Below are 72,089 nucleotides of genomic sequence, written 5' to 3'. Positions count from 1 at the left end.
CCAATATCATGATAAAAACTCGTTTTTTCACAAAATGGGAAGTGAAAACACGTTGCATTGGCGTGTCTCGATTGCAATGACAAATTTTTCCCTGTTTCTTCAGTTTCTTTTGCCTATTTGGAACTGAAGATCATGGTGGAAGGTCGATTTACAGCGGAGACATGAATCTCGCCTTACAACCTTCATTTTCATGATATAAACTAGTTTTTTCACGAAATTGGAAGTGAAAACACGTTGCCTAGGCGTCTCTCGGGGGCAATGAGAAATTTTTCCTTTTTTCTTCAGTTTCATTTGCCTATTTGGAACTGGAGATGATGGTGGAAGGTCGATTTTCAGCGGAGACATGAATTTCGCCTTATAACATACATTTTCATGATAAAAACTCGTTTTTTCACGAAATTGGAACTGAAAACACGCTGCATGAATTTCGCCTTATAACATACAATTTCATGATAAAAACTCGTTTTTTCACGAAATTGGAAGTGAAAACACGTTGCCTTGGCGTGTCTCGGGGCAATGAGAAATTTTTCCTTGTTTCATCAGTTTCTTTTGCCTATTTGGAACTGAAGATCATGGTGGAAGGTCGATTTACAGCGGAGACATGAATTTCGCCTTACAACATACAATTTCATGATAAAAACTCGTTTTTTCACGAAATTGGAAGTGAAAACACGTTGCCTAGGCGTCTCTCGGGGGCAATGAGAAATTTTTCCTTTTTTCTTCAGTTTCTTTTGCCTATTTGGAACTGAAGATGATGGTGGAAGGTCGATTTTCAGCGGAGACATGAATTTCGCCTTATAACATACAATTTCATGATAAAAACTCGTTTTTTCACGAAATTGGAAGTGAAAACACGTTGCCTAGGCGTGTCTCGGGGGCAATGAGAAATTTTTCCTTTTTCCTTCAGTTTCTTTTGCCTATTTGGAACTGAAGATGATGGTGGAAGGTCGATTTTCAGTGGAGACATGAATTTCGCCGTATAACATACAATTTCATGATAAAAACTCGTTTTTTCACGAAATTGGAAGTGAAAACACGTTGCCTTGGCGTCTCTCGAGGGCAATGAGAAATTTCTCCCTGTTTCTACAGTTTCTCTTGCCTATTTGGAACTGAAGATCATGATGGAAGGTCGACTTTCAGCGGAGACATGAATTTCGCCTTATAATATACAATTTCATGATAAAAACTCGTTTTTTCACGAAAATGGAAGTGAAAAAAAAATTGCCTTGGCTTCTTTCAGGGTCGTGAGGATTTTTTTCCCGTTTCTTGAGTTCCTTTTCCCTATTTGAAATTGAAAATCATGGAAGAATCCCGACTCTTAGCGGAGATATGAATTTCTGCTTATAACATCCAATATCATGATAAAAACTCGTTTTTTCACGAAATTGGAAGTGAAAACACGTTGCCTTGGCGTGTCTCGGGGGCAATAAGAAATTTTTCCTTGTTTCATCAGTTTCTTTTGCCTATTTGGATCTGAAGATCATGGTGGAAGGTCGATTTACAGCGGAGACATGAATTTCGCCTTACAACCTTCTATTGCATGATATAAACTAGTTTTTTCACGAAATTGGAAGTGAAAACAGGTTGCCTTGGCGTGTCTCGGGGGCAATGAGAAATTTTGCCTTGTTTCTTCAGTTTCTTTTGACTATTTGGCACTGAAGATCATGGTGGAAGGTCGATTTTCAGCAGCGACATGAAATTCGCCTTATAACATACAATTTCATCATAAAAACTCGTTTTTTCACGAAATAGGAAGTGAAAAAACGTTGCCTTGGTTTCTCTCCAGGGTCGTGAGGTTTTTTTCCCGATTCTTGAGTTCTATTTGCCTATTTGAAATTAAAAATCATGGAAGAATCCCGACTTTTAGCGGAGATATGAATTTCTGCTTATTACGTCCAGTATCATGATAAAAACTCGTTTTTTCACGAAAATGGAAGTGAAAAAAAAATTGCCTTGGCTTCTTTCAGGGTCGTGAGGATTTTTTTCCCGTTTCTTGAGTTCCTTTTCCCTATTTGAAATTGAAAATCATGGAAGAATCCCGACTCTTAGCGGAGATATGAATTTCTGCTTATAACATCCAATATCATGATAAAAACTCGTTTTTTCACGAAATTGGAAGTGAAAACACGTTGCCTTGGCGTGTCTCGGGGGCAATAAGAAATTTTTCCTTGTTTCATCAGTTTCTTTTGCCTATTTGGAACTGAAGATCATGGTGGAAGGTCGATTTACAGCGGAGACATGAATTTCGCTTTACAACCTTCAATTTCATGATATAAACTAGTTTTTTCGCGATATTGGAAGTGAAAACAAGTTGCCTTGGCGTGTCTCGGGGGCAATGAGAAATTTTTCCTTTTTTCTTGAGTTTCTTTTGCCTATTTGGAACTGAAGATCATGGTGGAAGGTCGATTTACAGCGGAGACATGAATTTCGCCTTACAACCTTCTATTGCATGATATAAACTAGTTTTTTCACGAAATTGGAAGTGAAAACACGTTGCCTAGGCGTCTCTCGGGGGCAATGAGAAATTTTTCCTTTTTTCTTCAGTTTCATTTGCCTATTTGGAACTGAAGATGATGGTGGAAGGTCGATTTTCAGCGGAGACATGAATTTCGCCTTATAACATACATTTTCATGAAAAAAACTCGTTTTTTCACGAAATTGGAAGTGAAAACACGTTGCCTTGGCGTGTCTCGGGGCAATGAGAAATTTTTCCTTGTTTCATCAGTTTCTTTTGCCTATTTGGAACTGAAGATCATGGTGGAAGGTCGATTTACAGCGGAGACATGAATTTCGCCTTACAACCTTCTATTGCATGATATAAACTAGTTTTTTCACGAAATTGGAAGTGAAAACACGTTGCCTAGGCGTCTCTCGGGGGCAATGAGAAATTTTTCCTTTTTTCTTCAGTTTCATTTGCCTATTTGGAACTGAAGATGATGGTGGAAGGTCGATTTTCAGCGGAGACATGAATTTCGCCTTATAACATACAATTTCATGATAAAAACTCGTTTTTTCACGAAATTGGAAGTGAAAACACGTTGCCTTGGCGTCTCTCGAGGGCAATGAGAAATTTTTCCTGGTTTCATCAGTTTCTTTTGCCTATTTGCAATGAGAAATTTTTCCTTTTTTCTTCAGTTTCTTTTGCCTATTTGGAACTGAAGATCATGGTGGAAGGTCGACTTCCAGCGGAGTCATGAAATTCGCCTTATAACATACAATTTCATGATAAAAACTCGTTTTTTCACGAAATTGGAAGTGAAAAAACGTTGCCTTGGTTTCTCTCCAGGGTCGTGAGGTTTTTTTCCCGTTTCTTGAGTTCCTTTTCCCTATTCGAAATTGAAAATCATGGAAGAATCCCGACTTTTATAGGAGATATGAATTTCTGCTTATAACATCCAATATCATGATAAAAACTCGTTTTTTCACAAAATGGGAAGTGAAAACACGTTGCATTGGCGTGTCTCGATTGCAATGACAAATTTTTCCCTGTTTCTTCAGTTTCTTTTGCCTATTTGGAACTGAAGATCATGGTGGAAGGTCGATTTACAGCGGAGACATGAATCTCGCCTTACAACCTTCATTTTCATGATATAAACTAGTTTTTTCACGAAATTGGAAGTGAAAACACGTTGCCTAGGCGTCTCTCGGGGGCAATGAGAAATTTTTCCTTTTTTCTTCAGTTTCATTTGCCTATTTGGAACTGAAGATGATGGTGGAAGGTCGATTTTCAGCGGAGACATGAATTTCCCCTTATAACATACATTTTCATGATAAAAACTCGTTTTTTCACGAAATTGGAACTGAAAACACGCTGCATGAATTTCGCCTTATAACATACAATTTCATGATAAAAACTCGTTTTTTCACGAAATTGGAAGTGAAAACACGTTGCCTTGGCGTGTCTCGGGGCAATGAGAAATTTTTCCTTGTTTCATCAGTTTCTTTTGCCTATTTGGAACTGAAGATCATGGTGGAAGGTCGATTTACAGCGGAGACATGAATTTCGCCTTACAACATACAATTTCATGATAAAAACTCGTTTTTTCACGAAATTGGAAGTGAAAACACGTTGCCTAGGCGTCTCTCGGGGGCAATGAGAAATTTTTCCTTTTTTCTTCAGTTTCTTTTGCCTATTTGGAACTGAAGATGATGGTGGAAGGTCGATTTTCAGCGGAGACATGAATTTCGCCTTATAACATACAATTTCATGATAAAAACTCGTTTTTTCACGAAATTGGAAGTGAAAACACGTTGCCTAGGCGTGTCTCGGGGGCAATGAGAAATTTTTCCTTTTTCCTTCAGTTTCTTTTGCCTATTTGGAACTGAAGATGATGGTGGAAGGTCGATTTTCAGTGGAGACATGAATTTCGCCGTATAACATACAATTTCATGATAAAAACTCGTTTTTTCACGAAATTGGAAGTGAAAACACGTTGCCTTGGCGTCTCTCGAGGGCAATGAGAAATTTCTCCCTGTTTCTACAGTTTCTCTTGCCTATTTGGAACTGAAGATCATGATGGAAGGTCGACTTTCAGCGGAGACATGAATTTCGCCTTATAATATACAATTTCATGATAAAAACTCGTTTTTTCACGAAAATGGAAGTGAAAAAAAAATTGCCTTGGCTTATTTCAGGGTAGTGAGGATTTTTTTCCCGTTTCTTGAGTTCCTTTTCCCTATTTGAAATTGAAAATCATGGAAGAATCCCGACTCTTAGCGGAGATATGAATTTCTGCTTATAACATCCAATATCATGATAAAAACTCGTTTTTTCACGAAATTGGAAGTGAAAACACGTTGCCTTGGCGTGTCTCGGGGGCAATAAGAAATTTTTCCTTGTTTCATCAGTTTCTTTTGCCTATTTGGATCTGAAGATCATGGTGGAAGGTCGATTTACAGCGGAGACATGAATTTCGCCTTACAACCTTCTATTGCATGATATAAACTAGTTTTTTCACGAAATTGGAAGTGAAAACAGGTTGCCTTGGCGTGTCTCGGGGGCAATGAGAAATTTTGCCTTGTTTCTTCAGTTTCTTTTGACTATTTGGCACTGAAGATCATGGTGGAAGGTCGATTTTCAGCAGCGACATGAAATTCGCCTTATAACATACAATTTCATCATAAAAACTCGTTTTTTCACGAAATAGGAAGTGAAAAAACGTTGCCTTGGTTTCTCTCCAGGGTCGTGAGGTTTTTTTCCCGATTCTTGAGTTCTATTTGCCTATTTGAAATTAAAAATCATGGAAGAATCCCGACTTTTAGCGGAGATATGAATTTCTGCTTATTACGTCCAGTATCATGATAAAAACTCGTTTTTTCACGAAAATGGAAGTGAAAAAAAAATTGCCTTGGCTTCTTTCAGGGTCGTGAGGATTTTTTTCCCGTTTCTTGAGTTCCTTTTCCCTATTTGAAATTGAAAATCATGGAAGAATCCCGACTCTTAGCGGAGATATGAATTTCTGCTTATAACATCCAATATCATGATAAAAACTCGTTTTTTCACGAAATTGGAAGTGAAAACACGTTGCCTTGGCGTGTCTCGGGGGCAATAAGAAATTTTTCCTTGTTTCATCAGTTTCTTTTGCCTATTTGGAACTGAAGATCATGGTGGAAGGTCGATTTACAGCGGAGACATGAATTTCGCTTTACAACCTTCAATTTCATGATATAAACTAGTTTTTTCGCGATATTGGAAGTGAAAACAAGTTGCCTTGGCGTGTCTCGGGGGCAATGAGAAATTTTTCCTTTTTTCTTGAGTTTCTTTTGCCTATTTGGAACTGAAGATCATGGTGGAAGGTCGATTTACAGCGGAGACATGAATTTCGCCTTACAACCTTCTATTGCATGATATAAACTAGTTTTTTCACGAAATTGGAAGTGAAAACACGTTGCCTAGGCGTCTCTCGGGGGCAATGAGAAATTTTTCCTTTTTTCTTCAGTTTCATTTGCCTATTTGGAACTGAAGATGATGGTGGAAGGTCGATTTTCAGCGGAGACATGAATTTCGCCTTATAACATACATTTTCATGAAAAAAACTCGTTTTTTCACGAAATTGGAAGTGAAAACACGTTGCCTTGGCGTGTCTCGGGGCAATGAGAAATTTTTCCTTGTTTCATCAGTTTCTTTTGCCTATTTGGAACTGAAGATCATGGTGGAAGGTCGATTTACAGCGGAGACATGAATTTCGCCTTACAACATACAATTTCATGATAAAAACTCGTTTTTTCACGAAATTGGAAGTGAAAACACGTTGCCTAGGCGTCTCTCGGGGGCAATGAGAAATTTTTCCTTTTTTCTTCAGTTTCTTTTGCCTATTTGGAACTGAAGATGATGGTGGAAGGTCGATTTTCAGCGGAGACATGAATTTCGCCTTATAACATACAATTTCATGATAAAAACTCGTTTTTTCACGAAATTGGAAGTGAAAACACGTTGCCTTGGCGTCTCTCGAGGGCAATGAGAAATTTTTCCTGGTTTCATCAGTTTCTTTTGCCTATTTGCAATGAGAAATTTTTCCTTTTTTCTTCAGTTTCTTTTGCCTATTTGGAACTGAAGATCATGGTGGAAGGTCGACTTCCAGCGGAGTCATGAAATTCGCCTTATAACATACAATTTCATGATAAAAACTCGTTTTTTCACGAAATTGGAAGTGAAAAAACGTTGCCTTGGTTTCTCTCCAGGGTCGTGAGGTTTTTTTCCCGTTTCTTGAGTTCCTTTTCCCTATTCGAAATTGAAAATCATGGAAGAATCCCGACTTTTATAGGAGATATGAATTTCTGCTTATAACATCCAATATCATGATAAAAACTCGTTTTTTCACAAAATGGGAAGTGAAAACACGTTGCATTGGCGTGTCTCGATTGCAATGACAAATTTTTCCCTGTTTCTTCAGTTTCTTTTGCCTATTTGGAACTGAAGATCATGGTGGAAGGTCGATTTACAGCGGAGACATGAATCTTGCCTTACAACCTTCAATTTCATGATATAAACTAGTTTTTTCACGAAATTGGAAGTGAAAACACGTTGCCTAGGCGTGTCTCGGGGGCAATGAGAAATTTTTCCGTTTTCCTTCAGTTTCTTTTGCCTATTTGGAACTGAAGATGATGGTGGAAGGTTGATTTTCAGTGGAGACATGAATTTCGCCGTATAACATACAATTTCATGATAAAAACTCGTTTTTTCACGAAATTGGAAGTGAAAACACGTTGCCTTGGCGTCTCTCGAGGGCAATGAGAAATTTCTCCCTGTTTCTACAGTTTCTCTTGCCTATTTGGAACTGAAGATCATGATGGAAGGTCGACTTTCAGCGGAGACATGAATTTCGCCTTATAATATACAATTTCATGATAAAAACTCGTTTTTTCACGAAAATGGAAGTGAAAAAAAAATTGCCTTGGCTTCTTTCAGGGTCGTGAGGATTTTTTTCCCGTTTCTTGAGTTCCTTTTCCCTATTTGAAATTGAAAATCATGGAAGAATCCCGACTCTTAGCGGAGATATGAATTTCTGCTTATAACATCCAATATCATGATAAAAACTCGTTTTTTCACGAAATTGGAAGTGAAAACACGTTGCCTTGGCGTGTCTCGGCGGCAATAAGAAATTTTTCCTTGTTTCATCAGTTTCTTTTGCCTATTTGGAACTGAAGATCATGGTGGAAGGTCGATTTACAGCGGAGACATGAATTTCGCTTTACAACCTTCAATTTCATGATATAAACTAGTTTTTTCGCGATATTGGAAGTGAAAACAAGTTGCCTTGGCGTGTCTCGGGGGCAATGAGAAATTTTTCCTTTTTTCTTGAGTTTCTTTTGCCTATTTGGAACTGAAGATCATGGTGGAAGGTCGATTTACAGCGGAGACATGAATTTCGCCTTACAACCTTCTATTGCATGATATAAACTAGTTTTTTCACGAAATTGGAAGTGAAAACACGTTGCCTAGGCGTCTCTCGGGGGCAATGAGAAATTTTTCCTTTTTTCTTCAGTTTCATTTGCCTATTTGGAACTGAAGATGATGGTGGAAGGTCGATTTTCAGCGGAGACATGAATTTCGCCTTATAACATACATTTTCATGATAAAAACTCGTTTTTTCACGAAATTGGAACTGAAAACACGCTGCATGAATTTCGCCTTATAACATACAATTTCATGATAAAAACTCGTTTTTTCACGAAATTGGAAGTGAAAACACGTTGCCTTGGCGTGTCTCGGGGCAATGAGAAATTTTTCCTTGTTTCATCAGTTTCTTTTGCCTATTTGGAACTGAAGATCATGGTGGAAGGTCGATTTACAGCGGAGACATGAATTTCGCCTTACAACATACAATTTCATGATAAAAACTCGTTTTTTCACGAAATTGGAAGTGAAAACACGTTGCCTAGGCGTCTCTCGGGGGCAATGAGAAATTTTTCCTTTTTTCTTCAGTTTCTTTTGCCTATTTGGAACTGAAGATGATGGTGGAAGGTCGATTTTCAGCGGAGACATGAATTTCGCCTTATAACATACAATTTCATGATAAAAACTCGTTTTTTCACGAAATTGGAAGTGAAAACACGTTGCCTTGGCGTCTCTCGAGGGCAATGAGAAATTTTTCCTGGTTTCATCAGTTTCTTTTGCCTATTTGCAATGAGAAATTTTTCCTTTTTTCTTCAGTTTCTTTTGCCTATTTGGAACTGAAGATCATGGTGGAAGGTCGACTTCCAGCGGAGTCATGAAATTCGCCTTATAACATACAATTTCATGATAAAAACTCGTTTTTTCACGAAATTGGAAGTGAAAAAACGTTGCCTTGGTTTCTCTCCAGGGTCGTGAGGTTTTTTTCCCGTTTCTTGAGTTCCTTTTCCCTATTCGAAATTGAAAATCATGGAAGAATCCCGACTTTTATAGGAGATATGAATTTCTGCTTATAACTTCCAATATCATGATAAAAACTCGTTTTTTCACAAAATGGGAAGTGAAAACACGTTGCATTGGCGTGTCTCGATTGCAATGACAAATTTTTCCCTGTTTCTTCAGTTTCTTTTGCCTATTTGGAACTGAAGATCATGGTGGAAGGTCGATTTACAGCGGAGATATGAATCTCGCCTTACAACCTTCAATTTCATGATATAAACTAGTTTTTTCACGAAATTGGAAGTGAAAACACGTTGCCTAGGCGTGTCTCGGGGGCAATGAGAAATTTTTCCTTTTTCCTTCAGTTTCTTTTGCCTATTTGGAACTGAAGATGATGGTGGAAGGTCGATTTTCAGTGGAGACATGAATTTCGCCGTATAACATACAATTTCATGATAAAAACTCGTTTTTTCACGAAATTGGAAGTGAAAACACGTTGCCTTGGCGTCTCTCGAGGGCAATGAGAAATTTCTCCCTGTTTCTACAGTTTCTCTTGCCTATTTGGAACTGAAGATCATGATGGAAGGTCGACTTTCAGCGGAGACATGAATTTCGCCTTATAATATACAATTTCATGATAAAAACTCGTTTTTTCACGAAAAAGGAAGTGAAAAAAAAATTGCCTTGGCTTCTTTCAGGGTCGTGAGGATTTTTTTCCCGTTTCTTGAGTTCCTTTTCCCTATTTGAAATTGAAAATCATGGAAGAATCCCGACTCTTAGCGGAGATATGAATTTCTGCTTATAACATCCAATATCATGATAAAAACTCGTTTTTTCACGAAATTGGAAGTGAAAACACGTTGCCTTGGCGTGTCTCGGGGGCAATAAGAAATTTTTCCTTGTTTCATCAGTTTCTTTTGCCTATTTGGAACTGAAGATCATGGTGGAAGGTCGATTTACAGCGGAGACATGAATTTCGCTTTACAACCTTCAATTTCATGATATAAACTAGTTTTTTCGCGATATTGGAAGTGAAAACAAGTTGCCTTGGCGTGTCTCGGGGGCAATGAGAAATTTTTCCTTTTTTCTTGAGTTTCTTTTGCCTATTTGGAACTGAAGATCATGGTGGAAGGTCGATTTACAGCGGAGACATGAATTTCGCCTTACAACCTTCTATTGCATGATATAAACTAGTTTTTTCACGAAATTGGAAGTGAAAACAGGTTGCCTTGGCGTGTCTCGGGGGCAATGAGAAATTTTGCCTTGTTTCTTCAGTTTCTTTTGACTATTTGGCACTGAAGATCATGGTGGAAGGTCGATTTTCAGCAGCGACATGAAATTCGCCTTATAACATACAATTTCATCATAAAAACTCGTTTTTTCACGAAATAGGAAGTGAAAAAACGTTGCCTTGGTTTCTCTCCAGGGTCGTGAGGTTTTTTTCCCGATTCTTGAGTTCTATTTGCCTATTTGAAATTCAAAATCATGAAAGAATCCCGACTTTTAGCGGAGATATGAATTTCTGCTTATTACGTCCAGTATCATGATAAAAACTCGTTTTTTCACGAAAATGGAAGTGAAAAAAAAATTGCCTTGGCTTCTTTCAGGGTCGTGAGGATTTTTTTCCCGTTTCTTGAGTTCCTTTTCCCTATTTGAAATTGAAAATCATGGAAGAATCCCGACTCTTAGCGGAGATATGAATTTCTGCTTATAACATCCAATATCATGATAAAAACTCGTTTTTTCACGAAATTGGAAGTGAAAACACGTTGCCTTGGCGTGTCTCGGGGGCAATAAGAAATTTTTCCTTGTTTCATCAGTTTCTTTTGCCTATTTGGAACTGAAGATCATGGTGGAAGGTCGATTTACAGCGGAGACATGAATTTCGCTTTACAACCTTCAATTTCATGATATAAACTAGTTTTTTCGCGATATTGGAAGTGAAAACAAGTTGCCTTGGCGTGTCTCGGGGGCAATGAGAAATTTTTCCTTTTTTCTTGAGTTTCTTTTGCCTATTTGGAACTGAAGATCATGGTGGAAGGTCGATTTACAGCGGAGACATGAATTTCGCCTTACAACCTTCTATTGCATGATATAAACTAGTTTTTTCACGAAATTGGAAGTGAAAACAGGTTGCCTTGGCGTGTCTCGGGGGCAATGAGAAATTTTGCCTTGTTTCTTCAGTTTCTTTTGACTATTTGGCACTGAAGATCATGGTGGAAGGTCGATTTTCAGCAGCGACATGAAATTCGCCTTATAACATACAATTTCATCATAAAAACTCGTTTTTTCACGAAATAGGAAGTGAAAAAACGTTGCCTTGGTTTCTCTCCAGGGTCGTGAGGTTTTTTTCCCGATTCTTGAGTTCTATTTGCCTATTTGAAATTAAAAATCATGGAAGAATCCCGACTTTTAGCGGAGATATGAATTTCTGCTTATTACGTCCAGTATCATGATAAAAACTCGTTTTTTCACGAAAATGGAAGTGAAAAAAAAATTGCCTTGGCTTCTTTCAGGGTCGTGAGGATTTTTTTCCCGTTTCTTGAGTTCCTTTTCCCTATTTGAAATTGAAAATCATGGAAGAATCCCGACTCTTAGCGGAGATATGAATTTCTGCTTATAACATCCAATATCATGATAAAAACTCGTTTTTTCACGAAATTGGAAGTGAAAACACGTTGCCTTGGCGTGTCTCGGGGGCAATAAGAAATTTTTCCTTGTTTCATCAGTTTCTTTTGCCTATTTGGAACTGAAGATCATGGTGGAAGGTCGATTTACAGCGGAGACATGAATTTCGCTTTACAACCTTCAATTTCATGATATAAACTAGTTTTTTCGCGATATTGGAAGTGAAAACAAGTTGCCTTGGCGTGTCTCGGGGGCAATGAGAAATTTTTCCTTTTTTCTTGAGTTTCTTTTGCCTATTTGGAACTGAAGATCATGGTGGAAGGTCGATTTACAGCGGAGACATGAATTTCGCCTTACAACCTTCTATTGCATGATATAAACTAGTTTTTTCACGAAATTGGAAGTGAAAACACGTTGCCTAGGCGTCTCTCGGGGGCAATGAGAAATTTTTCCTTTTTTCTTCAGTTTCATTTGCCTATTTGGAACTGAAGATGATGGTGGAAGGTCGATTTTCAGCGGAGACATGAATTTCGCCTTATAACATACATTTTCATGATAAAAACTCGTTTTTTCACGAAATTGGAAGTGAAAACACGTTGCCTTGGCGTGTCTCGGGGCAATGAGAAATTTTTCCTTTTTGCTTCAGTTTCTTTTGCCTATTTGGAACTGAAGATCATGGTGGAAGGTCGATTTACAGCGGAGACATGAATTTCGCCTTACAACATACAATTTCATGATAAAAACTCGTTTTTTCACGAAATTGGAAGTGAAAACACGTTGCCTAGGCGTCTCTCGGGGGCAATGAGAAATTTTTCCTTTTTTCTTCAGTTTCTTTTGCCTATTTGGAACTGAAGATGATGGTGGAAGGTCGATTTTCAGCGGAGACATGAATTTCGCCTTATAACATACAATTTCATGATAAAAACTCGTTTTTTCACGAAATTGGAAGTGAAAACACGTTGCCTTGGCGTCTCTCGAGGGCAATGAGAAATTTTTCCTGGTTTCATCAGTTTCTTTTGCCTATTTGCAATGAGAAATTTTTCCTTTTTTCTTCAGTTTCTTTTGCCTATTTGGAACTGAAGATCATGGTGGAAGGTCGACTTCCAGCGGAGTCATGAAATTCGCCTTATAACATACAATTTCATGATAAAAACTCGTTTTTTCACGAAATTGGAAGTGAAAAAACGTTGCCTTGGTTTCTCTCCAGGGTCGTGAGGTTTTTTTCCCGTTTCTTGAGTTCCTTTTCCCTATTCGAAATTGAAAATCATGGAAGAATCCCGACTTTTATAGGAGATATGAATTTCTGCTTATAACATCCAATATCATGATAAAAACTCGTTTTTTCACAAAATGGGAAGTGAAAACACGTTGCATTGGCGTGTCTCGATTGCAATGACAAATTTTTCCCTGTTTCTTCAGTTTCTTTTGCCTATTTGGAACTGAAGATCATGGTGGAAGGTCGATTTACAGCGGAGACATGAATTTCGCCTTACAACCTTCAGTTTCATGATACAAACTAGTTTTTTCACGAAATTGGAAGTGAAAACACGTTGCCTTGGAGTGTCTCGGGGGCAATGAGAAATTTTTCCTTGTTTCTTCAGTTTCTTTTGCCTATTTGGAACTGAAGATCATGGTGGAAGGTCGATTTACAGCGGAGACATGAATCTCGCCTTACAACCTTCAATTTCATGATATAAACTAGTTTTTTCACGAAATTGGAAGTGAAAACACGTTGCCTAGGCGTGTCTCGGGGGCAATGAGAAATTTTTCCTTTTTTCTTCAGTTTCTTTTGCCTATTTGGAACTGAAGATGATGGTGGAAGGTCGATTTTCAGCGGAGACATGAATTTCGCCTTAAAACATACAATTTCATGATAAAAGCTCGTTTTTTCACGCAATTGGAAGTGAAAAAACGTTGCCTTGGTTTCTCTCCAGGGTCGTGAGGTTTTTTTCCCGATTCTTGAGTTCCTTTTACCTGTTTGAAATTGAAAATCATGGAAGAATCCCGACTTTTAGCGGAGATATGAATTTCTGCTTATAACATCCAATATCATGATAAAAACTCGTTTTTTCACAAAATGGGAAGTGAAAACACGTTGCATTGGCGTGTCTCGATTGCAATGACAAATTTTTCCCTGTTTCTTCAGTTTCTTTTGTCTATTTGGAACTGAAGTTCAGGTGGGAGGTCGATTTACAGCGGAGACATGAATTTCGCCTTACAACCTTTAGTTTCATGATACAAACTAGTTTTTTCACGAAATTGGAAGTGAAAACACGTTGCCTTGGAGTGTCTCGGGGGCAATGAGAAATTTTTCCTTGTTTCTTCAGTTTCTTTTGCCTATTTGGAACTGAAGATCATGGTGGAAGGTCGATTTACAGCGGAGACATGAATCTCGCCTTACAACCTTCAATTTCATGATATAAACTAGTTTTTTCACGAAATTGGAAGTGAAAACACGTTGCCTAGGCGTGTCTCGGGGGCAATGAGAAATTTTTCCTTTTTTCTTGAGTTTCTTTTGCCTATTTGGAACTGAAGATGATGGTGGAAGGTCGATTTTCAGCGGAGACATGAATTTCACCTTATAACATACAATTTCATGATAAAAACTCGTTTTTTCACGAAATTGGAAGTGAAAACACGTTGCCTTGGCGTCTCTCGAGGGCAATGAGAAATTTCTCCCTGTTTCTTCAGTTTCTCTTGCCTATTTGGAACTGAAGATCATGGTGGAAGGTCGATTTACAGCGGAGACATGAATTTCGCCTTACAACCTTCAATTTCATGATATAAACTAAATTTTTCACGAAATTGGAAGTGAAAACACGTTGCCTTGGCGTGTCTCGGGGGCAATGAGAAATTTTTCCTTTTTTCTTCAGTTTCTTTTGCCTATTTGGAACTGAAGATCATGGTGGAAGGTCGATTTACAGCGGAGACATGAATCTCGCCTTACAACCTTCATTTTCATGATATAAACTAGTTTTTTCACGAAATTGGAACTGAAAACACGCTGCATGAATTTCGCCTTAAAACATACAATTTCATGATAAAAACTCGTTTTTTCACGAAATTGGAAGTGAAAACACGTTGCCTTGGCGTGTCTCGGGGCAATGAGAAATTTTTCCTTGTTTCATCAGTTTCTTTTGCCTATTTGGAACTGAAGATCATGGTGGAAGGTCGATTTACAGCGGAGACATGAATTTCGCCTTACAACATACAATTTCATGATAAAAACTCGTTTTTTCACGAAATTGGAAGTGAAAACACGTTGCCTAGGCGTCTCTCGGGGGCAATGAGAAATTTTTCCTTTTCTCTTCAGTTTCTTTTGCCTATTTGGAACTGAAGATGATGGTGGAAGGTCGATTTTCAGCGGAGACATGAATTTCGCCTTATAACATACAATTTCATGATAAAAACTCGTTTTTTCACGAAATTGGAAGTGAAAACACGTTGCCTTGGCGTCTCTCGAGGGCAATGAGAAATTTTTCCTGTTTTCATCAGTTTCTTTTGCCTATTTGCAATGAGAAATTTTTCCTTTTTTCTTCAGTTTCTTTTGCCTATTTGGAACTGAAGATCATGGTGGAAGGTCGACTTCCAGCGGAGTCATGAAATTCGCCTTATAACATACAATTTCATGATAAAAACTCGTTTTTTCACGAAATTGGAAGTGAAAAAACGTTGCCTTGGTTTCTCTCCAGGGTCGTGAGGTTTTTTTCCCGTTTCTTGAGTTCCTTTTCCCTATTCGAAATTGAAAATCATGGAAGAATCCCGACTTTTATAGGAGATATGAATTTCTGCTTATAACATCCAATATCATGATAAAAACTCGTTTTTTCACAAAATGGGAAGTGAAAACACGTTGCATTGGCGTGTCTCGATTGCAATGACAAATTTTTCCCTGTTTCTTCAGTTTCTTTTGCCTATTTGGAACTGAAGATCATGGTGGAAGGTCGATTTACAGCGGAGACATGAATCTCGCCTTACAACCTTCATTTTCATGATATAAACTAGTTTTTTCACGAAATTGGAAGTGAAAACACGTTGCCTAGGCGTCTCTCGGGGGCAATGAGAAATTTTTCCTTTTTTCTTCAGTTTCATTTGCCTATTTGGAACTGGAGATGATGGTGGAAGGTCGATTTTCAGCGGAGACATGAATTTCGCCTTATAACATACATTTTCATGATAAAAACTCGTTTTTTCACGAAATTGGAACTGAAAACACGCTGCATGAATTTCGCCTTATAACATACAATTTCATGATAAAAACTCGTTTTTTCACGAAATTGGAAGTGAAAACACGTTGCCTTGGCGTGTCTCGGGGCAATGAGAAATTTTTCCTTGTTTCATCAGTTTCTTTTGCCTATTTGGAACTGAAGATCATGGTGGAAGGTCGATTTACAGCGGAGACATGAATTTCGCCTTACAACATACAATTTCATGATAAAAACTCGTTTTTTCACGAAATTGGAAGTGAAAACACGTTGCCTAGGCGTCTCTCGGGGGCAATGAGAAATTTTTCCTTTTTTCTTCAGTTTCTTTTGCCTATTTGGAACTGAAGATGATGGTGGAAGGTCGATTTTCAGCGGAGACATGAATTTCGCCTTATAACATACAATTTCATGATAAAAACTCGTTTTTTCACGAAATTGGAAGTGAAAACACGTTGCCTTGGCGTCTCTCGAGGGCAATGAGAAATTTTTCCTGGTTTCATCAGTTTCTTTTGCCTATTTGCAATGAGAAATTTTTCCTTTTTTCTTCAGTTTCTTTTGCCTATTTGGAACTGAAGATCATGGTGGAAGGTCGACTTCCAGCGGAGTCATGAAATTCGCCTTATAACATACAATTTCATGATAAAAACTCGTTTTTTCACGAAATTGGAAGTGAAAAAACGTTGCCTTGGTTTCTCTCCAGGGTCGTGAGGTTTTTTTCCCGTTTCTTGAGTTCCTTTTCCCTATTCGAAATTGAAAATCATGGAAGAATCCCGACTTTTATAGGAGATATGAATTTCTGCTTATAACATCCAATATCATGATAAAAACTCGTTTTTTCACAAAATGGGAAGTGAAAACACGTTGCATTGGCGTGTCTCGATTGCAATGACAAATTTTTCCCTGTTTCTTCAGTTTCTTTTGCCTATTTGGAACTGAAGATCATGGTGGAAGGTCGATTTACAGCGGAGACATGAATCTCGCCTTACAACCTTCAATTTCATGATATAAACTAGTTTTTTCACGAAATTGGAAGTGAAAACACGTTGCCTTGGAGTGTCTCGGGGGCAATGAGAAATTTTTCCTTGTTTCTTCAGTTTCTTTTGCCTATTTGGAACTGAAGATCATGGTGGAAGGTCGATTTACAGCGGAGACATGAATCTCGCCTTACAACCTTCAATTTCATGATATAAACTAGTTTTTTCACGAAATTGGAAGTGAAAACACGTTGCCTAGGCGTGTCTCGGGGGCAATGAGAAATTTTTCCTTTTTTCTTCAGTTTCTTTTGCCTATTTGGAACTGAAGATGATGGTGGAAGGTCGATTTTCAGCGGAGACATGAATTTCGCCTTAAAACATACAATTTCATGATAAAAGCTCGTTTTTTCACGCAATTGGAAGTGAAAAAACGTTGCCTTGGTTTCTCTCCAGGGTCGTGAGGTTTTTTTCCCGATTCTTGAGTTCCTTTTACCTGTTTGAAATTGAAAATCATGGAAGAATCCCGACTTTTAGCGGAGATATGAATTTCTGCTTATAACATCCAATATCATGATAAAAACTCGTTTTTTCACAAAATGGGAAGTGAAAACACGTTGCATTGGCGTGTCTCGATTGCAATGACAAATTTTTCCCTGTTTCTTCAGTTTCTTTTGTCTATTTGGAACTGAAGTTCAGGTGGGAGGTCGATTTACAGCGGAGACATGAATTTCGCCTTACAACCTTTAGTTTCATGATACAAACTAGTTTTTTCACGAAATTGGAAGTGAAAACACGTTGCCTTGGAGTGTCTCGGGGGCAATGAGAAATTTTTCCTTGTTTCTTCAGTTTCTTTTGCCTATTTGGAACTGAAGATCATGGTGGAAGGTCGATTTACAGCGGAGACATGAATCTCGCCTTACAACCTTCAATTTCATGATATAAACTAGTTTTTTCACGAAATTGGAAGTGAAAACACGTTGCCTAGGCGTGTCTCGGGGGCAATGAGAAATTTTTCCTTTTTTCTTGAGTTTCTTTTGCCTATTTGGAACTGAAGATGATGGTGGAAGGTCGATTTTCAGCGGAGACATGAATTTCACCTTATAACATACAATTTCATGATAAAAACTCGTTTTTTCACGAAATTGGAAGTGAAAACACGTTGCCTTGGCGTCTCTCGAGGGCAATGAGAAATTTCTCCCTGTTTCTTCAGTTTCTCTTGCCTATTTGGAACTGAAGATCATGGTGGAAGGTCGATTTACAGCGGAGACATGAATTTCGCCTTACAACCTTCAATTTCATGATATAAACTAAATTTTTCACGAAATTGGAAGTGAAAACACGTTGCCTTGGCGTGTCTCGGGGGCAATGAGAAATTTTTCCTTTTTTCTTCAGTTTCTTTTGCCTATTTGGAACTGAAGATCATGGTGGAAGGTCGATTTACAGCGGAGACATGAATCTCGCCTTACAACCTTCATTTTCATGATATAAACTAGTTTTTTCACGAAATTGGAACTGAAAACACGCTGCATGAATTTCGCCTTAAAACATACAATTTCATGATAAAAACTCGTTTTTTCACGAAATTGGAAGTGAAAACACGTTGCCTTGGCGTGTCTCGGGGCAATGAGAAATTTTTCCTTGTTTCATCAGTTTCTTTTGCCTATTTGGAACTGAAGATCATGGTGGAAGGTCGATTTACAGCGGAGACATGAATTTCGCCTTACAACATACAATTTCATGATAAAAACTCGTTTTTTCACGAAATTGGAAGTGAAAACACGTTGCCTAGGCGTCTCTCGGGGGCAATGAGAAATTTTTCCTTTTCTCTTCAGTTTCTTTTGCCTATTTGGAACTGAAGATGATGGTGGAAGGTCGATTTTCAGCGGAGACATGAATTTCGCCTTATAACATACAATTTCATGATAAAAACTCGTTTTTTCACGAAATTGGAAGTGAAAACACGTTGCCTTGGCGTCTCTCGAGGGCAATGAGAAATTTTTCCTGTTTTCATCAGTTTCTTTTGCCTATTTGCAATGAGAAATTTTTCCTTTTTTCTTCAGTTTCTTTTGCCTATTTGGAACTGAAGATCATGGTGGAAGGTCGACTTCCAGCGGAGTCATGAAATTCGCCTTATAACATACAATTTCATGATAAAAACTCGTTTTTTCACGAAATTGGAAGTGAAAAAACGTTGCCTTGGTTTCTCTCCAGGGTCGTGAGGTTTTTTTCCCGTTTCTTGAGTTCCTTTTCCCTATTCGAAATTGAAAATCATGGAAGAATCCCGACTTTTATAGGAGATATGAATTTCTGCTTATAACATCCAATATCATGATAAAAACTCGTTTTTTCACAAAATGGGAAGTGAAAACACGTTGCATTGGCGTGTCTCGATTGCAATGACAAATTTTTCCCTGTTTCTTCAGTTTCTTTTGCCTATTTGGAACTGAAGATCATGGTGGAAGGTCGATTTACAGCGGAGACATGAATCTCGCCTTACAACCTTCATTTTCATGATATAAACTAGTTTTTTCACGAAATTGGAAGTGAAAACACGTTGCCTAGGCGTCTCTCGGGGGCAATGAGAAATTTTTCCTTTTTTCTTCAGTTTCATTTGCCTATTTGGAACTGGAGATGATGGTGGAAGGTCGATTTTCAGCGGAGACATGAATTTCGCCTTATAACATACATTTTCATGATAAAAACTCGTTTTTTCACGAAATTGGAACTGAAAACACGCTGCATGAATTTCGCCTTATAACATACAATTTCATGATAAAAACTCGTTTTTTCACGAAATTGGAAGTGAAAACACGTTGCCTTGGCGTGTCTCGGGGCAATGAGAAATTTTTCCTTGTTTCATCAGTTTCTTTTGCCTATTTGGAACTGAAGATCATGGTGGAAGGTCGATTTACAGCGGAGACATGAATTTCGCCTTACAACATACAATTTCATGATAAAAACTCGTTTTTTCACGAAATTGGAAGTGAAAACACGTTGCCTAGGCGTCTCTCGGGGGCAATGAGAAATTTTTCCTTTTTTCTTCAGTTTCTTTTGCCTATTTGGAACTGAAGATGATGGTGGAAGGTCGATTTTCAGCGGAGACATGAATTTCGCCTTATAACATACAATTTCATGATAAAAACTCGTTTTTTCACGAAATTGGAAGTGAAAACACGTTGCCTTGGCGTCTCTCGAGGGCAATGAGAAATTTTTCCTGGTTTCATCAGTTTCTTTTGCCTATTTGCAATGAGAAATTTTTCCTTTTTTCTTCAGTTTCTTTTGCCTATTTGGAACTGAAGATCATGGTGGAAGGTCGACTTCCAGCGGAGTCATGAAATTCGCCTTATAACATACAATTTCATGATAAAAACTCGTTTTTTCACGAAATTGGAAGTGAAAAAACGTTGCCTTGGTTTCTCTCCAGGGTCGTGAGGTTTTTTTCCCGTTTCTTGAGTTCCTTTTCCCTATTCGAAATTGAAAATCATGGAAGAATCCCGACTTTTATAGGAGATATGAATTTCTGCTTATAACATCCAATATCATGATAAAAACTCGTTTTTTCACAAAATGGGAAGTGAAAACACGTTGCATTGGCGTGTCTCGATTGCAATGACAAATTTTTCCCTGTTTCTTCAGTTTCTTTTGCCTATTTGGAACTGAAGATCATGGTGGAAGGTCGATTTACAGCGGAGACATGAATCTCGCCTTACAACCTTCAATTTCATGATATAAACTAGTTTTTTCACGAAATTGGAAGTGAAAACACGTTGCCTAGGCGTGTCTCGGGGGCAATGAGAAATTTTTCCTTTTTCCTTCAGTTTCTTTTGCCTATTTGGAACTGAAGATGATGGTGGAAGGTCGATTTTCAGTGGAGACATGAATTTCGCCGTATAACATACAATTTCATGATAAAAACTCGTTTTTTCACGAAATTGGAAGTGAAAACACGTTGCCTTGGCGTCTCTCGAGGGCAATGAGAAATTTCTCCCTGTTTCTACAGTTTCTCTTGCCTATTTGGAACTGAAGATCATGATGGAAGGTCGACTTTCAGCGGAGACATGAATTTCGCCTTATAATATACAATTTCATGATAAAAACTCGTTTTTTCACGAAAATGGAAGTGAAAAAAAAATTGCCTTGGCTTCTTTCAGGGTCGTGAGGATTTTTTTCCCGTTTCTTGAGTTCCTTTTCCCTATTTGAAATTGAAAATCATGGAAGAATCCCGACTCTTAGCGGAGATATGAATTTCTGCTTATAACATCCAATATCATGATAAAAACTCGTTTTTTCACGAAATTGGAAGTGAAAACACGTTGCCTTGGCGTGTCTCGGGGGCAATAAGAAATTTTTCCTTGTTTCATCAGTTTCTTTTGCCTATTTGGATCTGAAGATCATGGTGGAAGGTCGATTTACAGCGGAGACATGAATTTCGCCTTACAACCTTCTATTGCATGATATAAACTAGTTTTTTCACGAAATTGGAAGTGAAAACAGGTTGCCTTGGCGTGTCTCGGGGGCAATGAGAAATTTTGCCTTGTTTCTTCAGTTTCTTTTGACTATTTGGCACTGAAGATCATGGTGGAAGGTCGATTTTCAGCAGCGACATGAAATTCGCCTTATAACATACAATTTCATCATAAAAACTCGTTTTTTCACGAAATAGGAAGTGAAAAAACGTTGCCTTGGTTTCTCTCCAGGGTCGTGAGGTTTTTTTCCCGATTCTTGAGTTCTATTTGCCTATTTGAAATTAAAAATCATGGAAGAATCCCGACTTTTAGCGGAGATATGAATTTCTGCTTATTACGTCCAGTATCATGATAAAAACTCGTTTTTTCACGAAAATGGAAGTGAAAAAAAAATTGCCTTGGCTTCTTTCAGGGTCGTGAGGATTTTTTTCCCGTTTCTTGAGTTCCTTTTCCCTATTTGAAATTGAAAATCATGGAAGAATCCCGACTCTTAGCGGAGATATGAATTTCTGCTTATAACATCCAATATCATGATAAAAACTCGTTTTTTCACGAAATTGGAAGTGAAAACACGTTGCCTTGGCGTGTCTCGGGGGCAATAAGAAATTTTTCCTTGTTTCATCAGTTTCTTTTGCCTATTTGGAACTGAAGATCATGGTGGAAGGTCGATTTACAGCGGAGACATGAATTTCGCTTTACAACCTTCAATTTCATGATATAAACTAGTTTTTTCGCGATATTGGAAGTGAAAACAAGTTGCCTTGGCGTGTCTCGGGGGCAATGAGAAATTTTTCCTTTTTTCTTGAGTTTCTTTTGCCTATTTGGAACTGAAGATCATGGTGGAAGGTCGATTTACAGCGGAGACATGAATTTCGCCTTACAACCTTCTATTGCATGATATAAACTAGTTTTTTCACGAAATTGGAAGTGAAAACACGTTGCCTAGGCGTCTCTCGGGGGCAATGAGAAATTTTTCCTTTTTTCTTCAGTTTCATTTGCCTATTTGGAACTGAAGATGATGGTGGAAGGTCGATTTTCAGCGGAGACATGAATTTCGCCTTATAACATACATTTTCATGATAAAAACTCGTTTTTTCACGAAATTGGAACTGAAAACACGCTGCATGAATTTCGCCTTATAACATACAATTTCATGATAAAAACTCGTTTTTTCACGAAATTGGAAGTGAAAACACGTTGCCTTGGCGTGTCTCGGGGCAATGAGAAATTTTTCCTTGTTTCATCAGTTTCTTTTGCCTATTTGGAACTGAAGATCATGGTGGAAGGTCGATTTACAGCGGAGACATGAATTTCGCCTTACAACATACAATTTCATGATAAAAACTCGTTTTTTCACGAAATTGGAAGTGAAAACACGTTGCCTAGGCGTCTCTCGGGGGCAATGAGAAATTTTTCCTTTTTTCTTCAGTTTCTTTTGCCTATTTGGAACTGAAGATGATGGTGGAAGGTCGATTTTCAGCGGAGACATGAATTTCGCCTTATAACATACAATTTCATGATAAAAACTCGTTTTTTCACGAAATTGGAAGTGAAAACACGTTGCCTTGGCGTCTCTCGAGGGCAATGAGAAATTTTTCCTGGTTTCATCAGTTTCTTTTGCCTATTTGCAATGAGAAATTTTTCCTTTTTTCTTCAGTTTCTTTTGCCTATTTGGAACTGAAGATCATGGTGGAAGGTCGACTTCCAGCGGAGTCATGAAATTCGCCTTATAACATACAATTTCATGATAAAAACTCGTTTTTTCACGAAATTGGAAGTGAAAAAACGTTGCCTTGGTTTCTCTCCAGGGTCGTGAGGTTTTTTTCCCGTTTCTTGAGTTCCTTTTCCCTATTCGAAATTGAAAATCATGGAAGAATCCCGACTTTTATAGGAGATATGAATTTCTGCTTATAACATCCAATATCATGATAAAAACTCGTTTTTTCACAAAATGGGAAGTGAAAACACGTTGCATTGGCGTGTCTCGATTGCAATGACAAATTTTTCCCTGTTTCTTCAGTTTCTTTTGCCTATTTGGAACTGAAGATCATGGTGGAAGGTCGATTTACAGCGGAGACATGAATCTCGCCTTACAACCTTCAATTTCATGATATAAACTAGTTTTTTCACGAAATTGGAAGTGAAAACACGTTGCCTAGGCGTGTCTCGGGGGCAATGAGAAATTTTTCCGTTTTCCTTCAGTTTCTTTTGCCTATTTGGAACTGAAGATGATGGTGGAAGGTCGATTTTCAGTGGAGACATGAATTTCGCCGTATAACATACAATTTCATGATAAAAACTCGTTTTTTCACGAAATTGGAAGTGAAAACACGTTGCCTTGGCGTCTCTCGAGGGCAATGAGAAATTTCTCCCTGTTTCTACAGTTTCTCTTGCCTATTTGGAACTGAAGATCATGATGGAAGGTCGACTTTCAGCGGAGACATGAATTTCGCCTTATAATATACAATTTCATGATAAAAACTCGTTTTTTCACGAAAATGGAAGTGAAAAAAAAATTGCCTTGGCTTCTTTCAGGGTCGTGAGGATTTTTTTCCCGTTTCTTGAGTTCCTTTTCCCTATTTGAAATTGAAAATCATGGAAGAATCCCGACTCTTAGCGGAGATATGAATTTCTGCTTATAACATCCAATATCATGATAAAAACTCGTTTTTTCACGAAATTGGAAGTGAAAACACGTTGCCTTGGCGTGTCTCGGGGGCAATAAGAAATTTTTCCTTGTTTCATCAGTTTCTTTTGCCTATTTGGAACTGAAAATCATGGTGGAAGGTCGATTTACAGCGGAGACATGAATTTCGCTTTACAACCTTCAATTTCATGATATAAACTAGTTTTTTCGCGATATTGGAAGTGAAAACAAGTTGCCTTGGCGTGTCTCGGGGGCAATGAGAAATTTTTCCTTTTTTCTTAAGTTTCTTTTGCCTATTTGGAACTGAAGATCATGGTGGAAGGTCGATTTACAGCGGAGACATGAATTTCGCCTTACAACCTTCTATTGCATGATATAAACTAGTTTTTTCACGAAATTGGAAGTGAAAACACGTTGCCTAGGCGTCTCTCGGGGGCAATGAGAAATTTTTCCTTTTTTCTTCAGTTTCATTTGCCTATTTGGAACTGAAGATGATGGTGGAAGGTCGATTTTCAGCGGAGACATGAATTTCGCCTTATAACATACATTTTCATGATAAAAACTCGTTTTTTCACGAAATTGGAACTGAAAACACGCTGCATGAATTTCGCCTTATAACATACAATTTCATGATAAAAACTCGTTTTTTCACGAAATTGGAAGTGAAAACACGTTGCCTTGGCGTGTCTCGGGGCAATGAGAAATTTTTCCTTGTTTCATCAGTTTCTTTTGCCTATTTGGAACTGAAGATCATGGTGGAAGGTCGATTTACAGCGGAGACATGAATTTCGCCTTACAACATACAATTTCATGATAAAAACTCGTTTTTTCACGAAATTGGAAGTGAAAACACGTTGCCTAGGCGTCTCTCGGGGGCAATGAGAAATTTTTCCTTTTTTCTTCAGTTTCGTTTGCCTATTTGGAACTGAAAATGATGGTGGAAGGTCGATTTTCAGCGGAGACATGAATTTCGCCTTATAACATACAATTTCATGATAAAAACTCGTTTTTTCACGAAATTGGAAGTGAAAACACGTTGCCTTGGCGTCTCTCGAGGGCAATGAGAAATTTTTCCTGGTTTCATCAGTTTCTTTTGCCTATTTGCAATGAGAAATTTTTCCTTTTTTCTTCAGTTTCTTTTGCCTATTTGGAACTGAAGATCATGGTGGAAGGTCGACTTCCAGCGGAGTCATGAAATTCGCCTTATAACATACAATTTCATGATAAAAACTCGTTTTTTCACGAAATTGGAAGTGAAAAAACGTTGCCTTGGTTTCTCTCCAGGGTCGTGAGGTTTTTTTCCCGTTTCTTGAGTTCCTTTTCCCTATTCGAAATTGAAAATCATGGAAGAATCCCGACTTTTATAGGAGATATGAATTTCTGCTTATAACTTCCAATATCATGATAAAAACTCGTTTTTTCACAAAATGGGAAGTGAAAACACGTTGCATTGGCGTGTCTCGATTGCAATGACAAATTTTTCCCTGTTTCTTCAGTTTCTTTTGCCTATTTGGAACTGAAGATCATGGTGGAAGGTCGATTTACAGCGGAGACATGAATCTCGCCTTACAACCTTCAATTTCATGATATAAACTAGTTTTTTCACGAAATTGGAAGTGAAAACACGTTGCCTAGGCGTGTCTCGGGGGCAATGAGAAATTTTTCCTTTTTCCTTCAGTTTCTTTTGCCTATTTGGAACTGAAGATGATGGTGGAAGGTCGATTTTCAGTGGAGACATGAATTTCGCCGTATAACATACAATTTCATGATAAAAACTCGTTTTTTCACGAAATTGGAAGTGAAAACACGTTGCCTTGGCGTCTCTCGAGGGCAATGAGAAATTTCTCCCTGTTTCTACAGTTTCTCTTGCCTATTTGGAACTGAAGATCATGATGGAAGGTCGACTTTCAGCGGAGACATGAATTTCGCCTTATAATATACAATTTCATGATAAAAACTCGTTTTTTCACGAAAATGGAAGTGAAAAAAAAATTGCCTTGGCTTCTTTCAGGGTCGTGAGGATTTTTTTCCCGTTTCTTGAGTTCCTTTTCCCTATTTGAAATTGAAAATCATGGAAGAATCCCGACTCTTAGCGGAGATATGAATTTCTGCTTATAACATCCAATATCATGATAAAAACTCGTTTTTTCACGAAATTGGAAGTGAAAACACGTTGCCTTGGCGTGTCTCGGGGGCAATAAGAAATTTTTCCTTGTTTCATCAGTTTCTTTTGCCTATTTGGAACTGAAGATCATGGTGGAAGGTCGATTTACAGCGGAGACATGAATTTCGCTTTACAACCTTCAATTTCATGATATAAACTAGTTTTTTCGCGATATTGGAAGTGAAAACAAGTTGCCTTGGCGTGTCTCGGGGGCAATGAGAAATTTTTCCTTTTTTCTTGAGTTTCTTTTGCCTATTTGGAACTGAAGATCATGGTGGAAGGTCGATTTACAGCGGAGACATGAATTTCGCCTTACAACCTTCTATTGCATGATATAAACTAGTTTTTTCACGAAATTGGAAGTGAAAACAGGTTGCCTTGGCGTGTCTCGGGGGCAATGAGAAATTTTGCCTTGTTTCTTCAGTTTCTTTTGACTATTTGGCACTGAAGATCATGGTGGAAGGTCGATTTTCAGCAGCGACATGAAATTCGCCTTATAACATACAATTTCATGATAAAAACTCGTTTTTTCACGAAAATGGAAGTGAAAAAAAATTGCCTTGGCTTCTTTCAGGGTCGTGAGGATTTTTTTCCCGTTTCTTGAGTTCCTTTTCCCTATTTGAAATTAAAAATCATGGAAGAATCCCGACTCTTAGCGGAGATATGAATTTCTGCTTATAACATCTAATATCATGATAAAAACACGTTTTTTCACGAAATTGGAAGTGAAAACACGTTGCCTTGGCGTGTCTCGGGGGCAATGAGAAATTTTTCCTTTTTTCTTGAGTTTCTTTTGCCTATTTGGAACTGAAGATGATGGTGGAAGGTCGATTTTCAGCGGAGACATGAATTTCGCCTTATAACATACAATTTCATGATAAAAACTCGTTTTTTCACGAAATTGGAAGTGAAAACACGTTGCCAGGGCGTCTCTCGAGGGCAATGAGAAACTTCTCCCTGTTTCTTCAGTTTCTCTTGCCTATTTGGAACTGAAGATCATGATGGAAGGTCGACTTTCAGCGGATACATGAATTTCTCCTTATAATATACAATTTCATGATAAAAACTCGTTTTTTCACGAAAATGGAAGTGAAAAAAAATTGCCTTGGCTTCTTTCAGGGTCGTGAGGATTTTTTTCCCGTTTCTTGAGTTCCTTTTCCCTATATGAAATTAAAAATCATGGAAGAATCCCGACTCTTAGCGGAGATATGAATTTCTGCTTATAACATCCAATATCATGATAAAAACTCGTTTTTTCACGAAATTGGAAGTGAAAACACGTTGCCTTGGCGTCTCTCGAGGGCAATGAGAAATTTCTCCCTGTTTCTTCAGTTTCTCTTGCCTATTTGGAACTGAAGATCATGATGGAAGGTCGACTTTCAGCGGAGACATGAATTTCTCCTTATAATATACAATTTCATGATAAAAACTCGTTTTTTCACGAAAATGGAAGTGAAAAAAAATTGCCTTGGCTTCTCTCCAGGGTCGTGAGGTTTTTTTCCCGATTCTTGAGTTCCTTTTGCGTGTTTGAAATTGAAAATCATGGAAGAATCCCGACCTTTAGCGGAGATATGAATTTCTGCTTATAACATCCAATATCATGATAAAAACTCGTTTTTTTCACAAAATGGGAAGTGAAAACACGTTGCATTGGCGTGTCTCGATTGCAATGACAAATTTTTCCCTGTTTCTTCAGTTTCTTTTGTCTATTTGGAACTGAAGTTCATGGTGGGAGGTCGATTTACAGCGGAGACATGAATTTCGCCTTACAACCTTCAGTTTTATGATATAAACTAGTTTTTTCACGAAATTGGAAGTGAAAACACGTTGCCTTGGAGTGTCTCGGGGGCAATGAGAAATTTTTCCTTGTTTCTTCAGATTCTTTTGCCTATTTGGAACTGAAGATCATGGTGGAAGTTTGATTTTCAGCAGCGACATGAATTTCGCGTTATAACATACAATTTCATGATAAAAACTCGTTTTTTCACGAAATTGGAAGTGAAAACACGTTGCCTTGGCGTGTCTCGATTGCAATGACAAATTTTTCCCTGTTTCTTCAGTTTCCTTTGTCTGTTTGGAACTGAAGATCATGGTGGAAGGTCGATTTACAGCGGAGACATGAATTTCGCCTTATAACATACAATTTCATGATAAAAACTCGGTTTTCACGAAATTGGAAGTGAAAAAACGTTGCCTTGGTTTCTCTCCAGGGTCGTGAGGTTTTTTTCCCATTTCTTAAGTTCGTTTTGCCTATTTGAAATTGAAAATCATGGGAGAATCCCAACTTTTAGCGGAGATATGAATTTCGCCTTATACCATACAATTTCATAATAAAAGCTCGTTTTTTCACGAAATTGGAAGTGAAAAAACGTTGCCTTGGTTTCTCTCCAGGGTCGTGAGGTTTTTTTCCCGATTCTTGAGTTCCTTTTAGCTGTTTGAAACTGAAAATCATGGAAGAATCCCGACTTTTAGCGGAGATATGAATTTCTGCTTATAACATCCAATATCATGATAAAAACTCGTTTTTTCACAAAATGGGAAGTGAAAACACGTTGCATTGGCGTGTCTCGATTGCAATGACAAATTTTTCCCTGTTTCTTCAGTTTCTTTTGTCTATTTGGAACTGAAGTTCAGGTGGGAGGTCGATTTACAGCGGAGACATGAATTTCGCCTTACAACCTTCAGTTTCATGATACAAACTAGTTTTTTCACGAAATTGGAAGTGAAAACACGTTGCCTTGGAGTGTCTCGGGGGCAATGAGAAATTTTTCCTTGTTTCTTCAGTTTCTTTTGCCTATTTGGAACTGAAGATCATGGTGGAAGGTCGATTTACAGCGGAGACATGAATCTCGCCTTACAACCTTCAATTTCATGATATAAACTAGTTTTTTCACGAAATTGGAAGTGAAAACACGTTGCCTAGGCGTGTCTCGGGGGCAATGAGAAATTTTTCCTTTTTTCTTCAGTTTCTTTTGCCTATTTGGAACTGAAGATGATGGTGGAAGGTCGATTTTCAGCGGAGACATGAATTTCGCCTTAAAACATACAATTTCATGATAAAAGCTCGTTTTTTCACGAAATTGGAAGTGAAAAAACGTTGCCTTGGTTTCTCTCCAGGGTCGTGAGGTTTTTTTCCCGATTCTTGAGTTCCTTTTACCTGTTTGAAATTGAAAATCATGGAAGAATCCCGACTTTTAGCGGAGATATGAATTTCTGCTTATAACATCCAATATCATGATAAAAACTCGTTTTTTCACAAAATGGGAAGTGAAAACACGTTGCATTGGCGTGTCTCGATTGCAATGACAAATTTTTCCCTGTTTCTTCAGTTTCTTTTGTCTATTTGGAACTGAAGTTCAGGTGGGAGGTCGATTTACAGCGGAGACATGAATTTCGCCTTACAACCTTTAGTTTCATGATACAAACTAGTTTTTTCACGAAATTGGAAGTGAAAACACGTTGCCTTGGAGTGTCTCGGGGGCAATGAGAAATTTTTCCTTGTTTCTTCAGTTTCTTTTGCCTATTTGGAACTGAAGATCATGGTGGAAGGTCGATTTACAGCGGAGACATGAATCTCGCCTTACAACCTTCAATTTCATGATATAAACTAGTTTTTTCACGAAATTGGAAGTGAAAACACGTTGCCTAGGCGTGTCTCGGGGGCAATGAGAAATTTTTCCTTTTTTCTTGAGTTTCTTTTGCCTATTTGGAACTGAAGATGATGGTGGAAGGTCGATTTTCAGCGGAGACATGAATTTCACCTTATAACATACAATTTCATGATAAAAACTCGTTTTTTCACGAAATTGGAAGTGAAAACACGTTGCCTTGGCGTCTCTCGAGGGCAATGAGAAATTTCTCCCTGTTTCTTCAGTTTCTCTTGCCTATTTGGAACTGAAGATCATGGTGGAAGGTCGATTTACAGCGGAGACATGAATTTCGCCTTACAACCTTCAATTTCATGATATAAACTAAATTTTTCACGAAATTGGAAGTGAAAACACGTTGCCTTGGCGTGTCTCGGGGGCAATGAGAAATTTTTCCTTTTTTCTTCAGTTTCTTTTGCCTATTTGGAACTGAAGATCATGGTGGAAGGTCGATTTACAGCGGAGACATGAATCTCGCCTTACAACCTTCATTTTCATGATATAAACTAGTTTTTTCACGAAATTGGAACTGAAAACACGCTGCATGAATTTCGCCTTAAAACATACAATTTCATGATAAAAACTCGTTTTTTCACGAAATTGGAAGTGAAAACACGTTGCCTTGGCGTGTCTCGGGGCAATGAGAAATTTTTCCTTGTTTCATCAGTTTCTTTTGCCTATTTGGAACTGAAGATCATGGTGGAAGGTCGATTTACAGCGGAGACATGAATTTCGCCTTACAACCTTCTATTGCATGATATAAACTAGTTTTTTCACGAAATTGGAAGTGAAAACACGTTGCCTAGGCGTCTCTCGGGGGCAATGAGAAATTTTTCCTTTTTTCTTCAGTTTCTTTTGCCTATTTGGAACTGAAGATGATGGTGGAAGGTCGATTTTCAGCGGAGACATGAATTTCGCCTTATAACATACAATTTCATGATAAAAACTCGTTTTTTCACGAAATTGGAAGTGAAAACACGTTGCCTTGGCGTCTCTCGAGGGCAATGAGAAATTTTTCCTGGTTTCATCAGTTTCTTTTGCCTATTTGCAATGAGAAATTTTTCCTTTTTTCTTCAGTTTCTTTTGCCTATTTGGAACTGAAGATCATGGTGGAAGGTCGACTTCCAGCGGAGTCATGAAATTCGCCTTATAACATACAATTTCATGATAAAAACTCGTTTTTTCACGAAATTGGAAGTGAAAAAACGTTGCCTTGGTTTCTCTCCAGGGTCGTGAGGTTTTTTTCCCGTTTCTTGAGTTCCTTTTCCCTATTCGAAATTGAAAATCATGGAAGAATCCCGACTTTTATAGGAGATATGAATTTCTGCTTATAACATCCAATATCATGATAAAAACTCGTTTTTTCACAAAATGGGAAGTGAAAACACGTTGCATTGGCGTGTCTCGATTGCAATGACAAATTTTTCCCTGTTTCTTCAGTTTCTTTTGCCTATTTGGAACTGAAGATCATGGTGGAAGGTCGATTTACAGCGGAGACATGAATCTCGCCTTACAACCTTCAATTTCATGATATAAACTAGTTTTTTCACGAAATTGGAAGTGAAAACACGTTGCCTAGGCGTGTCTCGGGGGCAATGAGAAATTTTTCCGTTTTCCTTCAGTTTCTTTTGCCTATTTGGAACTGAAGATGATGGTGGAAGGTCGATTTTCAGTGGAGACATGAATTTCGCCGTATAACATACAATTTCATGATAAAAACTCGTTTTTTCACGAAATTGGAAGTGAAAACACGTTGCCTTGGCGTCTCTCGAGGGCAATGAGAAATTTCTCCCTGTTTCTACAGTTTCTCTTGCCTATTTGGAACTGAAGATCATGATGGAAGGTCGACTTTCAGCGGAGACATGAATTTCGCCTTATAATATACAATTTCATGATAAAAACTCGTTTTTTCACGAAAATGGAAGTGAAAAAAAAATTGCCTTGGCTTCTTTCAGGGTCGTGAGGATTTTTTTCCCGTTTCTTGAGTTCCTTTTCCCTATTTGAAATTGAAAATCATGGAAGAATCCCGACTCTTAGCGGAGATATGAATTTCTGCTTATAACATCCAATATCATGATAAAAACTCGTTTTTTCACGAAATTGGAAGTGAAAACACGTTGCCTTGGCGTGTCTCGGGGGCAATAAGAAATTTTTCCTTGTTTCATCAGTTTCTTTTGCCTATTTGGAACTGAAAATCATGGTGGAAGGTCGATTTACAGCGGAGACATGAATTTCGCTTTACAACCTTCAATTTCATGATATAAACTAGTTTTTTCGCGATATTGGAAGTGAAAACAAGTTGCCTTGGCGTGTCTCGGGGGCAATGAGAAATTTTTCCTTTTTTCTTAAGTTTCTTTTGCCTATTTGGAACTGAAGATCATGGTGGAAGGTCGATTTACAGCGGAGACATGAATTTCGCCTTACAACCTTCTATTGCATGATATAAACTAGTTTTTTCACGAAATTGGAAGTGAAAACACGTTGCCTAGGCGTCTCTCGGGGGCAATGAGAAATTTTTCCTTTTTTCTTCAGTTTCATTTGCCTATTTGGAACTGAAGATGATGGTGGAAGGTCGATTTTCAGCGGAGACATGAATTTCGCCTTATAACATACATTTTCATGATAAAAACTCGTTTTTTCACGAAATTGGAACTGAAAACACGCTGCATGAATTTCGCCTTATAACATACAATTTCATGATAAAAACTCGTTTTTTCACGAAATTGGAAGTGAAAACACGTTGCCTTGGCGTGTCTCGGGGCAATGAGAAATTTTTCCTTGTTTCATCAGTTTCTTTTGCCTATTTGGAACTGAAGATCATGGTGGAAGGTCGATTTACAGCGGAGACATGAATTTCGCCTTACAACATACAATTTCATGATAAAAACTCGTTTTTTCACGAAATTGGAAGTGAAAACACGTTGCCTAGGCGTCTCTCGGGGGCAATGAGAAATTTTTCCTTTTTTCTTCAGTTTCGTTTGCCTATTTGGAACTGAAAATGATGGTGGAAGGTCGATTTTCAGCGGAGACATGAATTTCGCCTTATAACATACAATTTCATGATAAAAACTCGTTTTTTCACGAAATTGGAAGTGAAAACACGTTGCCTTGGCGTCTCTCGAGGGCAATGAGAAATTTTTCCTGGTTTCATCAGTTTCTTTTGCCTATTTGCAATGAGAAATTTTTCCTTTTTTCTTCAGTTTCTTTTGCCTATTTGGAACTGAAGATCATGGTGGAAGGTCGACTTCCAGCGGAGTCATGAAATTCGCCTTATAACATACAATTTCATGATAAAAACTCGTTTTTTCACGAAATTGGAAGTGAAAAAACGTTGCCTTGGTTTCTCTCCAGGGTCGTGAGGTTTTTTTCCCGTTTCTTGAGTTCCTTTTCCCTATTCGAAATTGAAAATCATGGAAGAATCCCGACTTTTATAGGAGATATGAATTTCTGCTTATAACTTCCAATATCATGATAAAAACTCGTTTTTTCACAAAATGGGAAGTGAAAACACGTTGCATTGGCGTGTCTCGATTGCAATGACAAATTTTTCCCTGTTTCTTCAGTTTCTTTTGCCTATTTGGAACTGAAGATCATGGTGGAAGGTCGATTTACAGCGGAGACATGAATCTCGCCTTACAACCTTCAATTTCATGATATAAACTAGTTTTTTCACGAAATTGGAAGTGAAAACACGTTGCCTAGGCGTGTCTCGGGGGCAATGAGAAATTTTTCCTTTTTCCTTCAGTTTCTTTTGCCTATTTGGAACTGAAGATGATGGTGGAAGGTCGATTTTCAGTGGAGACATGAATTTCGCCGTATAACATACAATTTCATGATAAAAACTCGTTTTTTCACGAAATTGGAAGTGAAAACACGTTGCCTTGGCGTCTCTCGAGGGCAATGAGAAATTTCTCCCTGTTTCTACAGTTTCTCTTGCCTATTTGGAACTGAAGATCATGATGGAAGGTCGACTTTCAGCGGAGACATGAATTTCGCCTTATAATATACAATTTCATGATAAAAACTCGTTTTTTCACGAAAATGGAAGTGAAAAAAAAATTGCCTTGGCTTCTTTCAGGGTCGTGAGGATTTTTTTCCCGTTTCTTGAGTTCCTTTTCCCTATTTGAAATTGAAAATCATGGAAGAATCCCGACTCTTAGCGGAGATATGAATTTCTGCTTATAACATCCAATATCATGATAAAAACTCGTTTTTTCACGAAATTGGAAGTGAAAACACGTTGCCTTGGCGTGTCTCGGGGGCAATAAGAAATTTTTCCTTGTTTCATCAGTTTCTTTTGCCTATTTGGAACTGAAGATCATGGTGGAAGGTCGATTTACAGCGGAGACATGAATTTCGCTTTACAACCTTCAATTTCATGATATAAACTAGTTTTTTCGCGATATTGGAAGTGAAAACAAGTTGCCTTGGCGTGTCTCGGGGGCAATGAGAAATTTTTCCTTTTTTCTTGAGTTTCTTTTGCCTATTTGGAACTGAAGATCATGGTGGAAGGTCGATTTACAGCGGAGACATGAATTTCGCCTTACAACCTTCTATTGCATGATATAAACTAGTTTTTTCACGAAATTGGAAGTGAAAACAGGTTGCCTTGGCGTGTCTCGGGGGCAATGAGAAATTTTGCCTTGTTTCTTCAGTTTCTTTTGACTATTTGGCACTGAAGATCATGGTGGAAGGTCGATTTTCAGCAGCGACATGAAATTCGCCTTATAACATACAATTTCATCATAAAAACTCGTTTTTTCACGAAATAGGAAGTGAAAAAACGTTGCCTTGGTTTCTCTCCAGGGTCGTGAGGTTTTTTTCCCGATTCTTGAGTTCTATTTGCCTATTTGAAATTCAAAATCATGGAAGAATCCCGACTTTTAGCGGAGATATGAATTTCTGCTTATTACGTCCAGTATCATGATAAAAACTCGTTTTTTCACGAAAATGGAAGTGAAAAAAAAATTGCCTTGGCTTCTTTCAGGGTCGTGAGGATTTTTTTCCCGTTTCTTGAGTTCCTTTTCCCTATTTGAAATTGAAAATCATGGAAGAATCCCGATTCTTAGCGGAGATATGAATTTCTGCTTATAACATCCAATATCATGATAAAAACACGTTTTTTCACGAAATTGGAAGTGAAAACACGTTGCCTTGGCGTGTCTCGGGGCAATGACAAATTTTTCCTTGTTTCATCAGTTTCTTTTGCCTATTTGGAACTGAAGATCATGGTGGAAGGTCGATTTACAGCGGAGACATGAATTTCGCCTTACAACCTTCAATTTCATGATATAAACTAGTTTTTTCACGAAATTGGAAGTGAAAACACGTTGCCTTGGCGTGTCTCGGGGGCAATGAGAAATTTTGCCTTGTTTCTTCAGTTTCTTTTGCCTATTTGGCACTGAAGATCATGGTGGAAGGTCGATTTTCAGCAGCGTTATGAAATTCGCCTTATAACATACAATTTCATCATAAAAACTCGTTTTTTCACGAAATTGGAAGTGAAAAACCATTGCCTTGGCTTCTCTCCAGGGCCGTGAAGATTTTTTCCCTGTTTCTTGAGTTCCTTATTTCTATTTGAAATTGAAAATTATGGAAGAATCCCGACTTTTAGCGGAGATATGAATTTCTGCTTATAACATCCAATATCATGATAAAAAATCGTTTTTTCACGAAATTGGAATTGAAAACACGTTGCCTTGGCGTCTCTCGAGGGCAATGAGAAATTTCTCCCTGTTTCTTCAGTTTCTCTTGCCTATTTGGAACTAAAGATCATGATGGAAGGTCGATTTTCAGCGGAGACATGAATTTCGCCTTATAATATACAATTTCATGATAAAAACTCGTTTTTTCACGAAAATGGAAGTGAAAAAAAATTGCCTTGGCTTCTTTCAGGGTCGTGAGGATTTTTTTCCCGTTTCTTGAGTTCCTTTTCCCTATTTGAAATTAAAAATCATGGAAGAATCCCGACTCTTAGCGGAGATATGAATTTCTGCTTATAACATCTAATATCATGATAAAAACACGTTTTTTCACGAAATTGGAAGTGAAAACACGTTGCCTTGGCGTGTCTCGGGGGCAATGAGAAATTTTTCCTTTTTTCTTGAGTTTCTTTTGCCTATTTGGAACTGAAGATGATGGTGGAAGGTCGATTTTCAGCGGAGACATGAATTTCGCCTTATAACATACAATTTCATGATAAAAACTCGTTTTTTCACGAAATTGGAAGTGAAAACACGTTGCCAGGGCGTCTCTCGAGGGCAATGAGAAACTTCTCCCTGTTTCTTCAGTTTCTCTTGCCTATTTGGAACTGAAGATCATGATGGAAGGTCGACTTTCAGCGGATACATGAATTTCTCCTTATAATATACAATTTCATGATAAAAACTCGTTTTTTCACGAAAATGGAAGTGAAAAAAAATTGCCTTGGCTTCTTTCAGGGTCGTGAGGATTTTTTTCCCGTTTCTTGAGTTCCTTTTCCCTATATGAAATTAAAAATCATGGAAGAATCCCGACTCTTAGCGGAGATATGAATTTCTGCTTATAACATCCAATATCATGATAAAAACTCGTTTTTTCACGAAATTGGAAGTGAAAACACGTTGCCTTGGCGTCTCTCGAGGGCAATGAGAAATTTCTCCCTGTTTCTTCAGTTTCTCTTGCCTATTTGGAACTGAAGATCATGATGGAAGGTCGACTTTCAGCGGAGACATGAATTTCTCCTTATAATATACAATTTCATGATAAAAACTCGTTTTTTCACGAAAATGGAAGTGAAAAAAAATTGCCTTGGCTTCTCTCCAGGGTCGTGAGGTTTTTTTCCCGATTCTTGAGTTCCTTTTGCGTGTTTGAAATTGAAAATCATGGAAGAATCCCGACCTTTAGCGGAGATATGAATTTCTGCTTATAACATCCAATATCATGATAAAAACTCGTTTTTTTCACAAAATGGGAAGTGAAAACACGTTGCATTGGCGTGTCTCGATTGCAATGACAAATTTTTCCCTGTTTCTTCAGTTTCTTTTGTCTATTTGGAACTGAAGTTCATGGTGGGAGGTCGATTTACAGCGGAGACATGAATTTCGCCTTACAACCTTCAGTTTTATGATATAAACTAGTTTTTTCACGAAATTGGAAGTGAAAACACGTTGCCTTGGAGTGTCTCGGGGGCAATGAGAAATTTTTCCTTGTTTCTTCAGATTCTTTTGCCTATTTGGAACTGAAGATCATGGTGGAAGTTTGATTTTCAGCAGCGACATGAATTTCGCGTTATAACATACAATTTCATGATAAAAACTCGTTTTTTCACGAAATTGGAAGTGAAAACACGTTGCCTTGGCGTGTCTCGATTGCAATGACAAATTTTTCCCTGTTTCTTCAGTTTCCTTTGTCTGTTTGGAACTGAAGATCATGGTGGAAGGTCGATTTACAGCGGAGACATGAATTTCGCCTTATAACATACAATTTCATGATAAAAACTCGGTTTTCACGAAATTGGAAGTGAAAAAACGTTGCCTTGGTTTCTCTCCAGGGTCGTGAGGTTTTTTTCCCATTTCTTAAGTTCGTTTTGCCTATTTGAAATTGAAAATCATGGGAGAATCCCAACTTTTAGCGGAGATATGAATTTCGCCTTATAACATACAATTTCATAATAAAAGCTCGTTTTTTCACGAAATTGGAAGTGAAAAAACGTTGCCTTGGTTTCTCTCCAGGGTCGTGAGGTTTTTTTCCCGATTCTTGAGTTCCTTTTAGCTGTTTGAAACTGAAAATCATGGAAGAATCCCGACTTTTAGCGGAGATATGAATTTCTGCTTATAACATCCAATATCATGATAAAAACTCGTTTTTTCACGAAATTGGAAGTGAAAACACGTTGCCTTGGCGTGTCTCGGGGGCAATAAGAAATTTTTCCTTGTTTCATCAGTTTCTTTTGCCTATTTGGAACTGAAGATCATGGTGGAAGGTCGATTTACAGCGGAGACATGAATTTCGCTTTACAACCTTCAATTTCATGATATAAACTAGTTTTTTCGCGATATTGGAAGTGAAAACAAGTTGCCTTGGCGTGTCTCGGGGGCAATGAGAAATTTTTCCTTTTTTCTTGAGTTTCTTTTGCCTATTTGGAACTGAAGATGATGGTGGAAGGTCGATTTTCAGCGGAGACATGAATTTCACCTTATAACATACAATTTCATGATAAAAACTCGTTTTTTCACGAAATTGGAAGTGAAAACACGTTGCCTTGGCGTCTCTCGAGGGCAATGAGAAATTTCTCCCTGTTTCTTCAGTTTCTCTTGCCTATTTGGAACTGAAGATCATGGTGGAAGGTCGATTTACAGCGGAGACATGAATTTCGCCTTACAACCTTCAATTTCATGATATAAACTAAATTTTTCACGAAATTGGAAGTGAAAACACGTTGCCTTGGCGTGTCTCGGGGGCAATGAGAAATTTTTCCTTTTTTCTTCAGTTTCTTTTGCCTATTTGGAACTGAAGATCATGGTGGAAGGTCGATTTACAGCGGAGACATGAATCTCGCCTTACAACCTTCATTTTCATGATATAAACTAGTTTTTTCACGAAATTGGAACTGAAAACACGCTGCATGAATTTCGCCTTAAAACATACAATTTCATGATAAAAACTCGTTTTTTCACGAAATTGGAAGTGAAAACACGTTGCCTTGGCGTGTCTCGGGGCAATGAGAAATTTTTCCTTGTTTCATCAGTTTCTTTTGCCTATTTGGAACTGAAGATCATGGTGGAAGGTCGATTTACAGCGGAGACATGAATTTCGCCTTACAACCTTCTATTGCATGATATAAACTAGTTTTTTCACGAAATTGGAAGTGAAAACACGTTGCCTAGGCGTCTCTCGGGGGCAATGAGAAATTTTTCCTTTTTTCTTCAGTTTCTTTTGCCTATTTGGAACTGAAGATGATGGTGGAAGGTCGATTTTCAGCGGAGACATGAATTTCGCCTTATAACATACAATTTCATGATAAAAACTCGTTTTTTCACGAAATTGGAAGTGAAAAAACGTTGCCTTGGTTTCTCTCCAGGGTCGTGAGGTTTTTTTCCCGTTTCTTGAGTTCCTTTTCCCTATTCGAAATTGAAAATCATGGAAGAATCCCGACTTTTATAGGAGATATGAATTTCTGCTTATAACATCCAATATCATGATAAAAACTCGTTTTTTCACAAAATGGGAAGTGAAAACACGTTGCATTGGCGTGTCTCGATTGCAATGACAAATTTTTCCCTGTTTCTTCAGTTTCTTTTGCCTATTTGGAACTGAAGATCATGGTGGAAGGTCGATTTACAGCGGAGACATGAATCTCGCCTTACAACCTTCATTTTCATGATATAAACTAGTTTTTTCACGAAATTGGAAGTGAAAACACGTTGCCTAGGCGTCTCTCGGGGGCAATGAGAAATTTTTCCTTTTTTCTTCAGTTTCATTTGCCTATTTGGAACTGGAGATGATGGTGGAAGGTCGATTTTCAGCGGAGACATGAATTTCGCCTTATAACATACATTTTCATGATAAAAACTCGTTTTTTCACGAAATTGGAACTGAAAACACGCTGCATGAATTTCGCCTTATAACATACAATTTCATGATAAAAACTCGTTTTTTCACGAAATTGGAAGTGAAAACACGTTGCCTTGGCGTGTCTCGGGGCAATGAGAAATTTTTCCTTGTTTCATCAGTTTCTTTTGCCTATTTGGAACTGAAGATCATGGTGGAAGGTCGATTTACAGCGGAGACATGAATTTCGCCTTACAACATACAATTTCATGATAAAAACTCGTTTTTTCACGAAATTGGAAGTGAAAACACGTTGCCTAGGCGTCTCTCGGGGGCAATGAGAAATTTTTCCTTTTTTCTTCAGTTTCTTTTGCCTATTTGGAACTGAAGATGATGGTGGAAGGTCGATTTTCAGCGGAGACATGAATTTCGCCTTATAACATACAATTTCATGATAAAAACTCGTTTTTTCACGAAATTGGAAGTGAAAACACGTTGCCTTGGCGTCTCTCGAGGGCAATGAGAAATTTTTCCTGGTTTCATCAGTTTCTTTTGCCTATTTGCAATGAGAAATTTTTCCTTTTTTCTTCAGTTTCTTTTGCCTATTTGGAACTGAAGATCATGGTGGAAGGTCGACTTCCAGCGGAGTCATGAAATTCGCCTTATAACATACAATTTCATGATAAAAACTCGTTTTTTCACGAAATTGGAAGTGAAAAAACGTTGCCTTGGTTTCTCTCCAGGGTCGTGAGGTTTTTTTCCCGTTTCTTGAGTTCCTTTTCCCTATTCGAAATTGAAAATCATGGAAGAATCCCGACTTTTATAGGAGATATGAATTTCTGCTTATAACATCCAATATCATGATAAAAACTCGTTTTTTCACAAAATGGGAAGTGAAAACACGTTGCATTGGCGTGTCTCGATTGCAATGACAAATTTTTCCCTGTTTCTTCAGTTTCTTTTGCCTATTTGGAACTGAAGATCATGGTGGAAGGTCGATTTACAGCGGAGACATGAATCTCGCCTTGCAACCTTCAATTTCATGATATAAACTAGTTTTTTCACGAAATTGGAAGTGAAAACACGTTGCCTAGGCGTGTCTCGGGGGCAATGAGAAATTTTTCCTTTTTCCTTCAGTTTCTTTTGCCTATTTGGAACTGAAGATGATGGTGGAAGGTCGATTTTCAGTGGAGACATGAATTTCGCCGTATAACATACAATTTCATGATAAAAACTCGTTTTTTCACGAAATTGGAAGTGAAAACACGTTGCCTTGGCGTCTCTCGAGGGCAATGAGAAATTTCTCCCTGTTTCTACAGTTTCTCTTGCCTATTTGGAACTGAAGATCATGATGGAAGGTCGACTTTCAGCGGAGACATGAATTTCGCCTTATAATATACAATTTCATGATAAAAACTCGTTTTTTCACGAAAATGGAAGTGAAAAAAAAATTGCCTTGGCTTCTTTCAGGGTCGTGAGGATTTTTTTCCCGTTTCTTGAGTTCCTTTTCCCTATTTGAAATTGAAAATCATGGAAGAATCCCGACTCTTAGCGGAGATATGAATTTCTGCTTATAACATCCAATATCATGATAAAAACTCGTTTTTTCACGAAATTGGAAGTGAAAACACGTTGCCTTGGCGTGTCTCGGGGGCAATAAGAAATTTTTCCTTGTTTCATCAGTTTCTTTTGCCTATTTGGATCTGAAGATCATGGTGGAAGGTCGATTTACAGCGGAGACATGAATTTCGCCTTACAACCTTCTATTGCATGATATAAACTAGTTTTTTCACGAAATTGGAAGTGAAAACAGGTTGCCTTGGCGTGTCTCGGGGGCAATGAGAAATTTTGCCTTGTTTCTTCAGTTTCTTTTGACTATTTGGCACTGAAGATCATGGTGGAAGGTCGATTTTCAGCAGCGACATGAAATTCGCCTTATAACATACAATTTCATCATAAAAACTCGTTTTTTCACGAAATAGGAAGTGAAAAAACGTTGCCTTGGTTTCTCTCCAGGGTCGTGAGGTTTTTTTCCCGATTCTTGAGTTCTATTTGCCTATTTGAAATTAAAAATCATGGAAGAATCCCGACTTTTAGCGGAGATATGAATTTCTGCTTATTACGTCCAGTATCATGATAAAAACTCGTTTTTTCACGAAAATGGAAGTGAAAAAAAAATTGCCTTGGCTTCTTTCAGGGTCGTGAGGATTTTTTTCCCGTTTCTTGAGTTCCTTTTCCCTATTTGAAATTGAAAATCATGGAAGAATCCCGACTCTTAGCGGAGATATGAATTTCTGCTTATAACATCCAATATCATGATAAAAACTCGTTTTTTCACGAAATTGGAAGTGAAAACACGTTGCCTTGGCGTGTCTCGGGGGCAATAAGAAATTTTTCCTTGTTTCATCAGTTTCTTTTGCCTATTTGGAACTGAAGATCATGGTGGAAGGTCGATTTACAGCGGAGACATGAATTTCGCTTTACAACCTTCAATTTCATGATATAAACTAGTTTTTTCGCGATATTGGAAGTGAAAACAAGTTGCCTTGGCGTGTCTCGGGGGCAATGAGAAATTTTTCCTTTTTTCTTGAGTTTCTTTTGCCTATTTGGAACTGAAGATCATGGTGGAAGGTCGATTTACAGCGGAGACATGAATTTCGCCTTACAACCTTCTATTGCATGATATAAACTAGTTTTTTCACGAAATTGGAAGTGAAAACACGTTGCCTAGGCGTCTCTCGGGGGCAATGAGAAATTTTTCCTTTTTTCTTCAGTTTCATTTGCCTATTTGGAACTGAAGATGATGGTGGAAGGTCGATTTTCAGCGGAGACATGAATTTCGCCTTATAACATACATTTTCATGATAAAAACTCGTTTTTTCACGAAATTGGAACTGAAAACACGCTGCATGAATTTCGCCTTATAACATACAATTTCATGATAAAAACTCGTTTTTTCACGAAATTGGAAGTGAAAACACGTTGCCTTGGCGTGTCTCGGGGCAATGAGAAATTTTTCCTTGTTTCATCAGTTTCTTTTGCCTATTTGGAACTGAAGATCATGGTGGAAGGTCGATTTACAGCGGAGACATGAATTTCGCCTTACAACATACAATTTCATGATAAAAACTCGTTTTTTCACGAAATTGGAAGTGAAAACACGTTGCCTAGGCGTCTCTCGGGGGCAATGAGAAATTTTTCCTTTTTTCTTCAGTTTCTTTTGCCTATTTGGAACTGAAGATGATGGTGGAAGGTCGATTTTCAGCGGAGACATGAATTTCGCCTTATAACATACAATTTCATGATAAAAACTCGTTTTTTCACGAAATTGGAAGTGAAAACACGTTGCCTTGGCGTCTCTCGAGGGCAATGAGAAATTTTTCCTGGTTTCATCAGTTTCTTTTGCCTATTTGCAATGAGAAATTTTTCCTTTTTTCTTCAGTTTCTTTTGCCTATTTGGAACTGAAGATCATGGTGGAAGGTCGACTTCCAGCGGAGTCATGAAATTCGCCTTATAACATACAATTTCATGATAAAAACTCGTTTTTTCACGAAATTGGAAGTGAAAAAACGTTGCCTTGGTTTCTCTCCAGGGTCGTGAGGTTTTTTTCCCGTTTCTTGAGTTCCTTTTCCCTATTCGAAATTGAAAATCATGGAAGAATCCCGACTTTTATAGGAGATATGAATTTCTGCTTATAACATCCAATATCATGATAAAAACTCGTTTTTTCACAAAATGGGAAGTGAAAACACGTTGCATTGGCGTGTCTCGATTGCAATGACAAATTTTTCCCTGTTTCTTCAGTTTCTTTTGCCTATTTGGAACTGAAGATCATGGTGGAAGGTCGATTTACAGCGGAGACATGAATCTCGCCTTACAACCTTCAATTTCATGATATAAACTAGTTTTTTCACGAAATTGGAAGTGAAAACACGTTGCCTAGGCGTGTCTCGGGGGCAATGAGAAATTTTTCCGTTTTCCTTCAGTTTCTTTTGCCTATTTGGAACTGAAGATGATGGTGGAAGGTCGATTTTCAGTGGAGACATGAATTTCGCCGTATAACATACAATTTCATGATAAAAACTCGTTTTTTCACGAAATTGGAAGTGAAAACACGTTGCCTTGGCGTCTCTCGAGGGCAATGAGAAATTTCTCCCTGTTTCTACAGTTTCTCTTGCCTATTTGGAACTGAAGATCATGATGGAAGGTCGACTTTCAGCGGAGACATGAATTTCGCCTTATAATATACAATTTCATGATAAAAACTCGTTTTTTCACGAAAATGGAAGTGAAAAAAAAATTGCCTTGGCTTCTTTCAGGGTCGTGAGGATTTTTTTCCCGTTTCTTGAGTTCCTTTTCCCTATTTGAAATTGAAAATCATGGAAGAATCCCGACTCTTAGCGGAGATATGAATTTCTGCTTATAACATCCAATATCATGATAAAAACTCGTTTTTTCACGAAATTGGAAGTGAAAACACGTTGCCTTGGCGTGTCTCGGGGGCAATAAGAAATTTTTCCTTGTTTCATCAGTTTCTTTTGCCTATTTGGAACTGAAAATCATGGTGGAAGGTCGATTTACAGCGGAGACATGAATTTCGCTTTACAACCTTCAATTTCATGATATAAACTAGTTTTTTCGCGATATTGGAAGTGAAAACAAGTTGCCTTGGCGTGTCTCGGGGGCAATGAGAAATTTTTCCTTTTTTCTTAAGTTTCTTTTGCCTATTTGGAACTGAAGATCATGGTGGAAGGTCGATTTACAGCGGAGACATGAATTTCGCCTTACAACCTTCTATTGCATGATATAAACTAGTTTTTTCACGAAATTGGAAGTGAAAACACGTTGCCTAGGCGTCTCTCGGGGGCAATGAGAAATTTTTCCTTTTTTCTTCAGTTTCATTTGCCTATTTGGAACTGAAGATGATGGTGGAAGGTCGATTTTCAGCGGAGACATGAATTTCGCCTTATAACATACATTTTCATGATAAAAACTCGTTTTTTCACGAAATTGGAACTGAAAACACGCTGCATGAATTTCGCCTTATAACATACAATTTCATGATAAAAACTCGTTTTTTCACGAAATTGGAAGTGAAAACACGTTGCCTTGGCGTGTCTCGGGGCAATGAGAAATTTTTCCTTGTTTCATCAGTTTCTTTTGCCTATTTGGAACTGAAGATCATGGTGGAAGGTCGATTTACAGCGGAGACATGAATTTCGCCTTACAACATACAATTTCATGATAAAAACTCGTTTTTTCACGAAATTGGAAGTGAAAACACGTTGCCTAGGCGTCTCTCGGGGGCAATGAGAAATTTTTCCTTTTTTCTTCAGTTTCGTTTGCCTATTTGGAACTGAAAATGATGGTGGAAGGTCGATTTTCAGCGGAGACATGAATTTCGCCTTATAACATACAATTTCATGATAAAAACTCGTTTTTTCACGAAATTGGAAGTGAAAACACGTTGCCTTGGCGTCTCTCGAGGGCAATGAGAAATTTTTCCTGGTTTCATCAGTTTCTTTTGCCTATTTGGAACTGAAGATCATGGTGGAAGGTCGATTTACAGCGGAGACATGAATTTCGCCTTACAACCTTCAATTTCATGATATAAACTAGTTTTTTCACGAAATTGGAAGTGAAAACACGTTGCCTTGGCGTGTCTCGGGGGCAATGAGAAATTTTGCCTTGTTTCTTCAGTTTCTTTTGCCTATTTGGCACTGAAGATCATGGTGGAAGGTCGATTTTCAGCAGCGTTATGAAATTCGCCTTATAACATACAATTTCATCATAAAAACTCGTTTTTTCACGAAATTGGAAGTGAAAAACCATTGCCTTGGCTTCTCTCCAGGGCCGTGAAGATTTTTTCCCTGTTTCTTGAGTTCCTTATTTCTATTTGAAATTGAAAATTATGGAAGAATCCCGACTTTTAGCGGAGATATGAATTTCTGCTTATAACATCCAATATCATGATAAAAAATCGTTTTTTCACGAAATTGGAAGTGAAAACACGTTGCCTTGGCGTCTCTCGAGGGCAATGAGAAATTTCTCCCTGTTTCTTCAGTTTCTCTTGCCTATTTGGAACTAAAGATCATGATGGAAGGTCGATTTTCAGCGGAGACATGAATTTCGCCTTATAATATACAATTTCATGATAAAAACTCGTTTTTTCACGAAAATGGAAGTGAAAAAAAATTGCCTTGGCTTCTTTCAGGGTCGTGAGGATTTTTTTCCCGTTTCTTGAGTTCCTTTTCCCTATTTGAAATTAAAAATCATGGAAGAATCCCGACTCTTAGCGGAGATATGAATTTCTGCTTATAACATCTAATATCATGATAAAAACACGTTTTTTCACGAAATTGGAAGTGAAAACACGTTGCCTTGGCGTGTCTCGGGGGCAATGAGAAATTTTTCCTTTTTTCTTGAGTTTCTTTTGCCTATTTGGAACTGAAGATGATGGTGGAAGGTCGATTTTCAGCGGAGACATGAATTTCGCCTTATAACATACAATTTCATGATAAAAACTCGTTTTTTCACGAAATTGGAAGTGAAAACACGTTGCCAGGGCGTCTCTCGAGGGCAATGAGAAACTTCTCCCTGTTTCTTCAGTTTCTCTTGCCTATTTGGAACTGAAGATCATGATGGAAGGTCGACTTTCAGCGGATACATGAATTTCTCCTTATAATATACAATTTCATGATAAAAACTCGTTTTTTCACGAAAATGGAAGTGAAAAAAAATTGCCTTGGCTTCTTTCAGGGTCGTGAGGATTTTTTTCCCGTTTCTTGAGTTCCTTTTCCCTATATGAAATTAAAAATCATGGAAGAATCCCGACTCTTAGCGGAGATATGAATTTCTGCTTATAACATCCAATATCATGATAAAAACACGTTTTTTCACGAAATTGGAAGTGAAAACACGTTGCCTTGGCGTGTCTCGGGGCAATGACAAATTTTTCCTTGTTTCATCAGTTTCTTTTGCCTATTTGGAACTGAAGATCATGGTGGAAGGTCGATTTACAGCGGAGACATGAATTTCGCCTTACAACCTTCAATTTCATGATATAAACTAGTTTTTTCACGAAATTGGAAGTGAAAACACGTTGCCTTGGCGTGTCTCGGGGGCAATGAGAAATTTTGCCTTGTTTCTTCAGTTTCTTTTGCCTATTTGGCACTGAAGATCATGGTGGAAGGTCGATTTTCAGCAGCGTTATGAAATTCGCCTTATAACATACAATTTCATCATAAAAACTCGTTTTTTCACGAAATTGGAAGTGAAAAACCATTGCCTTGGCTTCTCTCCAGGGCCGTGAAGATTTTTTCCCTGTTTATTGAGTTCCTTATTTCTATTTGAAATTGAAAATTATGGAAGAATCCCGACTTTTAGCGGAGATATGAATTTCTGCTTATAACATCCAATATCATGATAAAAAATCGTTTTTTCACGAAATTGGAAGTGAAAACACGTTGCCTTGGCGTCTCTCGAGGGCAATGAGAAATTTCTCCCTGTTTCTTCAGTTTCTCTTGCCTATTTGGAACTGAAGATCATGATGGAAGGGCGATTTTCAGCGGAGACATGAATTTCGCCTTATAATATACAATTTCATGATAAAAACTCGTTTTTTCACGAAAATGGAAGTGAAAAAAAATTGCCTTGGCTTCTTTCAGGGTCGTGAGGATTTTTTTCCCGTTTCTTGAGTTCCTTTTCCCTATTTGAAATTAAAAATCATGGAAGAATCCCGACTCTTAGCGGAGATATGAATTTCTGCTTATAACATCTAATATCATGATAAAAACACGTTTTTTCACGAAATTGGAAGTGAAAACACGTTGCCTTGGCGTGTCTCGGGGGCAATGAGAAATTTTTCCTTTTTTCTTCAGTTTCTTTTGCCTATTTGGAACTGAAGATCATGGTGGAAGGTCGATTTACAGCGGAGACATGAATCTCGCCTTACAACCTTCAGTTTCACGATATAAACTAGTTTTTTCACGAAATTGGAAGTGAAAACACGTTGCCTAAGCGTCTCTCGGGGGCAATGAGAAATTTTTCCTTTTTTCTTCAGTTTCTTTTGCCTATTTGGAACTGAAGATGATGGTGGAAGGTCGATTTTCAGCGGAGACATGAATTTCGCCTTATAACATACAATTTCATGATAAAAACTCGTTTTTTCACGAAATTGGAAGTGAAAACACGTTGCCTTGGCGTGTCTCGGGGGCAATGAGAAATTTTTCCTTGTTTCATCAGTTTCTTTTGCCTATTTGGAACTGAAGATCATGGTGGAAGGTCGATTTACAGCGGAGACATGAATTTCGCCTTACAACCTTCAATTTCATGATATAAACTAAATTTTTCACGAAATTTCAAGTGAAAACACGTTGCCTTGGCGTGTCTCGGGGGCAATGAGAAATTTTTCCTTTTTTCTTCAGTTTCTTTTGCCTATTTGGAACTGAAGATCATGGTGGAAGGTCGATTTACAGCGGAGACATGAATCTCGCCTTACAACCTTCAATTTCATGATATAAACTAGTTTTTTCACGAAATTGGAAGTGAAAACACGTTGCCTTGGCGTGTCTCGTGGCAATGAGAAATTTTTCCTTGTTTCATCAGTTTCTTTTGCCTATTTGGAACTGAAGATCATGGTGGAAGGTCGATTTACAGCGGAGACATGAATCTCGCCTTACAACCTTCAATTTCATGATATAAACTAGTTTTTTCACGAAATTGGAAGTGAAAACACGTTGCCTAGGCGTGTCTCGGAGGCAATGAGAAATTTTTCCTTTTTTCTTGAATTTCTTTTGCCTATTTGGAACTGAAGATGATGGTGGAAGGTCGATTTTCAGCGGAGACATGAATTTCGCCTTATAACATACAATTTCATGATAAAAACTCGTTTTTTCACGAAATTGGAAGTGAAAACACGTTGCCTTGGCGTCTCTCGAGGGCAATGAGAAATTTCTCCCTGTTTCTTCAGTTTCTCTTGCCTATTTGGAACTGAAGATCATGATGGAAGGTCGACTTTCAGCGGAGACATGAATTTCTCCTTATAATATACAATTTCATGATAAAAACTCGTTTTTTCACGAAAATGGAAGTGAAAAAAAATTGCCTTGGCTTCTCTCCAGGGTCGTGAGGTTTTTTTCCCGATTCTTGAGTTCCTTTTGCGTGTTTGAAATTGAAAATCATGGAAGAATCCCGACCTTTAGCGGAGATATGAATTTCTGCTTATAACATCCAATATCATGATAAAAACTCGTTTTTTTCACAAAATGGGAAGTGAAAACACGTTGCATTGGCGTGTCTCGATTGCAATGACAAATTTTTCCCTGTTTCTTCAGTTTCTTTTGTCTATTTGGAACTGAAGTTCATGGTGGGAGGTCGATTTACAGCGGAGACATGAATTTCGCCTTACAACCTTCAGTTTTATGATATAAACTAGTTTTTTCACGAAATTGGAAGTGAAAACACGTTGCCTTGGAGTGTCTCGGGGGCAATGAGAAATTTTTCCTTGTTTCTTCAGATTCTTTTGCCTATTTGGAACTGAAGATCATGGTGGAAGTTTGATTTTCAGCAGCGACATGAATTTCGCGTTATAACATACAATTTCATGATAAAAACTCGTTTTTTCACGAAATTGGAAGTGAAAACACGTTGCCTTGGCGTGTCTCGATTGCAATGACAAATTTTTCCCTGTTTCTTCAGTTTCCTTTGTCTGTTTGGAACTGAAGATCATGGTGGAAGGTCGATTTACAGCGGAGACATGAATTTCGCCTTATAACATACAATTTCATGATAAAAACTCGGTTTTCACGAAATTGGAAGTGAAAAAACGTTGCCTTGGTTTCTCTCCAGGGTCGTGAGGTTTTTTTCCCATTTCTTAAGTTCGTTTTGCCTATTTGAAATTGAAAATCATGGGAGAATCCCAACTTTTAGCGGAGATATGAATTTCGCCTTATAACATACAATTTCATAATAAAAGCTCGTTTTTTCACGAAATTGGAAGTGAAAAAACGTTGCCTTGGTTTCTCTCCAGGGTCGTGAGGTTTTTTTCCCGATTCTTGAGTTCCTTTTAGCTGTTTGAAACTGAAAATCATGGAAGAATCCCGACTTTTAGCGGAGATATGAATTTCTGCTTATAACATCCAATATCATGATAAAAACTCGTTTTTTCACAAAATGGGAAGTGAAAACACGTTGCATTGGCGTGTCTCGATTGCAATGACAAATTTTTCCCTGTTTCTTCAGTTTCTTTTGTCTATTTGGAACTGAAGTTCAGGTGGGAGGTCGATTTACAGCGGAGACATGAATTTCGCCTTACAACCTTCAGTTTCATGATACAAACTAGTTTTTTCACGAAATTGGAAGTGAAAACACGTTGCCTTGGAGTGTCTCGGGGGCAATGAGAAATTTTTCCTTGTTTCTTCAGTTTCTTTTGCCTATTTGGAACTGAAGATCATGGTGGAAGGTCGATTTACAGCGGAGACATGAATCTCGCCTTACAACCTTCAATTTCATGATATAAACTAGTTTTTTCACGAAATTGGAAGTGAAAACACGTTGCCTAGGCGTGTCTCGGGGGCAATGAGAAATTTTTCCTTTTTTCTTCAGTTTCTTTTGCCTATTTGGAACTGAAGATGATGGTGGAAGGTCGATTTTCAGCGGAGACATGAATTTCGCCTTAAAACATACAATTTCATGATAAAAGCTCGTTTTTTCACGAAATTGGAAGTGAAAAAACGTTGCCTTGGTTTCTCTCCAGGGTCGTGAGGTTTTTTTCCCGATTCTTGAGTTCCTTTTACCTGTTTGAAATTGAAAATCATGGAAGAATCCCGACTTTTAGCGGAGATATGAATTTCTGCTTATAACATCCAATATCATGATAAAAACTCGTTTTTTCACAAAATGGGAAGTGAAAACACGTTGCATTGGCGTGTCTCGATTGCAATGACAAATTTTTCCCTGTTTCTTCAGTTTCTTTTGTCTATTTGGAACTGAAGTTCAGGTGGGAGGTCGATTTACAGCGGAGACATGAATTTCGCCTTACAACCTTTAGTTTCATGATACAAACTAGTTTTTTCACGAAATTGGAAGTGAAAACACGTTGCCTTGGAGTGTCTCGGGGGCAATGAGAAATTTTTCCTTGTTTCTTCAGTTTCTTTTGCCTATTTGGAACTGAAGATCATGGTGGAAGGTCGATTTACAGCGGAGACATGAATCTCGCCTTACAACCTTCAATTTCATGATATAAACTAGTTTTTTCACGAAATTGGAAGTGAAAACACGTTGCCTAGGCGTGTCTCGGGGGCAATGAGAAATTTTTCCTCTTTTCTTGAGTTTCTTTTGCCTATTTGGAACTGAAGATCATGGTGGAAGGTCGATTTACAGCGGAGACATGAATCTCGCCTTACAACCTTCATTTTCATGATATAAACTAGTTTTTTCACGAAATTGGAACTGAAAACACGCTGCATGAATTTCGCCTTAAAACATACAATTTCATGATAAAAACTCGTTTTTTCACGAAATTGGAAGTGAAAACACGTTGCCTTGGCGTGTCTCGGGGCAATGAGAAATTTTTCCTTGTTTCATCAGTTTCTTTTGCCTATTTGGAACTGAAGATCATGGTGGAAGGTCGATTTACAGCGGAGACATGAATTTCGCCTTACAACCTTCTATTGCATGATATAAACTAGTTTTTTCACGAAATTGGAAGTGAAAACACGTTGCCTAGGCGTCTCTCGGGGGCAATGAGAAATTTTTCCTTTTTTCTTCAGTTTCTTTTGCCTATTTGGAACTGAAGATGATGGTGGAAGGTCGATTTTCAGCGGAGACATGAATTTCGCCTTATAACATACAATTTCATGATAAAAACTCGTTTTTTCACGAAATTGGAAGTGAAAACACGTTGCCTTGGCGTCTCTCGAGGGCAATGAGAAATTTTTCCTGTTTTCATCAGTTTCTTTTGCCTATTTGCAATGAGAAATTTTTCCTTTTTTCTTCAGTTTCTTTTGCCTATTTGGAACTGAAGATCATGGTGGAAGGTCGACTTCCAGCGGAGTCATGAAATTCGCCTTATAACATACAATTTCATGATAAAAACTCGTTTTTTCACGAAATTGGAAGTGAAAAAACGTTGCCTTGGTTTCTCTCCAGGGTCGTGAGGTTTTTTTCCCGTTTCTTGAGTTCCTTTTCCCTATTCGAAATTGAAAATCATGGAAGAATCCCGACTTTTATAGGAGATATGAATTTCTGCTTATAACATCCAATATCATGATAAAAACTCGTTTTTTCACAAAATGGGAAGTGAAAACACGTTGCATTGGCGTGTCTCGATTGCAATGACAAATTTTTCCCTGTTTCTTCAGTTTCTTTTGCCTATTTGGAACTGAAGATCATGGTGGAAGGTCGATTTACAGCGGAGACATGAATCTCGCCTTACAACCTTCATTTTCATGATATAAACTAGTTTTTTCACGAAATTGGAAGTGAAAACACGTTGCCTAGGCGTCTCTCGGGGGCAATGAGAAATTTTTCCTTTTTTCTTCAGTTTCATTTGCCTATTTGGAACTGGAGATGATGGTGGAAGGTCGATTTTCAGCGGAGACATGAATTTCGCCTTATAACATACATTTTCATGATAAAAACTCGTTTTTTCACGAAATTGGAACTGAAAACACGCTGCATGAATTTCGCCTTATAACATACAATTTCATGATAAAAACTCGTTTTTTCACGAAATTGGAAGTGAAAACACGTTGCCTTGGCGTGTCTCGGGGCAATGAGAAATTTTTCCTTGTTTCATCAGTTTCTTTTGCCTATTTGGAACTGAAGATCATGGTGGAAGGTCGATTTACAGCGGAGACATGAATTTCGCCTTACAACATACAATTTCATGATAAAAACTCGTTTTTTCACGAAATTGGAAGTGAAAACACGTTGCCTAGGCGTCTCTCGGGGGCAATGAGAAATTTTTCCTTTTTTCTTCAGTTTCTTTTGCCTATTTGGAACTGAAGATGATGGTGGAAGGTCGATTTTCAGCGGAGACATGAATTTCGCCTTATAACATACAATTTCATGATAAAAACTCGTTTTTTCACGAAATTGGAAGTGAAAACACGTTGCCTTGGCGTCTCTCGAGGGCAATGAGAAATTTTTCCTGGTTTCATCAGTTTCTTTTGCCTATTTGCAATGAGAAATTTTTCCTTTTTTCTTCAGTTTCTTTTGCCTATTTGGAACTGAAGATCATGGTGGAAGGTCGACTTCCAGCGGAGTCATGAAATTCGCCTTATAACATACAATTTCATGATAAAAACTCGTTTTTTCACGAAATTGGAAGTGAAAAAACGTTGCCTTGGTTTCTCTCCAGGGTCGTGAGGTTTTTTTCCCGTTTCTTGAGTTCCTTTTCCCTATTCGAAATTGAAAATCATGGAAGAATCCCGACTTTTATAGGAGATATGAATTTCTGCTTATAACATCCAATATCATGATAAAAACTCGTTTTTTCACAAAATGGGAAGTGAAAACACGTTGCATTGGCGTGTCTCGATTGCAATGACAAATTTTTCCCTGTTTCTTCAGTTTCTTTTGCCTATTTGGAACTGAAGATCATGGTGGAAGGTCGATTTACAGCGGAGACATGAATCTCGCCTTACAACCTTCAATTTCATGATATAAACTAGTTTTTTCACGAAATTGGAAGTGAAAACACGTTGCCTAGGCGTGTCTCGGGGGCAATGAGAAATTTTTCCTTTTTCCTTCAGTTTCTTTTGCCTATTTGGAACTGAAGATGATGGTGGAAGGTCGATTTTCAGTGGAGACATGAATTTCGCCGTATAACATACAATTTCATGATAAAAACTCGTTTTTTCACGAAATTGGAAGTGAAAACACGTTGCCTTGGCGTCTCTCGAGGGCAATGAGAAATTTCTCCCTGTTTCTACAGTTTCTCTTGCCTATTTGGAACTGAAGATCATGATGGAAGGTCGACTTTCAGCGGAGACATGAATTTCGCCTTATAATATACAATTTCATGATAAAAACTCGTTTTTTCACGAAAATGGAAGTGAAAAAAAAATTGCCTTGGCTTCTTTCAGGGTCGTGAGGATTTTTTTCCCGTTTCTTGAGTTCCTTTTCCCTATTTGAAATTGAAAATCATGGAAGAATCCCGACTCTTAGCGGAGATATGAATTTCTGCTTATAACATCCAATATCATGATAAAAACTCGTTTTTTCACGAAATTGGAAGTGAAAACACGTTGCCTTGGCGTGTCTCGGGGGCAATAAGAAATTTTTCCTTGTTTCATCAGTTTCTTTTGCCTATTTGGATCTGAAGATCATGGTGGAAGGTCGATTTACAGCGGAGACATGAATTTCGCCTTACAACCTTCTATTGCATGATATAAACTAGTTTTTTCACGAAATTGGAAGTGAAAACAGGTTGCCTTGGCGTGTCTCGGGGGCAATGAGAAATTTTGCCTTGTTTCTTCAGTTTCTTTTGACTATTTGGCACTGAAGATCATGGTGGAAGGTCGATTTTCAGCAGCGACATGAAATTCGCCTTATAACATACAATTTCATCATAAAAACTCGTTTTTTCACGAAATAGGAAGTGAAAAAACGTTGCCTTGGTTTCTCTCCAGGGTCGTGAGGTTTTTTTCCCGATTCTTGAGTTCTATTTGCCTATTTGAAATTAAAAATCATGGAAGAATCCCGACTTTTAGCGGAGATATGAATTTCTGCTTATTACGTCCAGTATCATGATAAAAACTCGTTTTTTCACGAAAATGGAAGTGAAAAAAAAATTGCCTTGGCTTCTTTCAGGGTCGTGAGGATTTTTTTCCCGTTTCTTGAGTTCCTTTTCCCTATTTGAAATTGAAAATCATGGAAGAATCCCGACTCTTAGCGGAGATATGAATTTCTGCTTATAACATCCAATATCATGATAAAAACTCGTTTTTTCACGAAATTGGAAGTGAAAACACGTTGCCTTGGCGTGTCTCGGGGGCAATAAGAAATTTTTCCTTGTTTCATCAGTTTCTTTTGCCTATTTGGAACTGAAGATCATGGTGGAAGGTCGATTTACAGCGGAGACATGAATTTCGCTTTACAACCTTCAATTTCATGATATAAACTAGTTTTTTCGCGATATTGGAAGTGAAAACAAGTTGCCTTGGCGTGTCTCGGGGGCAATGAGAAATTTTTCCTTTTTTCTTGAGTTTCTTTTGCCTATTTGGAACTGAAGATCATGGTGGAAGGTCGATTTACAGCGGAGACATGAATTTCGCCTTACAACCTTCTATTGCATGATATAAACTAGTTTTTTCACGAAATTGGAAGTGAAAACACGTTGCCTAGGCGTCTCTCGGGGGCAATGAGAAATTTTTCCTTTTTTCTTCAGTTTCATTTGCCTATTTGGAACTGAAGATGATGGTGGAAGGTCGATTTTCAGCGGAGACATGAATTTCGCCTTATAACATACATTTACATGATAAAAACTCGTTTTTTCACGAAATTGGAACTGAAAACACGCTGCATGAATTTCGCCTTATAACATACAATTTCATGATAAAAACTCGTTTTTTCACGAAATTGGAAGTGAAAACACGTTGCCTTGGCGTGTCTCGGGGCAATGAGAAATTTTTCCTTGTTTCATCAGTTTCTTTTGCCTATTTGGAACTGAAGATCATGGTGGAAGGTCGATTTACAGCGGAGACATGAATTTCGCCTTACGACATACAATTTCATGATAAAAACTCGTTTTTTCACGAAATTGGAAGTGAAAACACGTTGCCTAGGCGTCTCTCGGGGGCAATGAGAAATTTTTCCTTTTTTCTTCAGTTTCTTTTGCCTATTTGGAACTGAAGATGATGGTGGAAGGTCGATTTTCAGCGGAGACATGAATTTCGCCTTATAACATACAATTTCATGATAAAAACTCGTTTTTTCACGAAATTGGAAGTGAAAACACGTTGCCTTGGCGTCTCTCGAGGGCAATGAGAAATTTTTCCTGGTTTCATCAGTTTCTTTTGCCTATTTGCAATGAGAAATTTTTCCTTTTTTCTTCAGTTTCTTTTGCCTATTTGGAACTGAAGATCATGGTGGAAGGTCGACTTCCAGCGGAGTCATGAAATTCGCCTTATAACATACAATTTCATGATAAAAACTCGTTTTTTCACGAAATTGGAAGTGAAAAAACGTTGCCTTGGTTTCTCTCCAGGGTCGTGAGGTTTTTTTCCCGTTTCTTGAGTTCCTTTTCCCTATTCGAAATTGAAAATCATGGAAGAATCCCGACTTTTATAGGAGATATGAATTTCTGCTTATAACATCCAATATCATGATAAAAACTCGTTTTTTCACAAAATGGGAAGTGAAAACACGTTGCATTGGCGTGTCTCGATTGCAATGACAAATTTTTCCCTGTTTCTTCAGTTTCTTTTGCCTATTTGGAACTGAAGATCATGGTGGAAGGTCGATTTACAGCGGAGACATGAATCTCGCCTTACAACCTTCAATTTCATGATATAAACTAGTTTTTTCACGAAATTGGAAGTGAAAACACGTTGCCTAGGCGTGTCTCGGGGGCAATGAGAAATTTTTCCGTTTTCCTTCAGTTTCTTTTGCCTATTTGGAACTGAAGATGATGGTGGAAGGTCGATTTTCAGTGGAGACATGAATTTCGCCGTATAACATACAATTTCATGATAAAAACTCGTTTTTTCACGAAATTGGAAGTGAAAACACGTTGCCTTGGCGTCTCTCGAGGGCAATGAGAAATTTCTCCCTGTTTCTACAGTTTCTCTTGCCTATTTGGAACTGAAGATCATGATGGAAGGTCGACTTTCAGCGGAGACATGAATTTCGCCTTATAATATACAATTTCATGATAAAAACTCGTTTTTTCACGAAAATGGAAGTGAAAAAAAAATTGCCTTGGCTTCTTTCAGGGTCGTGAGGATTTTTTTCCCGTTTCTTGAGTTCCTTTTCCCTATTTGAAATTGAAAATCATGGAAGAATCCCGACTCTTAGCGGAGATATGAATTTCTGCTTATAACATCCAATATCATGATAAAAACTCGTTTTTTCACGAAATTGGAAGTGAAAACACGTTGCCTTGGCGTGTCTCGGGGGCAATAAGAAATTTTTCCTTGTTTCATCAGTTTCTTTTGCCTATTTGGAACTGAAAATCATGGTGGAAGGTCGATTTACAGCGGAGACATGAATTTCGCTTTACAACCTTCAATTTCATGATATAAACTAGTTTTTTCGCGATATTGGAAGTGAAAACAAGTTGCCTTGGCGTGTCTCGGGGGCAATGAGAAATTTTTCCTTTTTTCTTAAGTTTCTTTTGCCTATTTGGAACTGAAGATCATGGTGGAAGGTCGATTTACAGCGGAGACATGAATTTCGCCTTACAACCTTCTATTGCATGATATAAACTAGTTTTTTCACGAAATTGGAAGTGAAAACACGTTGCCTAGGCGTCTCTCGGGGGCAATGAGAAATTTTTCCTTTTTTCTTCAGTTTCATTTGCCTATTTGGAACTGAAGATGATGGTGGAAGGTCGATTTTCAGCGGAGACATGAATTTCGCCTTATAACATACATTTTCATGATAAAAACTCGTTTTTTCACGAAATTGGAACTGAAAACACGCTGCATGAATTTCGCCTTATAACATACAATTTCATGATAAAAACTCGTTTTTTCACGAAATTGGAAGTGAAAACACGTTGCCTTGGCGTGTCTCGGGGCAATGAGAAATTTTTCCTTGTTTCATCAGTTTCTTTTGCCTATTTGGAACTGAAGATCATGGTGGAAGGTCGATTTACAGCGGAGACATGAATTTCGCCTTACAACATACAATTTCATGATAAAAACTCGTTTTTTCACGAAATTGGAAGTGAAAACACGTTGCCTAGGCGTCTCTCGGGGGCAATGAGAAATTTTTCCTTTTTTCTTCAGTTTCGTTTGCCTATTTGGAACTGAAAATGATGGTGGAAGGTCGATTTTCAGCGGAGACATGAATTTCGCCTTATAACATACAATTTCATGATAAAAACTCGTTTTTTCACGAAATTGGAAGTGAAAACACGTTGCCTTGGCGTCTCTCGAGGGCAATGAGAAATTTTTCCTGGTTTCATCAGTTTCTTTTGCCTATTTGCAATGAGAAATTTTTCCTTTTTTCTTCAGTTTCTTTTGCCTATTTGGAACTGAAGATCATGGTGGAAGGTCGACTTCCAGCGGAGTCATGAAATTCGCCTTATAACATACAATTTCATGATAAAAACTCGTTTTTTCACGAAATTGGAAGTGAAAAAACGTTGCCTTGGTTTCTCTCCAGGGTCGTGAGGTTTTTTTCCCGTTTCTTGAGTTCCTTTTCCCTATTCGAAATTGAAAATCATGGAAGAATCCCGACTTTTATAGGAGATATGAATTTCTGCTTATAACTTCCAATATCATGATAAAAACTCGTTTTTTCACAAAATGGGAAGTGAAAACACGTTGCATTGGCGTGTCTCGATTGCAATGACAAATTTTTCCCTGTTTCTTCAGTTTCTTTTGCCTATTTGGAACTGAAGATCATGGTGGAAGGTCGATTTACAGCGGAGACATGAATCTCGCCTTACAACCTTCAATTTCATGATATAAACTAGTTTTTTCACGAAATTGGAAGTGAAAACACGTTGCCTAGGCGTGTCTCGGGGGCAATGAGAAATTTTTCCTTTTTCCTTCAGTTTCTTTTGCCTATTTGGAACTGAAGATGATGGTGGAAGGTCGATTTTCAGTGGAGACATGAATTTCGCCGTATAACATACAATTTCATGATAAAAACTCGTTTTTTCACGAAATTGGAAGTGAAAACACGTTGCCTTGGCGTCTCTCGAGGGCAATGAGAAATTTCTCCCTGTTTCTACAGTTTCTCTTGCCTATTTGGAACTGAAGATCATGATGGAAGGTCGACTTTCAGCGGAGACATGAATTTCGCCTTATAATATACAATTTCATGATAAAAACTCGTTTTTTCACGAAAATGGAAGTGAAAAAAAAATTGCCTTGGCTTCTTTCAGGGTCGTGAGGATTTTTTTCCCGTTTCTTGAGTTCCTTTTCCCTATTTGAAATTGAAAATCATGGAAGAATCCCGACTCTTAGCGGAGATATGAATTTCTGCTTATAACATCCAATATCATGATAAAAACTCGTTTTTTCACGAAATTGGAAGTGAAAACACGTTGCCTTGGCGTGTCTCGGGGGCAATAAGAAATTTTTCCTTGTTTCATCAGTTTCTTTTGCCTATTTGGAACTGAAGATCATGGTGGAAGGTCGATTTACAGCGGAGACATGAATTTCGCTTTACAACCTTCAATTTCATGATATAAACTAGTTTTTTCGCGATATTGGAAGTGAAAACAAGTTGCCTTGGCGTGTCTCGGGGGCAATGAGAAATTTTTCCTTTTTTCTTGAGTTTCTTTTGCCTATTTGGAACTGAAGATCATGGTGGAAGGTCGATTTACAGCGGAGACATGAATTTCGCCTTACAACCTTCTATTGCATGATATAAACTAGTTTTTTCACGAAATTGGAAGTGAAAACAGGTTGCCTTGGCGTGTCTCGGGGGCAATGAGAAATTTTGCCTTGTTTCTTCAGTTTCTTTTGACTATTTGGCACTGAAGATCATGGTGGAAGGTCGATTTTCAGCAGCGACATGAAATTCGCCTTATAACATACAATTTCATCATAAAAACTCGTTTTTTCACGAAATAGGAAGTGAAAAAACGTTGCCTTGGTTTCTCTCCAGGGTCGTGAGGTTTTTTTCCCGATTCTTGAGTTCTATTTGCCTATTTGAAATTCAAAATCATGAAAGAATCCCGACTTTTAGCGGAGATATGAATTTCTGCTTATTACGTCCAGTATCATGATAAAAACTCGTTTTTTCACGAAAATGGAAGTGAAAAAAAAATTGCCTTGGCTTCTTTCAGGGTCGTGAGGATTTTTTTCCCGTTTCTTGAGTTCCTTTTCCCTATTTGAAATTGAAAATCATGGAAGAATCCCGACTCTTAGCGGAGATATGAATTTCTGCTTATAACATCCAATATCATGATAAAAACTCGTTTTTTCACGAAATTGGAAGTGAAAACACGTTGCCTTGGCGTGTCTCGGGGGCAATAAGAAATTTTTCCTTGTTTCATCAGTTTCTTTTGCCTATTTGGAACTGAAGATCATGGTGGAAGGTCGATTTACAGCGGAGACATGAATTTCGCTTTACAACCTTCAATTTCATGATATAAACTAGTTTTTTCGCGATATTGGAAGTGAAAACAAGTTGCCTTGGCGTGTCTCGGGGGCAATGAGAAATTTTTCCTTTTTTCTTGAGTTTCTTTTGCCTATTTGGAACTGAAGATCATGGTGGAAGGTCGATTTACAGCGGAGACATGAATTTCGCCTTACAACCTTCTATTGCATGATATAAACTAGTTTTTTCACGAAATTGGAAGTGAAAACAGGTTGCCTTGGCGTGTCTCGGGGGCAATGAGAAATTTTGCCTTGTTTCTTCAGATTCTTTTGCCTATTTGGAACTGAAGATCATGGTGGAAGTTTGATTTTCAGCAGCGACATGAATTTCGCGTTATAACATACAATTTCATGATAAAAACTCGATTTTTCACGAAATTGGAAGTGAAAACACGTTGCCTTGGCGTCTCTCGAGGGCAATGAGAAATTTCTCCCTGTTTCTTCAGTTTCTCTTGTCTATTTGGAACTGAAGATCATGGTGGAAGGTCGATTTACAGCGGAGACATGAATCTCGCCTTACAACCTTCAATTTCATGATATAAACTAGTTTTTTCACGAAATTGGAAGTGAAAACACGTTGCCTAGGCGTGTCTCGGGGGCAATGAGAAATTTTTCATTTTTTCTTCAGTTTCTTTTGCCTATTTGGAACTGAAGATGATGGTGGAAGGTCGATTTTCAGCGGAGACATGAATTTCGCCTTATAACATACAATTTCATGATAAAAACTCGTTTTTTCACGAAATTGGAAGTGAAAAAACGTTGCCTTGGTTTCTCTCCAGGGTCGTGAGGTTTTTTTCCCTTTTCTTAAGTTCGTTTTGCCTGTTTGAAATTGAAAATCATGGGAGAATCCCGACTCTTAGCGGAGATATGAATTTCTGCTTATAACATCCAATATCATGATAAAAACTCGTTTTTTCACGAAATTGGAAGTGAAAACACGTTGCCTTGGCGTGTCTCGATTGCAATGACAAATTTTTCCCTGTTTCTTCAGTTTCCTTTGTCTGTTTGGAACTGAAGATCATGGTGGAAGGTCGATTTACAGCGGAGACATGAATTTCGCCTTATAACATACAATTTCATGATAAAAACTCGGTTTTCACGAAATTGGAAGTGAAAAAACGTTGCCTTGGTTTCTCTCCAGGGTCGTGAGGTTTTTTTCCCATTTCTTAAGTTCGTTTTGCCTATTTGAAATTGAAAATCATGGGAGAATCCCAACTTTTAGCGGAGATATGAATTTCGCCTTATAACATACAATTTCATAATAAAAGCTCGTTTTTTCACGAAATTGGAAGTGAAAAAACGTTGCCTTGGTTTCTCTCCAGGGTCGTGAGGTTTTTTTCCCGATTCTTGAGTTCCTTTTAGCTGTTTGAAACTGAAAATCATGGAAGAATCCCGGTCGATTTGGAACTGAAGTTCAGGTGGGAGGTCGATTTACAGCGGAGACATGAATTTCGCCTTACAACCTTTAGTTTCATGATACAAACTAGTTTTTTCACGAAATTGGAAGTGAAAACACGTTGCCTTGGAGTGTCTCGGGGGCAATGAGAAATTTTTCCTTGTTTCTTCAGTTTCTTTTGCCTATTTGGAACTGAAGATCATGGTGGAAGGTCGATTTACAGCGGAGACATGAATCTCGCCTTACAACCTTCAATTTCATGATATAAACTAGTTTTTTCACGAAATTGGAAGTGAAAACACGTTGCCTAGGCGTGTCTCGGGGGCAATGAGAAATTTTTCCTTTTTTCTTGAGTTTCTTTTGCCTATTTGGAACTGAAGATGATGGTGGAAGGTCGATTTTCAGCGGAGACATGAATTTCACCTTATAACATACAATTTCATGATAAAAACTCGTTTTTTCACGAAATTGGAAGTGAAAACCCGTTGCCTTGGCGTCTCTCGAGGGCAATGAGAAATTTCTCCCTGTTTCTTCAGTTTCTCTTGCCTATTTGGAACTGAAGATCATGGTGGAAGGTCGATTTACAGCGGAGACATGAATTTCGCCTTACAACCTTCAATTTCATGATATAAACTAAATTTTTCACGAAATTGGAAGTGAAAACACGTTGCCTTGGCGTGTCTCGGGGGCAATGAGAAATTTTTCCTTTTTTCTTCAGTTTCTTTTGCCTATTTGGAACTGAAGATCATGGTGGAAGGTCGATTTACAGCGGAGACATGAATCTCGCCTTACAACCTTCATTTTCATGATATAAACTAGTTTTTTCACGAAATTGGAACTGAAAACACGCTGCATGAATTTCGCCTTATAACATACAATTTCATGATAAAAACTCGTTTTTTCACGAAATTGGAAGTGAAAACACGTTGCCTTGGCGTGTCTCGGGGCAATGAGAAATTTTTCCTTGTTTCATCAGTTTCTTTTGCCTATTTGGAACTGAAGATCATGGTGGAAGGTCGATTTACAGCGGAGACATGAATTTCGCCTTACAACATACAATTTCATGATAAAAACTCGTTTTTTCACGAAATTGGAAGTGAAAACACGTTGCCTAGGCGTCTCTCGGGGGCAATGAGAAATTTTTCCTTTTTTCTTCAGTTTCTTTTGCCTATTTGGAACTGAAGATGATGGTGGAAGGTCGATTTTCAGCGGAGACATGAATTTCGCCTTATAACATACAATTTCATGATAAAAACTCGTTTTTTCACGAAATTGGAAGTGAAAACACGTTGCCTTGGCGTCTCTCGAGGGCAATGAGAAATTTCTCCCTGTTTCTACAGTTTCTCTTGCCTATTTGGAACTGAAGATCATGATGGAAGGTCGACTTTCAGCGGAGACATGAATTTCGCCTTATAATATACAATTTCATGATAAAAACTCGTTTTTTCACGAAAATGGAAGTGAAAAAAAAATTGCCTTGGCTTCTTTCAGGGTCGTGAGGATTTTTTTCCCGTTTCTTGAGTTCCTTTTCCCTATTTGAAATTGAAAATCATGGAAGAATCCCGACTCTTAGCGGAGATATGAATTTCTGCTTATAACATCCAATATCATGATAAAAACTCGTTTTTTCACGAAATTGGAAGTGAAAACACGTTGCCTTGGCGTGTCTCGGGGGCAATAAGAAATTTTTCCTTGTTTCATCAGTTTCTTTTGCCTATTTGGATCTGAAGATCATGGTGGAAGGTCGATTTACAGCGGAGACATGAATTTCGCCTTACAACCTTCTATTGCATGATATAAACTAGTTTTTTCACGAAATTGGAAGTGAAAACAGGTTGCCTTGGCGTGTCTCGGGGGCAATGAGAAATTTTGCCTTGTTTCTTCAGTTTCTTTTGACTATTTGGCACTGAAGATCATGGTGGAAGGTCGATTTTCAGCAGCGACATGAAATTCGCCTTATAACATACAATTTCATCATAAAAACTCGTTTTTTCACGAAATAGGAAGTGAAAAAACGTTGCCTTGGTTTCTCTCCAGGGTCGTGAGGTTTTTTTCCCGATTCTTGAGTTCTATTTGCCTATTTGAAATTAAAAATCATGGAAGAATCCCGACTTTTAGCGGAGATATGAATTTCTGCTTATTACGTCCAGTATCATGATAAAAACTCGTTTTTTCACGAAAATGGAAGTGAAAAAAAAATTGCCTTGGCTTCTTTCAGGGTCGTGAGGATTTTTTTCCCGTTTCTTGAGTTCCTTTTCCCTATTTGAAATTGAAAATCATGGAAGAATCCCGACTCTTAGCGGAGATATGAATTTCTGCTTATAACATCCAATATCATGATAAAAACTCGTTTTTTCACGAAATTGGAAGTGAAAACACGTTGCCTTGGCGTGTCTCGGGGGCAATAAGAAATTTTTCCTTGTTTCATCAGTTTCTTTTGCCTATTTGGAACTGAAGATCATGGTGGAAGGTCGATTTACAGCGGAGACATGAATTTCGCTTTACAACCTTCAATTTCATGATATAAACTAGTTTTTTCGCGATATTGGAAGTGAAAACAAGTTGCCTTGGCGTGTCTCGGGGGCAATGAGAAATTTTTCCTTTTTTCTTGAGTTTCTTTTGCCTATTTGGAACTGAAGATCATGGTGGAAGGTCGATTTACAGCGGAGACATGAATTTCGCCTTACAACCTTCTATTGCATGATATAAACTAGTTTTTTCACGAAATTGGAAGTGAAAACACGTTGCCTAGGCGTCTCTCGGGGGCAATGAGAAATTTTTCCTTTTTTCTTCAGTTTCATTTGCCTATTTGGAACTGAAGATGATGGTGGAAGGTCGATTTTCAGCGGAGACATGAATTTCGCCTTATAACATACATTTACATGATAAAAACTCGTTTTTTCACGAAATTGGAACTGAAAACACGCTGCATGAATTTCGCCTTATAACATACAATTTCATGATAAAAACTCGTTTTTTCACGAAATTGGAAGTGAAAACACGTTGCCTTGGCGTGTCTCGGGGCAATGAGAAATTTTTCCTTGTTTCATCAGTTTCTTTTGCCTATTTGGAACTGAAGATCATGGTGGAAGGTCGATTTACAGCGGAGACATGAATTTCGCCTTACGACATACAATTTCATGATAAAAACTCGTTTTTTCACGAAATTGGAAGTGAAAACACGTTGCCTAGGCGTCTCTCGGGGGCAATGAGAAATTTTTCCTTTTTTCTTCAGTTTCTTTTGCCTATTTGGAACTGAAGATGATGGTGGAAGGTCGATTTTCAGCGGAGACATGAATTTCGCCTTATAACATACAATTTCATGATAAAAACTCGTTTTTTCACGAAATTGGAAGTGAAAACACGTTGCCTTGGCGTCTCTCGAGGGCAATGAGAAATTTTTCCTGGTTTCATCAGTTTCTTTTGCCTATTTGCAATGAGAAATTTTTCCTTTTTTCTTCAGTTTCTTTTGCCTATTTGGAACTGAAGATCATGGTGGAAGGTCGACTTCCAGCGGAGTCATGAAATTCGCCTTATAACATACAATTTCATGATAAAAACTCGTTTTTTCACGAAATTGGAAGTGAAAAAACGTTGCCTTGGTTTCTCTCCAGGGTCGTGAGGTTTTTTTCCCGTTTCTTGAGTTCCTTTTCCCTATTCGAAATTGAAAATCATGGAAGAATCCCGACTTTTATAGGAGATATGAATTTCTGCTTATAACATCCAATATCATGATAAAAACTCGTTTTTTCACAAAATGGGAAGTGAAAACACGTTGCATTGGCGTGTCTCGATTGCAATGACAAATTTTTCCCTGTTTCTTCAGTTTCTTTTGCCTATTTGGAACTGAAGATCATGGTGGAAGGTCGATTTACAGCGGAGACATGAATCTCGCCTTACAACCTTCAATTTCATGATATAAACTAGTTTTTTCACGAAATTGGAAGTGAAAACACGTTGCCTAGGCGTGTCTCGGGGGCAATGAGAAATTTTTCCGTTTTCCTTCAGTTTCTTTTGCCTATTTGGAACTGAAGATGATGGTGGAAGGTCGATTTTCAGTGGAGACATGAATTTCGCCGTATAACATACAATTTCATGATAAAAACTCGTTTTTTCACGAAATTGGAAGTGAAAACACGTTGCCTTGGCGTCTCTCGAGGGCAATGAGAAATTTCTCCCTGTTTCTACAGTTTCTCTTGCCTATTTGGAACTGAAGATCATGATGGAAGGTCGACTTTCAGCGGAGACATGAATTTCGCCTTATAATATACAATTTCATGATAAAAACTCGTTTTTTCACGAAAATGGAAGTGAAAAAAAAATTGCCTTGGCTTCTTTCAGGGTCGTGAGGATTTTTTTCCCGTTTCTTGAGTTCCTTTTCCCTATTTGAAATTGAAAATCATGGAAGAATCCCGACTCTTAGCGGAGATATGAATTTCTGCTTATAACATCCAATATCATGATAAAAACTCGTTTTTTCACGAAATTGGAAGTGAAAACACGTTGCCTTGGCGTGTCTCGGGGGCAATAAGAAATTTTTCCTTGTTTCATCAGTTTCTTTTGCCTATTTGGAACTGAAAATCATGGTGGAAGGTCGATTTACAGCGGAGACATGAATTTCGCTTTACAACCTTCAATTTCATGATATAAACTAGTTTTTTCGCGATATTGGAAGTGAAAACAAGTTGCCTTGGCGTGTCTCGGGGGCAATGAGAAATTTTTCCTTTTTTCTTAAGTTTCTTTTGCCTATTTGGAACTGAAGATCATGGTGGAAGGTCGATTTACAGCGGAGACATGAATTTCGCCTTACAACCTTCTATTGCATGATATAAACTAGTTTTTTCACGAAATTGGAAGTGAAAACACGTTGCCTAGGCGTCTCTCGGGGGCAATAAGAAATTTTTCCTTTTTTCTTCAGTTTCATTTGCCTATTTGGAACTGAAGATGATGGTGGAAGGTCGATTTTCAGCGGAGACATGAATTTCGCCTTATAACATACATTTTCATGATAAAAACTCGTTTTTTCACGAAATTGGAACTGAAAACACGCTGCATGAATTTCGCCTTATAACATACAATTTCATGATAAAAACTCGTTTTTTCACGAAATTGGAAGTGAAAACACGTTGCCTTGGCGTGTCTCGGGGCAATGAGAAATTTTTCCTTGTTTCATCAGTTTCTTTTGCCTATTTGGAACTGAAGATCATGGTGGAAGGTCGATTTACAGCGGAGACATGAATTTCGCCTTACAACATACAATTTCATGATAAAAACTCGTTTTTTCACGAAATTGGAAGTGAAAACACGTTGCCTAGGCGTCTCTCGGGGGCAATGAGAAATTTTTCCTTTTTTCTTCAGTTTCGTTTGCCTATTTGGAACTGAAAATGATGGTGGAAGGTCGATTTTCAGCGGAGACATGAATTTCGCCTTATAACATACAATTTCATGATAAAAACTCGTTTTTTCACGAAATTGGAAGTGAAAACACGTTGCCTTGGCGTCTCTCGAGGGCAATGAGAAATTTTTCCTGGTTTCATCAGTTTCTTTTGCCTATTTGCAATGAGAAATTTTTCCTTTTTTCTTCAGTTTCTTTTGCCTATTTGGAACTGAAGATCATGGTGGAAGGTCGACTTCCAGCGGAGTCATGAAATTCGCCTTATAACATACAATTTCATGATAAAAACTCGTTTTTTCACGAAATTGGAAGTGAAAAAACGTTGCCTTGGTTTCTCTCCAGGGTCGTGAGGTTTTTTTCCCGTTTCTTGAGTTCCTTTTCCCTATTCGAAATTGAAAATCATGGAAGAATCCCGACTTTTATAGGAGATATGAATTTCTGCTTATAACTTCCAATATCATGATAAAAACTCGTTTTTTCACAAAATGGGAAGTGAAAACACGTTGCATTGGCGTGTCTCGATTGCAATGACAAATTTTTCCCTGTTTCTTCAGTTTCTTTTGCCTATTTGGAACTGAAGATCATGGTGGAAGGTCGATTTACAGCGGAGACATGAATCTCGCCTTACAACCTTCAATTTCATGATATAAACTAGTTTTTTCACGAAATTGGAAGTGAAAACACGTTGCCTAGGCGTGTCTCGGGGGCAATGAGAAATTTTTCCTTTTTCCTTCAGTTTCTTTTGCCTATTTGGAACTGAAGATGATGGTGGAAGGTCGATTTTCAGTGGAGACATGAATTTCGCCGTATAACATACAATTTCATGATAAAAACTCGTTTTTTCACGAAATTGGAAGTGAAAACACGTTGCCTTGGCGTCTCTCGAGGGCAATGAGAAATTTCTCCCTGTTTCTACAGTTTCTCTTGCCTATTTGGAACTGAAGATCATGATGGAAGGTCGACTTTCAGCGGAGACATGAATTTCGCCTTATAATATACAATTTCATGATAAAAACTCGTTTTTTCACGAAAATGGAAGTGAAAAAAAAATTGCCTTGGCTTCTTTCAGGGTCGTGAGGATTTTTTTCCCGTTTCTTGAGTTCCTTTTCCCTATTTGAAATTGAAAATCATGGAAGAATCCCGACTCTTAGCGGAGATATGAATTTCTGCTTATAACATCCAATATCATGATAAAAACTCGTTTTTTCACGAAATTGGAAGTGAAAACACGTTGCCTTGGCGTGTCTCGGGGGCAATAAGAAATTTTTCCTTGTTTCATCAGTTTCTTTTGCCTATTTGGAACTGAAGATCATGGTGGAAGGTCGATTTACAGCGGAGACATGAATTTCGCTTTACAACCTTCAATTTCATGATATAAACTAGTTTTTTCGCGATATTGGAAGTGAAAACAAGTTGCCTTGGCGTGTCTCGGGGGCAATGAGAAATTTTTCCTTTTTTCTTGAGTTTCTTTTGCCTATTTGGAACTGAAGATCATGGTGGAAGGTCGATTTACAGCGGAGACATGAATTTCGCCTTACAACCTTCTATTGCATGATATAAACTAGTTTTTTCACGAAATTGGAAGTGAAAACAGGTTGCCTTGGCGTGTCTCGGGGGCAATGAGAAATTTTGCCTTGTTTCTTCAGTTTCTTTTGACTATTTGGCACTGAAGATCATGGTGGAAGGTCGATTTTCAGCAGCGACATGAAATTCGCCTTATAACATACAATTTCATCATAAAAACTCGTTTTTTCACGAAATAGGAAGTGAAAAAACGTTGCCTTGGTTTCTCTCCAGGGTCGTGAGGTTTTTTTCCCGATTCTTGAGTTCTATTTGCCTATTTGAAATTCAAAATCATGAAAGAATCCCGACTTTTAGCGGAGATATGAATTTCTGCTTATTACGTCCAGTATCATGATAAAAACTCGTTTTTTCACGAAAATGGAAGTGAAAAAAAAATTGCCTTGGCTTCTTTCAGGGTCGTGAGGATTTTTTTCCCGTTTCTTGAGTTCCTTTTCCCTATTTGAAATTGAAAATCATGGAAGAATCCCGACTCTTAGCGGAGATATGAATTTCTGCTTATAACATCCAATATCATGATAAAAACTCGTTTTTTCACGAAATTGGAAGTGAAAACACGTTGCCTTGGCGTGTCTCGGGGGCAATAAGAAATTTTTCCTTGTTTCATCAGTTTCTTTTGCCTATTTGGAACTGAAGATCATGGTGGAAGGTCGATTTACAGCGGAGACATGAATTTCGCTTTACAACCTTCAATTTCATGATATAAACTAGTTTTTTCGCGATATTGGAAGTGAAAACAAGTTGCCTTGGCGTGTCTCGGGGGCAATGAGAAATTTTTCCTTTTTTCTTGAGTTTCTTTTGCCTATTTGGAACTGAAGATCATGGTGGAAGGTCGATTTACAGCGGAGACATGAATTTCGCCTTACAACCTTCTATTGCATGATATAAACTAGTTTTTTCACGAAATTGGAAGTGAAAACAGGTTGCCTTGGCGTGTCTCGGGGGCAATGAGAAATTTTGCCTTGTTTCTTCAGATTCTTTTGCCTATTTGGAACTGAAGATCATGGTGGAAGTTTGATTTTCAGCAGCGACATGAATTTCGCGTTATAACATACAATTTCATGATAAAAACTCGATTTTTCACGAAATTGGAAGTGAAAACACGTTGCCTTGGCGTCTCTCGAGGGCAATGAGAAATGTCTCCCTGTTTCTTCAGTTTCTCTTGTCTATTTGGAACTGAAGATCATGGTGGAAGGTCGATTTACAGCGGAGACATGAATCTCGCCTTACAACCTTCAATTTCATGATATAAACTAGTTTTTTCACGAAATTGGAAGTGAAAACACGTTGCCTAGGCGTGTCTCGGGGGCAATGAGAAATTTTTCATTTTTTCTTCAGTTTCTTTTGCCTATTTGGAACTGAAGATGATGGTGGAAGGTCGATTTTCAGCGGAGACATGAATTTCGCCTTATAACATACAATTTCATGATAAAAACTCGTTTTTTCACGAAATTGGAAGTGAAAAAACGTTGCCTTGGTTTCTCTCCAGGGTCGTGAGGTTTTTTTCCCTTTTCTTAAGTTCGTTTTGCCTGTTTGAAATTGAAAATCATGGGAGAATCCCGACTCTTAGCGGAGATATGAATTTCTGCTTATAACATCCAATATCATGATAAAAACTCGTTTTTTCACGAAATTGGAAGTGAAAACACGTTGCCTTGGCGTGTCTCGATTGCAATGACAAATTTTTCCCTGTTTCTTCAGTTTCCTTTGTCTGTTTGGAACTGAAGATCATGGTGGAAGGTCGATTTACAGCGGAGACATGAATTTCGCCTTATAACATACAATTTCATGATAAAAACTCGGTTTTCACGAAATTGGAAGTGAAAAAACGTTGCCTTGGTTTCTCTCCAGGGTCGTGAGGTTTTTTTCCCATTTCTTAAGTTCGTTTTGCCTATTTGAAATTGAAAATCATGGGAGAATCCCAACTTTTAGCGGAGATATGAATTTCGCCTTATAACATACAATTTCATAATAAAAGCTCGTTTTTTCACGAAATTGGAAGTGAAAAAACGTTGCCTTGGTTTCTCTCCAGGGTCGTGAGGTTTTTTTCCCGATTCTTGAGTTCCTTTTAGCTGTTTGAAACTGAAAATCATGGAAGAATCCCGGTCGATTTGGAACTGAAGTTCAGGTGGGAGGTCGATTTACAGCGGAGACATGAATTTCGCCTTACAACCTTTAGTTTCATGATACAAACTAGTTTTTTCACGAAATTGGAAGTGAAAACACGTTGCCTTGGAGTGTCTCGGGGGCAATGAGAAATTTTTCCTTGTTTCTTCAGTTTCTTTTGCCTATTTGGAACTGAAGATCATGGTGGAAGGTCGATTTACAGCGGAGACATGAATCTCGCCTTACAACCTTCAATTTCATGATATAAACTAGTTTTTTCACGAAATTGGAAGTGAAAACACGTTGCCTAGGCGTGTCTCGGGGGCAATGAGAAATTTTTCCTTTTTTCTTGAGTTTCTTTTGCCTATTTGGAACTGAAGATGATGGTGGAAGGTCGATTTTCAGCGGAGACATGAATTTCACCTTATAACATACAATTTCATGATAAAAACTCGTTTTTTCACGAAATTGGAAGTGAAAACCCGTTGCCTTGGCGTCTCTCGAGGGCAATGAGAAATTTCTCCCTGTTTCTTCAGTTTCTCTTGCCTATTTGGAACTGAAGATCATGGTGGAAGGTCGATTTACAGCGGAGACATGAATTTCGCCTTACAACCTTCAATTTCATGATATAAACTAAATTTTTCACGAAATTGGAAGTGAAAACACGTTGCCTTGGCGTGTCTCGGGGGCAATGAGAAATTTTTCCTTTTTTCTTCAGTTTCTTTTGCCTATTTGGAACTGAAGATCATGGTGGAAGGTCGATTTACAGCGGAGACATGAATCTCGCCTTACAACCTTCATTTTCATGATATAAACTAGTTTTTTCACGAAATTGGAACTGAAAACACGCTGCATGAATTTCGCCTTATAACATACAATTTCATGATAAAAACTCGTTTTTTCACGAAATTGGAAGTGAAAACACGTTGCCTTGGCGTGTCTCGGGGCAATGAGAAATTTTTCCTTGTTTCATCAGTTTCTTTTGCCTATTTGGAACTGAAGATCATGGTGGAAGGTCGATTTACAGCGGAGACATGAATTTCGCCTTACAACATACAATTTCATGATAAAAACTCGTTTTTTCACGAAATTGGAAGTGAAAACACGTTGCCTAGGCGTCTCTCGGGGGCAATGAGAAATTTTTCCTTTTTTCTTCAGTTTCTTTTGCCTATTTGGAACTGAAGATGATGGTGGAAGGTCGATTTTCAGCGGAGACATGAATTTCGCCTTATAACATACAATTTCATGATAAAAACTCGTTTTTTCACGAAATTGGAAGTGAAAACACGTTGCCTTGGCGTCTCTCGAGGGCAATGAGAAATTTCTCCCTGTTTCTACAGTTTCTCTTGCCTATTTGGAACTGAAGATCATGATGGAAGGTCGACTTTCAGCGGAGACATGAATTTCGCCTTATAATATACAATTTCATGATAAAAACTCGTTTTTTCACGAAAATGGAAGTGAAAAAAAAATTGCCTTGGCTTCTTTCAGGGTCGTGAGGATTTTTTTCCCGTTTCTTGAGTTCCTTTTCCCTATTTGAAATTGAAAATCATGGAAGAATCCCGACTCTTAGCGGAGATATGAATTTCTGCTTATAACATCCAATATCATGATAAAAACTCGTTTTTTCACGAAATTGGAAGTGAAAACACGTTGCCTTGGCGTGTCTCGGGGGCAATAAGAAATTTTTCCTTGTTTCATCAGTTTCTTTTGCCTATTTGGAACTGAAAATCATGGTGGAAGGTCGATTTACAGCGGAGACATGAATTTCGCTTTACAACCTTCAATTTCATGATATAAACTAGTTTTTTCGCGATATTGGAAGTGAAAACAAGTTGCCTTGGCGTGTCTCGGGGGCAATGAGAAATTTTTCCTTTTTTCTTAAGTTTCTTTTGCCTATTTGGAACTGAAGATCATGGTGGAAGGTCGATTTACAGCGGAGACATGAATTTCGCCTTACAACCTTCTATTGCATGATATAAACTAGTTTTTTCACGAAATTGGAAGTGAAAACACGTTGCCTAGGCGTCTCTCGGGGGCAATGAGAAATTTTTCCTTTTTTCTTCAGTTTCATTTGCCTATTTGGAACTGAAGATGATGGTGGAAGGTCGATTTTCAGCGGAGACATGAATTTCGCCTTATAACATACATTTTCATGATAAAAACTCGTTTTTTCACGAAATTGGAACTGAAAACACGCTGCATGAATTTCGCCTTATAACATACAATT

This window comes from Venturia canescens, unplaced genomic scaffold (assembly GCF_019457755.1).
Source record: "Venturia canescens isolate UGA unplaced genomic scaffold, ASM1945775v1 PGA_scaffold_15__1_contigs__length_3012046, whole genome shotgun sequence".
Taxonomy (NCBI): Eukaryota; Metazoa; Arthropoda; class Insecta; order Hymenoptera; family Ichneumonidae; genus Venturia; species Venturia canescens.
Note: the sequence above shows the minus strand (reverse complement) of the source record.